At 37.7% G+C, this 70,791-nt stretch overlaps 8 protein-coding genes across 15 annotated transcripts; 4 read left to right on the top strand and 4 right to left on the bottom strand.

The window, feature by feature from the left end:
* The first annotated feature begins 13,696 nt into the window (after window positions 1-13,696).
* LOC126755608 (uncharacterized) lies at window positions 13,697-19,758 on the top strand. Its single transcript, XM_050468305.1, has 7 exons — window positions 13,697-14,140; window positions 14,232-14,458; window positions 14,537-15,373; window positions 15,438-15,613; window positions 15,766-17,103; window positions 18,432-18,766; window positions 18,838-19,758. The coding sequence occupies exons 1-7, from the start codon at window positions 14,004-14,006 to the stop codon at window positions 19,370-19,372; spliced, it is 3,585 nt and encodes a 1,194-aa protein (XP_050324262.1). The 5' UTR covers window positions 13,697-14,003; the 3' UTR covers window positions 19,373-19,758.
* A 4,967-nt stretch (window positions 19,759-24,725) lies between these two features.
* Window positions 24,726-37,002, bottom strand: LOC126754469 (mitochondrial proton/calcium exchanger protein). Of its 6 annotated transcripts, none has more exons than XM_050466440.1 (6): window positions 36,754-37,002; window positions 35,816-36,147; window positions 26,890-28,808; window positions 26,684-26,788; window positions 26,337-26,615; window positions 24,726-26,275 (listed from the first exon to the last, which is right to left on the bottom strand). In XM_050466440.1, the coding sequence occupies exons 2-6, from the start codon at window positions 35,898-35,900 to the stop codon at window positions 26,114-26,116; spliced, it is 2,550 nt and encodes an 849-aa protein (XP_050322397.1). In that variant the 5' UTR covers window positions 35,901-36,147; window positions 36,754-37,002; the 3' UTR covers window positions 24,726-26,113. The 6 variants fall into 6 exon arrangements, with proteins under 6 accessions (XP_050322397.1, XP_050322399.1, XP_050322396.1 ...); XM_050466442.1 differs by having other exon boundaries at window positions 35,816-36,015; XM_050466439.1 differs by having other exon boundaries at window positions 36,762-37,002.
* Window positions 37,003-37,528: 526 nt separating this feature from the next.
* Window positions 37,529-38,441, top strand: LOC126754432 (U6 snRNA-associated Sm-like protein LSm1). Its single transcript, XM_050466382.1, has 3 exons — window positions 37,529-37,763; window positions 37,841-38,025; window positions 38,090-38,441. Exons 1-3 carry the CDS (start codon window positions 37,709-37,711, stop codon window positions 38,261-38,263), a joined length of 414 nt encoding a protein of 137 aa, XP_050322339.1. The 5' UTR covers window positions 37,529-37,708; the 3' UTR covers window positions 38,264-38,441.
* A 686-nt stretch (window positions 38,442-39,127) lies between these two features.
* On the bottom strand, window positions 39,128-50,109 carry LOC126754431 (SR-related and CTD-associated factor 4). 2 transcript variants are annotated; one of them, XM_050466380.1, is made up of 9 exons: window positions 49,822-50,109; window positions 48,444-49,010; window positions 47,777-48,274; window positions 47,192-47,356; window positions 47,020-47,106; window positions 44,975-45,284; window positions 41,357-42,766; window positions 41,044-41,289; window positions 39,128-40,963 (listed from the first exon to the last, which is right to left on the bottom strand). In XM_050466380.1, the coding sequence occupies exons 1-9, from the start codon at window positions 49,849-49,851 to the stop codon at window positions 40,086-40,088; spliced, it is 4,191 nt and encodes a 1,396-aa protein (XP_050322337.1). In that variant the 5' UTR covers window positions 49,852-50,109; the 3' UTR covers window positions 39,128-40,085. The 2 variants fall into 2 exon arrangements, with proteins under 2 accessions (XP_050322337.1, XP_050322338.1); XM_050466381.1 differs by lacking the exon at window positions 47,777-48,274.
* A 496-nt stretch (window positions 50,110-50,605) lies between these two features.
* LOC126755676 (uncharacterized) lies at window positions 50,606-52,406 on the top strand. Of its 2 annotated transcripts, none has more exons than XM_050468411.1 (3): window positions 50,606-51,128; window positions 51,195-51,394; window positions 51,451-52,406. In XM_050468411.1, the coding sequence occupies exons 1-3, from the start codon at window positions 50,821-50,823 to the stop codon at window positions 51,966-51,968; spliced, it is 1,026 nt and encodes a 341-aa protein (XP_050324368.1). In that variant the 5' UTR covers window positions 50,606-50,820; the 3' UTR covers window positions 51,969-52,406. The 2 variants fall into 2 exon arrangements, with proteins under 2 accessions (XP_050324368.1, XP_050324367.1); XM_050468410.1 differs by having other exon boundaries at window positions 50,607-51,128; window positions 51,442-52,406.
* Window positions 52,407-52,533: 127 nt separating this feature from the next.
* LOC126755677 (protein PET100 homolog, mitochondrial) lies at window positions 52,534-52,899 on the bottom strand. Its single transcript, XM_050468412.1, has one exon. It carries the CDS (start codon window positions 52,786-52,788, stop codon window positions 52,543-52,545), a length of 246 nt encoding a protein of 81 aa, XP_050324369.1. The 5' UTR covers window positions 52,789-52,899; the 3' UTR covers window positions 52,534-52,542.
* Window positions 52,900-53,256: 357 nt separating this feature from the next.
* LOC126755155 (facilitated trehalose transporter Tret1-2 homolog) lies at window positions 53,257-54,749 on the top strand. Its single transcript, XM_050467532.1, has one exon. It carries the CDS (start codon window positions 53,305-53,307, stop codon window positions 54,664-54,666), a length of 1,362 nt encoding a protein of 453 aa, XP_050323489.1. The 5' UTR covers window positions 53,257-53,304; the 3' UTR covers window positions 54,667-54,749.
* A 1,104-nt stretch (window positions 54,750-55,853) lies between these two features.
* LOC126755156 (uncharacterized) lies at window positions 55,854-56,778 on the bottom strand. The gene has a single exon (XM_050467534.1). The coding sequence runs from the start codon at window positions 56,684-56,686 to the stop codon at window positions 56,117-56,119; it is 570 nt and encodes a 189-aa protein (XP_050323491.1). The 5' UTR covers window positions 56,687-56,778; the 3' UTR covers window positions 55,854-56,116.
* Window positions 56,779-70,791: the final 14,013 nt, after the last annotated feature.

Here is a 70,791-nt window from a genome sequence, read left to right as displayed (position 1 = left end):
AACTAATGGTAAAGAGCTCACTGAACGATCGATCTTGGGCCAAAAAGATCTTGCGACAGCGCGTTAACCTAGGTGCCGCAGCGCTAACCAAGCTTCCGCAGAACCTCATCTAACCAGTAGTAGAAAACATGAAGAGATGGAAGCATCGAACCGTTGTTATTCTACTGATAGCGAGGTTAGGGTTTCTTTGCCAACTCATCAGCTTTACAGTTACCAGTGATTCCGCTGTTGTTTGGTACCCAAACTAATCTTTTTACAAAGTGACTCGATGCCGTTGATAACGAAGTTAGGCATTCCTTAACCAGACTTGAACACACGGTTAGTGATCTCAATGATATAATCGTCGCCCTGCTTTCAGAATAAATAGTCACTTCTCGGAAGGTGGCTGCACTCCGGAACAGTAAATCTACCGCCACCTTAATGGCGACAACCTCGGCACTGAAATAGTCAGAAAGACTGAAACTGAAGGTGATAGAGAAAAAGCCGACAGAATTTGGATCCAAAAGATCCGGTATGAAATCAAAGCGTGTGAGGATTTCCGAATGCTCACACATATGTTCATTCAGAGACCCATATTCTCTAGTCTAATAACAACCTTCGCGACCATATACCTTCTGACAACTTCATTCCAAAATATTTTTAAATCAAATTCAAGTAAGTGCTATATAAACAAAACACTGTCCAAAGCTTCCAAGGCACTCATGATATGCAGACGCCTAGACGGCATTTCCAGGGGCTGCAAGCCAGGTATCATAAGATGGATGTATAGCGTAAGGCCCATTGTCACTTATGGAGCGGTTGCTTGGGCATCTAAGACAACGCAGTCTTCGGTAGGCCTTCAACTATCGCCAGGGTTAATACGCATTTGCCCAATCGCAGCACTTAAAGTGATGCTGGAGCTCATACCTCTGCATCTAGTGGTCATTCAGGTAACGAAACATACCATCTTGCTAATGGCAGCAGAGAGGTTCGGCTAAGGGAAGATAATTTCGTATCAACGAATGAAGGCGCTAGGGAAAGACACACCACTGACGCTTCCAAGGGGCAGCGTTACGAATAGGGTTAAATTTACAAAGAAGTTCAGAGTAACTCTCGGCAGTAAGGCGGAGCGGAACGATTCCACGCTCGACATACTACTGAGAGGCAGCACTATCCAGTGGTACACTGACGGCTCGAAAACACCGAAAGGCATTGCGGCTCCGCATACCAAACTAACCATACCAAAGGGACCGTGTCACCAAACTTAGCGGTAGTCAAGCGGCACTAAAGGCGATTTCAACATATGAGATTGAATCGCTTTTGGGAATGAAATGTTATTAAAATTATTTCACTAAATCTCTTAAAAGCAGTTATGGATATTTTAGTTTGACAAATAATAAAATCTTTAAAACGCACAAACACTTGGTATAAATAGCTCAACAACAGTTACAACCGAGCTAAGACTCCTACGCATATTCATTCATCACCGGAAATAACGTTCTATTTCGGCAGAGATTTAGGCGCTATGAATACATCCAATATAAACACACATTTACACATACATACACATATTCATATACAGCTATATACATAGCTAAGCTCAAACAAAGGCCGCATTTAGTGACCTTACCTTTCACCTACTTTCTCTTTGGCTTGCACAATTCCCATATTTTGTGTAGTGATGCGCTCGGACAGCTGCTCTAAATCAACGCAATTCGCATGAAATTGAAACTACTCACATACATGCATACATGCATACATTCACACACATTCACAACTGCTCTGCAACTGTAAATATTTCATGGAAATTCGTGCTGTGTAGTTCGCCGTGTTCAAAGCGTGAGGGAATGAGTGAGTTTTATTGTTGTAAGTATATGTATGTATATATACATGAGTTTGTGTGTATTGGTGTTTGTGGTAAAAGTCGTAAGCGCAATAATTTAATTTGTGGTTTAGGTCAAGGTACCAATTTACAAACATTATGCTACTTTCTGGCGCCGTGTCTTTATTCTTCTTTTAAATGAATAAATAATGTTATTTTGGTGTATGTGTGCATGTGTGGGTGCTTATAATCAAGTCCCACACGGTTAGGCGCATAAATTTTTAAAAATTTAATAACAACGTTGTACAGTGTATACAGGGTTTGTCCGGAAAGTATTATAATAGGACTGATTTTCTTCCGCCGCGACAGTACTTCGGAGCTTGAGACGTTCTGATCTGATCAAGCAAGCTTAGCCAGATGTTGCTTTAGCAAGAAGTGGTGTGTTTCGAGAGGCAATCTTCCGAGTGGCACACGTCGGCATCTCCTCGCTCAAAAATGGGAAGAATGAGCAAATCCAAAGCTCATCGTCTTATTTGACATCAAAGTCACATCCACCATGAATTTGTTCCGCCTGGACAAACCGTCAAGGCCAAGTTTTACGTGGAAGTCCTCAAGAGACTCAAACGAAGGGTCAATTGGGTCCGACAAGATTTCGAAGCCGATTGGAAGTTGCACCACGACATTACCCCAGCTCACACCACCCTTCTTGTGAACAGCTACCTAACCAAAGCCGGCATTCCAACGCTCCCGCAGCCGCCCTACAGCTCAGATGTGGCTCCTCTGGAGCATGCACCACGGCTCTCAAGGTTATTCCGCTTCAATGCTTGGCAATCGCGCTGGCATCAGTGCATCAACATAGAAGGACCTTATATTGAAAGTTTTTAAAGAATTGTAACGACTCAGTCCTACTACTTTCTGGAAAATTCCTGTATATACGCTCGAACAAAGGCACCACATTTAAACGCTGCCAAAATGGATCACTTTGTAAACGCCACCACGAAAAAAGCTAGCTATCCAGAACAAAGTCTAAGATCTCCGCAAATGGAGCCCAGCAGAAATCTTGAAAATAATCGCTACAGAGCGACCGGCAGTACTACTGAAAAAGTAGAACGTCTGCCTCGTAGTCGGAATATACCCTGAACTCTGGAAAAAGCAACGGCTGGTGCTAATCAGTATGGGAAAAGAAGACCCCAACTTGCCATCAGCATACCGTCTACTATACACGCTTGACACAGCGGGAAAGCTCTATGGAAGACTGCTTAAACCCAGACTCGAAGCGGCTATCAACGAAGCTGGACGATTTTCCCCTAGATAACACAGCTTTAGACGAAGGAGATCAACTCTACAAGCTATAAAATGCGTCATTGAAAGTGTAGAAGCTGCACAGCGTAGATGGCATAAATACAAAAGAACAGTGTTGCTGGCAATTTTAGATGGCCGAAACGCCTTCAAAAGTGCGAAGAAAGCTTAATAAGGTCATGATACGGACGGAAGCATAGCTCGTCTTACACAACCTCCAGGTCGCTAAGGAAAACAGTGCTACTACTGCTAACAAATAAAGACATTTCCCTGAAAATAAGTATGCAAACGTATATTCTTAGAACACAGAAAGCAGTAAACTACCTAGGCGTAAGACTGGACACCAGACTAACCTTCTGGGCACAAATCCAGCACGCCGCAGGAAAGGCAGCGAAAATCATCTGGCAACTCAGCAGACTAATGGGGCTCCAGCCAAGAAAGGAGGAAGCTCATAATGTCGACGACAAGCACCTTCCTATTATACGGAAGCTGTGGCAGCTAAAGAAAACATCCGATAATAACAAGAGTGCAATAGAAGAAATAAAGAGAAATACCATAACAACATGGCACCAAAGATGGGAGAATGAGAGTCGCGGCAGATGGACGGCCAGACTAATAAAAGATCTAAACTTATGGACGAGAAAAAGGTTCTGCGGAATATTTTTTTTTTTTGCACATTGGCCACGGCGAATACCGCATTTGATGGAACGATGAGCTGTATGAGATATACGATGACATTGACATAGTTCAGCGAATTAAGAAAAAGACAGCGGCTAGGTCATGTCATCCGTATGGACGAAAACACAACAGCTCTAAAAGTTTTCGACGCAGTATCTGCCGGGGGAAACAGAGTAAGAGGAATACCTCCACTCCGTTGGAAAGACCAGGTGGAGAAGGACCCGGTTTCGCTTGGAATTTCCAATGGCGCCACATAGCAAAAAGGAGAAATGACTGGCACACTGTTGTTAACTCGGCTATAACCACGTAAACGGTGTCTACGCCAGTAAAGAAGAAGAAGAAACTTATGAACAAGCCGTAAATTGGTATTAGTAGATTTTTACACAACCCTGCTGTTATACGATCACAGATTTTTCAAAAAGTACCTCCACCGAATGAGAAAAGTCGAAGAGCCGTCATGCCTATACAACGACGCGGCAGAAGACGACACTGTACACACATTCTTTGAAAAAGAAAATATCCTATAGTGATCTCACAAACACCAGTTCCAAAAATAAGAAAACGACGCGTTAAAAATTTCAAATCGATTTTTCAAAAACCGAGAAACTTGTTCGCCTACTTTCCACAAAACAAAATTATGTATATCCATTATCTAAATTCAAAGTTTCAGTTTCTAATTTGAGACTTTTAACCTCTGCTCCTGCAAGAAATTACAGTTATTTCATATACATATGTTTACAATATCCGAAATAACTTTTCAAAATAATTTTAACACAAATAAACCGTAAATAAACTCACTCGTCGTTCGAAATCATGTAGGCGGCCGTCAGACGCCAATTAAACACGTCTGCATGCAAATGGCATGTCTTTCTTTAACCTCAAAATTCGTATAAATATTTGATATTAAAAATTTAAATTGAATACTTAAATTAATGCACGCTTTACTTTAATAATAAAAACGTATTAACTTAATGATATGGATTCAAATGAATGTTGTGGTGTTTTTGTGGTTATTTTTGTGGCCAAGGATTCACACTTCGAAACGAAACGAATTGCTTTATAAAATAATAAATAATAAAATATTAAATTGTCTGAAAATTTGTAATACTTGAATATATGCTTTGACTAAACACAAACAAAAACATTTATTCAAATTTTTCCTTTTTTGTTTAGATAAAGGAAATTCATTATTTTTGCTTTCAATAGAGGATTTAGAGGAGGATGGAGTCATGTGTAGAAGTTCACGCAAGTGAGGAAAGTTCTCTGATCGCCATTCACTTGGGAGTGACCAGAAACGATTCTTTTACTTCATGGTCTCAAGCAGCTCAACTACTTCCGGTCTGGGTAGCCTAAGAACATCCGTTCGAAGGCGAGCTAATGTGAGAAGGCGAATCATTCCCTACAGAGGGTTGTGCGCTGGGTTTGGGACCCGCCACGTAAAAACCAGTACCAATGAAAAAGAAAACACAGCCTCGGATGAGAGACGAAATAAGGACTACGATTTGAGGGCATGCACCTTGAATGTAAAGGGTGACATCACCGCCGTCCAAGAAATGCGATGGACGGGACAAGGACAGAGACGAATAGGTCCTTGTGACATTTACTACAGTGGCCATATAAAGGAGCGCAAGTTTGGTGTTGGATTCGTGGTGGGAGAGAGACTCCGTCGCCGAGTACTATCATTCTCTCCGGTGAATGAAAGTCTAGCCACAATCCGCATCAAAGCGAGGTTCTTCAACATATCGCTGATTTGCGCCCACGCCTCGACGGAAGAGAAGGACGATGTGACCAAAGATGCCTTCTATGAGTGCTTGGATCGCACTTATGAGAGCTGCCCCCGCCACGATGTCAAAATCGTGCTTGGCGACTTTAACGCCAGGGTGGGTAAAGAAGGTATCTTTGGCACTATGGTCGGTACATTCAGCCTCCACGACGAAACATCCCCAAATGGGTTGAGACTGATCGACTTCGCCGGTTCCCGAAATATGTACTAGTTATCATCAAGCTACCTGGCTTGCTCCGGATCGAAAAACTACCAACCAGATCGATCATGTTGTGATAGACGGAAGACAAGACTGCCTTCATTTTTTATCAACAGCAACGAGGATTTCTATGAAAGTGGCGTTATGGAATTACTTTTAAAATGGCAACAGGTGATCGAACAAGCGGTTCATATTTGACGTGAATCAGTTAATTCTAACTACGTCAAATAAAATCTTCTTCTCTTCTTCTTAATTGGCGTAGACACCGCTTACGCGATTATAGCCTAGTTAACAACAGCGCGCCAGTCGTTTCTTCCTTTCGCCACGTGGCGCCAATTGGATATTCCAAGCGAAGCCAGGTCCTTCTCCACTTGACCCTTCCAACGGAGTGGAGGTCTTCCTCTTCCTCTGCTTTCCCCGGCGGGTATTGCGTCGAATACTTTCAGAGCTGGAGTGTTTTCATCCATCCGGACAACATGAACTAGCCAGCGTAGCCGCTGTCTTTTAATTCGCTGAACTATGTTAATGTCGTCGTATATCTCGTACAGCTCATCGTTTCATCGAATGCGATATTCGCCGTGGCCAACGTGCAAAGGACCATAAATCTTTCGCAGAACTTTTCTCTCGAAAACTCGCAACGTCGACTAATCGGTTGCTGTCATCGCCCAATCCTCTGCACCACATAGCAGGACGGGAATTATGAGCGATTTATAGAGTTTAGCTTTTGTTCGTCGAGAGAGGACTTTACTTTTCAATTGCCTATTCAGTCCGAAGTAGCACCTGTTGGCAAGAGCAATCCTGCATTGGATTTCCAGGCTGACATTGTTGGTGGTGTTTACGCTGGTTCCAAGATAGACGAAATTATCTACAACTTCAAAGTTATGACTGTCAACAGTGACGTGATATCAATATCATCGGCATACGCCAGCAGCTGTACACTCTTATAGAAGCTGCAGAACTAAATAGAGAAGGTTATTTAGTTCTGCAGCTCGAACTATTTTCTCCAGAAGCAGGTTGAAGAAGTCGCACGATAGGGAGTCGCCTTGTCTGAAACCTCGTTTGGTATCGAACGGCTCGGAGAGGTCCTTCCCAATCCTGACGGAGCTTTTCGTGTTACTCAACGTCAGTTTACACAGCTTTCGACAGCACGAAAAGGCAGAAAACATTCCTGAAGGAATTTGTGACAATCCATTATCCAACATGGCTCCATCATTTCATTCCGAAGACCAATCAACAATCATCCGAGTGGTCTGCACACATTGAACCTGCTCCAAAATGTGGACAAATACAACAGTCGGCTGGCAAGGTTATAACGTCTGTAATACCTTGTACCTTGAAAAAGGAGGGACCAACAACGGCGACTATTATCTAGCGTCATTTTACCGTTTGTAAGACAAAAAATTAGATCTCAAAAGAATGCTCGCTCGGAATAAATTTTCGTTGAATGAAGAGGGGATTCCAGACAAATCTTACTACAAAAATGGTATCGAAAAGTTGAAGGGTTGCTATAATCAGTGTATTACTGTAGAAAGGAATTATGTTACATAAAAAATTAATTTTGCCAAACAAGTTTGTTTAACTATGGTAGGTACATAGGTAGGAGTGCAGTCCTGTTATATTTCGGACTCAATTAGCACTTGATGTGCCATTTTGATGCACTAATCGTCGACTTTTTTACTATTGCTATCATGTTTCACCTTCTCTTTCAAACCATTTTGTGGTTTCGATGAAGCTACTAATGTCCGATATGCTTTTTGTAGACATCCATTCAAGGTTTGATGCTTGATGGATTCCAAGTGTTCTGTGTCGGATCTGCGATAGAGCTGGGTATTCACAGAGAAAGTGGAAAATTGTTTCCTTACTCCCTACTATTTTACAGCTTCGGCAGATGTTGTTGTAGGGCATACCCATTTAGCTCTGTCTCGGATTCATTTAGCAAAGCTCCTGTCTTTGCCAACTCGTCTGCTTTTTCGTTACCGAAAATGTTCCTGTGGTCAGTGTCTTCTAGTGAGCTCAGCGCTTTCTTGCAGTTAAGGACTATGCTGGAATTAGTCATGGGCGACTACAAGGCCAGGAAAGCCGCCTGGCTATCCGTGTATATTGCTGCATTATGTATCCTCTCGTAGTTCTTCAACAGAGGTTCGTTAGCCTGCTCTATGCCCACTACTTCCGCTTGGAAGATGCTAGCTGAGTTCGGTAGACGAATAGAAAGATAAATGTCCAGATCATCGGAATATACTCCAATACCTACTCCGCAGTCCATTTTGAACCGTCGGTATAGAATGAGATGGTATCTTCCTCCCCTATTATGTCCATTCTCCATTCTCGTCTAGCGGGTATCCTCACCTGGAAGAATCTATTGAAATCCAGCACGGCGCCAAAGAATGTTCTAAACACTTAAGGGGCAAGTTTGAAGTTTCAGTGTAGTAGGGAACCTCGAAATGGATCATCCTTTATTTGTCACTAAGGGCAAACAAAAATTAAAATAAAACAGGCCGTTGTCCCAAAATATTTCATACCATTACCATTTATTACATTTCAATCACAAGCTTTTGTGCCGTTTTATATACAGTAATCCTGCTTTAAATGCGGCAAATCAGCGAATTCAATGCAAAATACTATTATATTCTAAATGCCACTCAAAAGGCCTATTCGCATGACGAGCAAAACCGCACAATCCATAAAGCACATTCATAACTGCCCTACCCCAAACGCATATTTACACAACCCCACCGACAACCTGACCTACATTTACCTAACCTTACGCCAAACATACCCCTTATAATGAAATAAAACACCGCACAGCAAGTGCCCCGCACTCCGCCGACGCTTTGTTCGGCCATTTGTAAGTCATTTTTCCAGCAAGTTTCAATTGATTTCACACGGCCAACAGGCGGCAGTAGCGCCGAAGCGCCGCTCACCTTTGCGAAATGTCTGCACTAAGCATGACTGGGCCGGTGGAAATAGCACAAAAACGTAATACAACTACAACACATAACTAAAAATATATATCTATGTATGTATGTACATATGTACGCATCGCCATGCTTAAACTAGTAGTATCCTCCTGTAAATGGCTGTGTGCGCTCTATTTATCAGCGCTTCTGTGTTGCCATTTACAAGCACTGCTATTCGGGCTCAATGTATCGAAAATACACATGAAAATACTCACAATATGCGTGTATGTGTGTGTGTAGGTGTAATAACCAAAAAGCGGCACGCAAGTACACATCAAACCGATTGCCAGTGCACCTGAGTATCCGTGACTTTGGCAGTGGGTCGCTTAAATGTTTAAAGGTGTCACTTTATAGGCATGCGTACGTGTGTGTTTGTGTGTGTATTTCGAACTAAAAGTGGCACTCGGTCTTCGTGCATTAATAAAACTGTATATAACTGTGTTAACTGTAAGTATAACTGTTAAAAAGCGTTCGTGAGCTGCTTCGGTCTCTCAAAAGAGCAGAGCGCACCTTTTACAGGCTGTGGAATATGGATTTCAGTGTTCGAAAGTGTCCTTGCGCTCACAATCCACTTTGAGTATGCGCTTTCTCCGCTCTCAGTTTGCTCATTTTGAGAGAGTTGGCTTACAGTTGTATGTTATTCAGTGTTGGATGTTATGTTATTCTGAGTTATGGGCAACATTACCTGTAATTCGAAGGGGAAATGTCGTTTTATTTCAAACTACCGTTATTAGCGTTATAGCGGTCCACAATTGTAGCCATAACTTATAAATCACGTTTTGTGGCACTTCGAAAGTTTTACGATAGTGATGTTGTGCAACATTTTATTAGACTAATTACGTTCAAAGAATGTTGTGAGGAGAGAAAAGATTTGCAGTTAACATATTTTTCATAAAATAACTTAAAAAGGTTTAACCAAACTAAATTCAGTATTTTTCCAATAGACGACTATATGTGTCACGTGTTATAAGGGTTTTCAATTAAGAGCGCTACAAAAGTTTTTAAGTACAACAAAAACTGTTTTGAATATCAATGCCATGTATGGAACTCGATTTCTTTTGCATGACCACCACGGGCACGCCTGCAGAAGTCCAGACACTGAACCCAATTTTCGACGGTTTGCAATCTTACGTTCGATATCCGTTCAAAGTTCATCAATTGTCGTCGGATTGTTGGCATAGACCATAGACTTGACGTAGCCTCACAGGAAATAGTCTAACGGCGTCAAATCGCACAACCGAGGCGGCCAATTGACTGTGTGGCTTGTGACGCCGTCCTTTTGGAACCACATATTGTCCAAGTCCATATCATCCAATTTGGGCCAAAAATATTCATTCAATTCACGAACATACGATGATTCTAGTGGTCAACCGGCTTCAGTTCTTGCGTCAATTTGAGCTTGTAAGGATGTAGGCCAAAATCTTTTCGCAAAATTCGCCATAACGACGTCACCCAACCCTTGAGAACGACGTGTGAAAGACTGATTTGGGTCTGCCTCAATTGATGCGCTAGCGGCAGCAATATTCTCGACACTACGGGCTCTTCTTTGTCTCACTGGCACGTGAACATTTTGTACTGTGCCTGTAGATTCAATTTTTCCCACTAGACGCTCAATTGTTGATCTGACAGGACGATTATGACAACCATAAATTGGACATAGCGCTCTTAAAGTTGAGGTCACTGACTCCGAATTTCCGTAGTAAATTTTAATAATTTCAACTCGTTGTTGGATCGTATATCTTTTCAAGATGAAATGGCCAACCTTACTAAAGAGAAATGTCAAAAGAGCAAAAAAAAATGTGGCGTTCTTTGCTGTCCATATCGGTCTACTTTTGTAGCGTGTCTATTGTCTATGGGCATTAGAATTACCAACAAAGGGAAAATTAGCCATATTTTCCAGTTTTTTCGATAAAGGCGAAAAGGCTCTATGTATGAGTGGCTCACAAGTTAACACAAAAAATGGCATAGGCCGAATTTCCATCAATACTTCGAAGCGGATTCAATATCTCTACATAGGTTGGTTACTGGTGATGAAAAGTGGATCAGTTACGGCAACGTCTAGCAAAAATGGTCGCGGTCGAATAACAGTGAGCCGGCAAAAACGGTGATCAAGCTAGAATTGACGGTCAGGAAAGTTGTGCTATGCGTTTGGAGGTGAAACCTACGGTCAAACTCATAACTTGGACCCGTACCGTCAACAATGTATTGTCTGGCATTCGCCGAAAAGCGGCCAGTTCTGATTAATAGGATAGAGATTTTGTTCCATCAGGACAATGCCAAGACACAAACAGCGATAGTGACTGGACAGAACTTCGAGAACTTTGTTGGGAGGTTCTTATACATCAACTATAAGGTCGGGACCTGCCAGCAAGCGCTCACTAACTGTTCTTGACTGTTACGAATGATATTGCTGTTGAAAAAATAGCCTCAAGAGAAGCTTGTGGAAACTGACTTTACCAGTTTTTTGCTAACCGAGACGAGGTGGATGTACTATGTATGTCAAAAATGATCTTGATCTTCGGCGAATTTTATCTCATTATACGTCGATGTAAATGAACCAATTAAAGTATTGATCTTTTTGATTCAGTCGTTTTGCGGGGATACCAAACTCAGACATAGCGACAGCAGTTTTAAAATCGGCGAAGAGGTGATGTGTGTCTATCCTCTTTTCACGGATCTTTTCCAAGATTTGGTGCATGGTTAATAGTGGTCAGTTTAATACTACATTACCTGAGGCTAAATGTAAAATTTATCGATTTAAGAGTATTCTTTCTATATATCTCAAATCCAAGTTAAGTATACAAATTCAGGATTTTCAAAAAAGAAAAAGAAGACAACTTATAATAAGGTAAAATATATGTGAACTTCAGCAAAGGCATTTTACTAGACAAAAATGAATTCTAAGGTCTGAAATTCCCTACAGAGTGTCCACCATTCTATGAAAATCGTTATATAATAGTGTTTCCTATAAAAATACTAGAGTAGCCGTCGATAAACTCCGGAGTGATAAAAAGTCAGTCATATTTCAATGTCGAATCAACAGTTGATGAACCAAACATGTCATAGCTTTGCAGTCAAAACTTACATACATTTACATAAATATAAGATATATATGGACATATCTAGGTATAAAGAGGACGCTCGTTAAATTTATGATTACAGAAATTCATTTCTTTCGTGGAACGCACAGCTTGTTGAGGTGCTGGCGAGCACATTCATCTTCTTGAAACCAACTCTACTAATTGTTGGTGGTGGCACGTGGTACACACCTTCACTGCTCCTACCAGTAAGGGCAAGCAGAGATGCAAAATTTATGACTCTGGCTGTGACTGCTTGTGAGTGTGAGAGCTTGAATTACATGCATGCAACCTATTTTCGGCTGCAGGTTAAGAAAAGCTTTTGTTATCAGGCAGAGCGCAATATAAGAGTTCATTAAATTTTCTCAAAGATTTCAAGAAATTCTCATAGGTTAAAGTTCATATGAGTTTCTTAAATTGCAAATTTCAAGAAATGATCAGTCTCGGAATTTGAGCGTATTTTTAAGAAGTTTTTAAGTTAGTACAATCAGCTACCAAAACTCTTTTTTCTCTATATATATTTGTGAGGTAATGACTGAAAGGTAGACTCACAATTTGCGCCAACTACCGTGGGATGAGCTTCCTCAACATCGCATATAAGGTTCTATCGAGCGTACTGTGTGAAATATTAAAGCTCACCGTCAACAAACTGATTGGACCTTATCAGTGTGGCTTCAGGCCTGGAAAATCAACAACCGACCAGAAAGCTGCTTTTGACAGCACGAAAAGGAGCTGCCTTTATGCCGCTATGTCCAAATTTGGTTTACCCGCAAAACTAATACGGCTGTGTGAACTGTTGTTGAGCAATACCAGAAGCTTCGTCCGGATCGAGAAGGAACTCTCAGAGCTAATCGATACCAAACGAGATTTCAAACAAGTTGACTCTCTATCGTACGATTTCTTCAGTCTACTCCTGGAAAAAATAATTCGAGCTGTAGACCTGTAAAGGTATAATCTTTTACAGGATTGTACAACCACTACGTACGCCGATGACATCGATGCCATTGGCGCCGTTAGTTCTGCTTTCTCCAGATTGGACAAAGAAGCGAAGCAAATGGGTCTGGTAGAGAACGAGGGCAAGACGAAGTATCTCCTGTCATCAAAAAAACAGTCGTCGCTCTCTGGACTTGGCTCCCACTTCACTGTTTACAGTCAGAACTTCGAAGTTGTAGATAATTTCGTCTATCTCCGAACCAACATTAACACCAGCAACAACATCAGCTTCGATATCCAACGTAGAATCACTCTTGACAACAGGTGCTACTTCGGACTAAGTAGGCAAGAGCAATCTCCACTCCGTTGGAAAGACCAGGTGAAGAAGCACCCGGCTACACTGGGAATCTCCAATTGACGCCAAAAGAAAGAACGACTGTTGTAAACTCGTCTGTCTGACAGTCCTGCGATCCTCGGCTACAAAATGAATCGCTGATCATTAAAATTTAAGAACTAACCGAAGCTCTTGTAGACAAGGATTGTCCAATAATTATTTACTTTAATTTTCAAAGCAGGTCGTACGGAGCCAAATCGGGAGAATACGGCGATTGTGGTAGCAGTTCGTAGCCCACCTAGAGCCGGTGATCAACATTTTTCGAGCAACTTGTAAATTATGTACAAATGTGTAGTCAAGCTCCAATTTCATCTACCCTACTTTATATGGATTTTAAAAACTCGCAAAATTTGGTATTCGCACTTTTTATTGCGCATTAAATTATATAAAAATTAAATTTAAAACAAAAATTAACATCAAAATAATGTTAGAAAGCAGGAACCACCCTGCTTTTTCCATTTTCACATGGGCAAGCTGTTTAGAAATTGAACGACATTTACAATGCCCTCGAAACTGTCTGCAGCACAGTTTTGCTGTCACTGCTATTATTTTCATATTTCAAATGTCAGCGGTTCAGTTGGAATTCGCTGCGTTCGCTTAAATTTTATACACGCTTTTCGAGTTAATTTACTAATTTGGTATATAGATTTTACAATATAAGGATAATATAGATACTCAAAATATAAATTGAAATCGTGTACAACTAACACATCGTTTATATACGTTTTTATTAAATTATGGTTGCAAACTTTCGCCAAAAAATATTGCAGTAAAAGTGCAAAACAACAACACCACATAGGCGTTGGTTGTTCAACGCTGTCCATATATATTTTGAAGCACCCGCACAGGCGCAGCTGCTTTAACTGGCAGTTTTCCAAGACAATGGATTTTGATTATGTGAATTTAAATCGACTCTCGGACGCCGAGATAGCAACGCATATGCGTAAATTAAATTATGAAAAATTCAAGTCGCTGGTGCGCATGCATCTATCCTTTGAACTCGATTTGAATACGGATGAGTAAGTGAATAACATTAAAAATATATTAGAAAAATTGTTAGAAAAATAAAATGAATTGTGTTAATATTATAATCTATATGTGGTATTATAGATTTGACTTACCTTGCCATGAGATTGTATATGAAGATAAAGGAAAATTGAAGAAATGGAATCGCTTATCTAAAAAGCAGAAACATGCCGCCGCGGGTTGCACAAGCTCAGGTTCAAAGGGCTCAATTAGTGCAGAGAATAGTCCGGTAGAAGCATTGCACCAACAAATTAACGCTGGTTTCTTGATGCATCTGCAGGAGTTAAAAGCTTTTCTAATGCTTGAGAAAAGTATGTATAGCAAGTCAAATAATATTTTACATATAACTCATTGATTTTTTTAATAAAAACCAAAAAAAAAAAAAACAGATTTAACGCAAGAAGGCATTTTCCGCAAAACCGGCTCAGCATCGCGACAAAATGAGCTACGTCAGCAGGTACAAAATGACAAACCCCTCGATTTGGAAGGTGGTGGCTATTCAGCACACGATTGTGCTACCGTATTTAAAGGTTATTTGGCCGACTTACCTGAACCACTGCTCACGGACGCGCACTACCCGGCACATCAACAAATAGCGCCGTTATGTTTGGGATCAGGTTCATGCAGTAGCAGCAGTACAGGCACTCTAACACGTCCGCATAATCCGGAACGTATTAAGCGTGAGCAACACCTGCTCAACTCCATACAGCTGCTATTACTATTGCTGCCCGATGAAAATCGCCAATTGCTACAGCATATAATAGAAATTCTCAACGCTGTGGCAGCACATGAGCACCAAAATAAAATGACACCAGAAAATTTGGCTACAATTTTTGCGCCGCATCTCATTTGTCCACGCCAACTGCCGCCAGAAGCACTACATTATATATCCAAAACAATGTCTAGTATTATTGCTTATATGGTTTGTAAGGGGCAAGAGATCTTCGAAATGCCTGCAAAATTATCAACAGACATACGTGCCTATTTCGTGGAACGTAAACGTAAAAAAACCATGTCGCCGGAGCAAACGCTTGATGAGTCCATATCGGACATGTCAACGGTGAATACGGTGTATACATTCGTGGATCGTGAGAAAACTGCTGCCGCACATACAGCCAACAATACAGATACCGAATTGGCGCAACTCTATGCTCATATACAAAGCTTGCCGGAGTCGTCTAAGAAGCGTCGTCTCATCAAACAATTTAATAAACAAAATGGACAGGGTAAGTGCCTTGTTTGGTGTTAGGTTTTAAGCATTTCGCTTTAATTTGTCTCCCTTTGGGGCAGGTACACCGCTCCAATTGGTGGTTATGAATCGATTGAAGGGCACAGATGCGTCGCGCAGCGCCAAATCTATCGGCGACTCTATCAAGAAACACATTTTCCATAAAAGTCTCATCTCAAGAACCCCCAAACGTCCAGCTACCACCACCACCACTGCAACAACACCAGCTGGCGTTGAAGTAAGTTGCATTGTAAACTGTTATCTTCGTATGCTTTTTGTGTTAATCGCATGTACATCTTTGTTATTGTTTTCTTTTTTTTATTTCCGCATTTGTGCTGTACCCAACTTCTTATCAAACATATGTATTTCCTCGACTAAATCATGTAATAGACCCCAAATTTCGCAAATACACACAAAAATCCAAAAATGCGGGTACTCTTCCGGAGTCCCGCGCCCTCCCAAATCAGCAGCAACCACCCGCTTGCCAATACACCCATCAGATCTACAGCAACAACAACAACCAACCAATCTACGCATGCTATTAATCGCACGCTCACTAACACACCAACATCTTCATGCACATCATCGAATACCTCATTGTCCAACACACCGTATTCCATTAAATCACTACAACAACATCCATTACATAAATCGATCTCATCAAATTCACTGCTTTCGCACTCGTCTGTAAAGCAACAGCGCAAATTGACACTTCAACACCATATCAACAACGATGAAGTGTCTGAATCTTCTTCCCTCTCCTCAATCAGCAGCGATGGTATGCCACCGACAGCAGCGCCGAAGTACGACTGCTCCGTTTCCGCGCCCGTCAGTCGTCAGAATTCGGACGAAACTAATGTGGTCCAAAGCGCCACCAACCGTTTAGCCGCACACTGGGATGCCAATTGCTGTACGCCACTGAAGTTCGTTTCACATGCGGCTAAAGGGTTAGCACACGTGGACGCCACTAATGCGGATGCGCGCAAAACGGTCGCTTGGGATGATGCGCATCTCTTAAACATCGAGGAGATATCGAATCCCTGCACACCCATACAACAAAATTCGACCGAGTACAAGTCGCGCTACAAGTCGGAACCAAATCTGAGTTACGCCAGCGAGGCTGTCAACACGGCAACGAGTGCGCAAGAGAGCGCTACAAAATATGCCAGCGGCAGTCGTTCCTTGACACGCAAACTCATGAAAGGTGTAAGTATGGGCAATTTAAAGTTTTCATTTGCCACACCCGAGTCAACAAAGCGGCTGGTACGTACAGTCTCCTCTACGTTGCGTAGACGTTCAGCGGGCGACGATGAGCTGCCTAAAGTAGACGTGAATGCCAAAGCAGCGCAACCAATAGCAGCTGCGGCGAGCGAGAGTCTAGAGGATCTGGACGACGAAAACTTTGTAGATAACCCCGATGATCAGCTAGACAGCGATAGCGAGCTCGGTGCGGAGGAAGATGAGGAAGAGGTGGAGGAGACGGCAGATAACTACGAAAGCGCTTATGCAGCAGTGCATGACATTGGTGTGACGGTCGTGGATGGGCGTAGTAGCAATAGCAATTCGAGTGACAACAGCACCACCCGCTATCACAAGCAGCTTTTGCTGCAACAGAGTGGCGTCTATAGAAGTATGGAGTTAATAACGAGCACGCCGTCATTGCTGCTCGGTCGGCGCTCAATGTCGCCGATTACGAAGTCTACACAGCGCATGCCCAAATCAATGCAGGTAAGCGCTAATAATAATTTAATAGTCTTGCAGCATGCTAGTTTGTAGTCCAAAACGTAAGTAACAAAGCTATAATACCACGGTATTGACGTCGGGCAATGGAATCGATGGCATGTGTTCAAAGGTAAACGACTATCTCTTCGACCTTTCTCGCTGCTTCTCTGCACGGAACTTAACACTCTCCCCAACCAAATCCACAGCGACCATATTTACGAACTGGACGAAGGAGTACAGACTTTAGCTTAATGTTGCAGTTTATGGCGTCAAGATTCCGACTGTCAATAATCCTAAGATTTTAGTTGTAGCTTTTGATAGTCTTATGCTCCTTCACTCCTCATACGACTGCGATTATCGCCAAGGTACAGAGCCGCAACAAAACTCTCAAGTCGCTAGCCGGCAGCACCTGGGGAAATGACAAAGAAACGTTGTTGGCAACTTACAAGGCAATCGGTCGGCCGATCCTCAACTACGCCACACCAATATGGTCATCTGGATGCAGTGAAACGCAGATGAAGAAACTTCAGACTTGTCATTACACTGCACTCTGGACTACGTCAGGATGCCTCCTGATGTCTCACATTGAACACCTACATAGTGAGAGGCTTATGCTTCCAGTTAAGGAACGTAATGAGCCCCTCTCCACCAGTTCCTGCTGGGTTGTTTTCGCAAAAATACCGCTTGCAGCCACCTGCTTGAAGCGGAACCGCCTCCTAGGAACATCAAGAGGTTTTTCTTCAATTACGTTGACGACATCGAACAATACGCCGACCGGACTTCGGATGCAACTAACTCCTGACAGGTACTGACCGCCATTCACAGTGGAGCTCCAGCGACTCCCTTACAGTAAATTGCGTTCTTGGCGTCAAATCACCACCCATTACAGACGAAGAGCTCGAGTTGCAGCGAGAAACGCAAGTGACCCTTGCGCAGCTTCATTCTGAATGTTGTAGCAGGTTAAACTCCTACTTGTCCAGAATAGACCCCGACATATCCAACATATGTTCTTCGTGCAATGAGTCTCCGCATGACACTGCCCACCTCTTTGCATGCCCCCCCAACCCCACTCATTTGACACCCTTTTACCTTTGGTCCGACCCCGTCGAAATAGCACGTTTCTTGGGCCTCCCGCAAACTTAGATAATCCTTACCATCCTAAAGGAGACTAGATAACCGTTAAAACAACAACAACAACTGAGCTGCTTCTTGGGGTGAAAAAGACATGTGCACAATTTCAGATCGATATCTTAAAAAATTTGGAACTAATTCGGGCAGTCGGATCTGAAGAAATCGACTCCGTTCATCACTTCCATCTAATTTCTGTGTTCTAGGAATCAATAATGACGCCACGCTCACGCAAACCAGTTATGGTGCTAACCACAACCACACACAGTTCCGGCGATCAAAACCAGACTATTTGTCAAACGGACTACTCCAGTTTTCGCGAGCAGGACGAGGATGAGAGCAGACAAAGCCACAACAGCGCCGACTTCACGCAAACCGAAATCAATGAAATGGATGCAGCACCGCATTTGCAGTGCGAGGATGCCACCTCGTTGGACAGCTACACCGAATTGATGCGAGCGCGTCAACCAGTCTTGGCAGCGCTGAATCACGACGCAGAACGCAGTGTGGAGAAGGTTGACGCACTAAGCAGTAATTTTAAGTGAGTAAAGCATGCCCAAGTTATATAAAATGTTCCATAAATATGTTTCTAACTTTCAAACATCTTCACAGAGAATATTTACGCAGTCGTAGCGTACTCACCGCTAGTCCAGTTGACTCGTCGTTCTCTAGTCAACCCGATGATTTCTGTTCACCACAGAATATTGAAGATTTGAATGACTCACAATTGAGTCCGAGCTTACTGTATTGCCTTGACGGCCACGAACCCGATGAAGTTGCAATAGATGACGATAATAAATCAATTAAACCGAAAAATGACGCGCACGCGCAGCAAACGCCAAACGTAAATAGCACGAATGTAAAAGCTGATGGCAGCAAATGTTGCACACCACACAATTCGTATTATCGCAATCGGCTGTTCGCCATGAACAATGCACGCAAACGTGCTGCTAACAGCGAATACGGCAAGATCATACAAACTCCCATAATAACGGCTGGCACAGCGCCGAACAGTAGCGACTTGGCGCACATTGGAAATAACAGCACGAAGGCGTCAGCAAACAAAGAGAATATGGAACTTGTGGATGGCTATTTGCGCTCAAGAAAACTGCTCATAAGCGAGTATCCCGGCGAAACATCCTTTTAAGTTAGTTACTACATTAATCTTATATTAATTAATTTATAATTCTATAACTTAAACATATTAATTTCATGTAAACATATATACATATATATATTTAGTATAAGTTAGATGTGTATTTTAACCTTGAATGGTTAAGTGTGTGCACATTTCGTATTATTTTCAAATCAAACTCGAATTTCAAAATGCTTCCCACTTTTACAGAACAAAAACAATTTAAATATAAATTAGTATTAGTGCCTATTTACGTAAACACGTAAACATTACATAACCAATAGAAGTTGCAAATTATATTGTTTAAGTGCAGAATTGTCGGCAAAATTTCATTTGCATATTTTCATGTATTCTCCTAAATTATGTGTATTTATATACATACTCACATATTTGTATACCATATGAAGTTTTTAATATTAACATTTAGTTCTACAAAACATGTAATTTGTTAAAATATTTGTTATTTTGCATATACTCAGTCACTTATGCGTTGAGAAATGTGAAATATTCATTCAATAAAATATTTCTTAAATTTTGAAAGAGAAATTGTGTATGGAATTCTACTTTAATTATTGCATATCAGGCATAATGACAGTTAATTTTTTTATTTAATTTTTCTTTAACTATTTTATAATTTTATTATGTTTTTTATAATTTTTATTTTGTTTTTTATAATTTTTATTTTATTTTGTTTTCTACAATTTTTAATTTATTGTTTTTTGTATTTTTTAAATATTTTTTTTTATAATTTTTATTTTATTTTTTTTAATTTTTTTTATATTTTTAAATATTTTTATATTTACATATATTTTTTATCATTTTTTTGTTTAATTTTTCTTTAACTATTTTGTTTTATAATTTTTATTTAATTTATTTTTTTATAATTTTTTATTTATTTTTTTTAGTTTTTATTTTATTTTATTGTTTTTTTTGTTTCATGTTTCCTTAACTATCTTATTTTATAATTTTTATTTTTTTATAATATTTTATTTTTTTTTTATTTTTATTTTATTCTTTTTTAATAAATTTTAAAATTACATAAAATTTGTTATTTTTTTGTATAATTTTTCTTTAACTATTTTATTTAATTTTTGTTTTAATTTCTATTTTTTTATTTTTATTTATTTTTTTTTTAATTTTTATTTATTTTTATTTTTTTTTAATTTTTATTTATTTTTTAGATATTTTTATATTTATATTCTTTTATTACCTTAATTTTGTTTATTTTTTATTTTGAATTTCATAAACTTTTTATATATTTTTACATTTTTTATTTGCTTTTAATTTGTTTGTTTATTTAATGTTTTTTTTAATATTGCTTGATATAAAAAAATATTATTTATTATCTTTTACTATTTTAATCTGTGTATTTTTTTTTTGTTTTTTTATTTTTTTTCTTTTCATACTGTATTTTTTATTTCTTATTATTATTTTTTTTCTTTTCATACTGTCTATTTTTTATTTCTTATTATTTTTTATTTATTTATTTTTTTTAATTTTATACATATGGGCATTTTCACGGTAACGGACGCGACATTCGTACGCTTTTAAGTGCGTCCAAAACAAAGAAGACAAAGGAAAAGTTTATATATATTGTCATTGTTGTGAAGGGCTGACGCAGTACTAGATTTTAATATATACGGGAAGGTTCTACTACAAATAAGTACGTAGTTATAAGCAATTATAAAGTGATACGGACGCGACAAAAAATAGAAGTTTTTTTGAGGCGCATTCAGAAATATACAAAATTCAGCAAATTAAAGATTTATATATATATAAAAATATATATATTAATAAATGCGAACAGATGACTGTTATTCGTAGGTTTATGAAATATGTTAATTTTCCCTTAGTTTTTTTTAATTGAGTATAGAAGAAATACGGACGCGACATAACGGACGCGACAAAATCTTCCAAGAACAAAGAAGTACAAGAAATACAATTTTTTCATTATAACACTTCAATTTTATTGAAAATTAAGCAAAACAATAACGTAAATTAAAAATTCAAGTAACATTTTAGTAAAAATGACTTAAAAAATTAAGAAGAAAGTTATTAGTTTTTAGTATGGTCTATTTTAATTAGAACAATATTTTTTGCTTTAACGATTTGCCAGACTTTTCGTTTAACTACGGCACCTATTCCGTCTACTGCACCTTTGCCATGTGAAGTGGCAAAAAAATTCCACTCTAAGATTTCGCAATTAAATTCAGCTGCAAGTCTTGGAATACTAGAAAGAATAAATTTATTTTTGAATTGGGAAGTGCTTCCATCAGAAAAAATATAAATGCTGGTAACTCCTTTGTACTGGTTTTGTAATATATTGATAATTTTGGAAATAAAGCAATAAACGTCGAATTTACTGTGGGTCAATCTATCACTGATAACAGCAAAAGACTTGGTTTCACCAAGAACCCAAGCTACGCACGTAAACACTGTTACTTGGCTATAACTAAAGTGGGCATCTTGAACTTCGTTTTGGAATGTCAAGCGATAATTTTCAGCAAAATCAACTTGCATAACAATTTCATTAGCTGCTACATTTTTTTTTTGTAGTTTCAAAGTAATTTTGTTGGTGACGTTTAACAAAACAATGCATTTTAAAAGCTGGTAGCTGAATCTCTATATCATGAATTAAGTCGATTAATGGACCAATAGTGTAGTTTAAATTAATGCGATCATCTACTTTTCTCCACTGTTTCCATTTGATTTGCGTATTAAATTTCTTAATAAACTGTATTGGAACTAGATCGTCTTTAATATCGCGTACACAGCTGTCACAATTATTAGCCATGCACTTTTCATTCATAACGTCGCAGCAAACTGATGTAAGAAATAATTCAGCTTTGGCAGGAATCTGCGGTATAATCTTTGCACAGCCTTCTAGTAGAAAAATAAAATTAGCATGGTACTTACAGACACACATATTGTGTCGTAAATTATTGATTAACTGAATGTAAGTTGGCTTAGAACGAATAAAAATAGTTTTGCAGACTTTTTCTTCGGTATATTCGGCTTTGAAAAGTTGATATGCTTCTGTTAAGGCCATAAGCATAAAACGTTTTGAGGCTACTTTCCCATTGATTATCATTGTATCCTTTCTCCCAGGAGCTTGAACGCTGATTCCATCTTGCAAAAAGAATTGTTCAATTAATTTTCGCGCATCTGGCTTTTTGATGACTTGGTTGTATTTTCATTCATCGTTTCTGTTGGCTTAATATATTTATTGCATAAAGATTTGAGGATAGCTATTTTTCTATTCAGGTTTTTAGGTAGCGCAGCCTCAACTTTTTTAATTGCTTTTCCCATCGTTTGTTTACAGCTGTAAATTTCGCAATTCAAATTGTCAATATTATTTATGCTCTTTTTTTGCCGCAAAACTTGCTGTCTAACACGGTCCTTTTCTTTCTTCTTTTCTAATAAATTACTATCACTTTTCATTTTTTGCGATAATCTTTTTCGGTACTCTTGCTTTCGTTTTGCTTCTTTCTTCTTGTATTCCTGCCATTTCTCGACGTTTTCTTTCATTTTCTCTCTATACTTCATTGTTATTGCTTTTCTTGTTTCTTTTGCCGTTTTTGCCATCAATAAAATTTTAATTTTATGCAATTTCTACAACTTTATTTAATATTTAAGGTTTACGGTAACGGACGCGACGAATTTCAAACACCAATAAATTTTTTTAATCGTTTTTGCCGAGAGCCAATTATTACTTTTTTTAAGTGAAATAATGTATCTGCTTTTAGTCTGAAAGCAATTTACACTTCAACACTTTGTTCACTAATGAGAACAATAAATGCTGTTTTTCGGTAACGGACGCGACATACGAATATAAGCAAAAGCAAACACAAAAAACTACCGATATTCGATCTCCACTCAGTCTGTCTGCTTGTTGAACATTATGTTACTATCAGCAGAAGATTTTTAAATTATAAAAACATCATAGTATTACTTTGAATTAGGGAATATAACAAGGAAAAACGTTGGTATATTTGGTCAAAAAAGTCAGATTTTTGTAAATTTTGTGTATTCGTTGTATATTTCGGCTCAAAATTAGAAGAAAATAAAAATTCCTTTATATTTATAAAATAAACACATTTGAGATTTATTATTCATCAACAGAAAGTTTTCAGGAATTGTTTGAATTTTGCACGCGTGGTGGACCTTTTTGTGAAAATGCCCATATGCATATTCTTTTTTATTTAATTTTTTAATATTCAAAAAAAAAAGTTGTTTTAAATTTTTTTTATTTTTTATTGTATAGTTTTTTATTTTTTAATTTCTTTTTTTAAGTTTTTTTTTATTTTTTTTTTACATTTTTCATTTTTTTAATATTTTTATTATTATTTTTGTTTATTTTGTATTTATATTATTTTCTATTTAATTTTACAATATTTATTAATTTTCTTATTATTAAGTTTCTTTTTAATTTCTCTATTTTTTTTTAATTTTTTAATATTATTTTAATTTTCTTTTTGAATTTTTTTATTTTTATATTATATTTTTAAATCATTTTTATTTTATTTTTTTATTTATTTTTTTTTTTTATTATTTTAATTTTATTTTTTTTTTTTACTTATTTATTTTTTTTAATTTATTTTTTTTTTTTAATTTTAAATTGAAAAGGAAATTAAAACCCCACAACATTGAAGTTTAGAATTAAAACTGATCTTTTCTAATTTCTCACTTTAAGGAATCTAAACTTCTCACTGTAAGGAATCTAACCTTAAAATCATTAACAGAAGCTCTGCATGCTGCTATGTTGTATCATAACAAAACAATGCGTTCACCCTCCCACACTCCATTCCTATGAACTATATGCTAAGAGTCAAATCAGTACACATTATGGAAAAAGGACTTGAGCTGCCTAGATAAATCAAAGTAACCAAATGTCAACTGTATATAGTAATATAAATATTTAAACAATATTATCGTAATCCACTGCACAAAAAAGTAATGTTTTGTTCGTGTTTTTTGATGTCGTTTTTATTGTACTCAATTATATCATTAGAATTTCATAATATACAAGTTTGTAATTTACAAATAATTAAAATTAAAGCATAAATTCATGTGCATCGAAGTATCGCGGTTATACATATATACAAACATACACATATGTACATAAATTGGTATGTTTAGTAGCTGTAGCACAATTAAAGCAATTGCATATATTAAACACATTCAGTTTTTTGTTGTTGCCAGTTAATGCTAGGAACCCATTTTGACATTTTAAGGGCTTTTATTTTGCTTCGCGAAACCGTGGGCATACATTTTGCAAAGCTATATAATACCGACTCGAGGCAGCAATTCTGTGGATATATCAATGATATCGTGAAGCACTGAAAAATATTTTTTTTTTTGAAAAAAAAAAAAATGTTTTAAATTATTTTGTTAATAACAATAGCACTTTATGCATATCGGCGAATAGAAAACAAAGCAATTACATAAGAAAATTAAACAGCTTTGAAGTCGAGCGTTACTTTTCGTCCATTGTAAATAAAGTTGAACATGCTTAGTAACTATGTACATACACATATTTTATACGTTTTAGCACTAACCCACCGATTTCACCATTTATATTTAGATCACTTATATATTTTTCACTTAAACTGTTTGCTTTTAAATATTAAATTACAATATCTAGCAGTTAAGTACTTACTCCAATTGCTAATGTTTGGAGCAGTTTACAATTTGTTGTTGCTATTTTGCATGGATTTTACCGATTTTCTTTCTAGTATGTATATTAAACAACTTTCATATACATTGTTTACATTTAGTATCAAAATTTTTACAATATCTTTATGTAATTTAATTTATACAGCACACATGAAATTACAAAGCAAATAAAAAATTAAAATAAATTTAAAAAGTTTTAATATTTTTATGTATGTATGTAATTTTACAGCCTCAGAATTTGTGTTTGTGTTTTGTAAGCAGGCCGACAGTAACAACAGTGAAAGATGTTATAAATACTTTATGCGTTTTTGCAAAATTTTCTATTTTTATTGCCTAATGTCACATTTGCCAGCGGACTGTCAAAGTTATTTGTTATCGATTTTGTTTATAAATAAAGAACTGCCAAAAATAAGCACAAAATTAGTTTTATAAATTTATTAGCATTCTTCTACTGCAAATACATTACGTTACAGCTTACAAAACAATTTGAATTCTTGGAAATAATAAAATTAGAATTTTGGTTTTGATAAAGAAATAGGCATGCTGCACAGAGAGGCAATCATTTTACATTGGAAACTATTTAAAAGCACTTGAGACACAGCAAAACGAATGTTCAAACAATAATAATAATAAAAATAAGAAATAATAGTATTTCTTCATTTTCGCTTATCGTTATTATTACATTGTCTTTCTCTACTTTCTTAACAAATATTTGTGCAACAAATGCTTTTAAATGCCTTCCTTCCATCATTAATTTTATTAGGAGCTGTTATCATTTACGCTTGCTTATCGCAACACCGAACTGAACTTCCATTTCTCTCTTTTCAATAACTAACTTTACACCTTTCCAGTTTTATTTTCCACAATAGTCCGCCAACAATCATTTAGCTCACATTTTTCATTATCACACAGCACACACTCACGCTTGCACTCCACATTTTATGTCCCTAAAAACAACCAAGTCGCCAAATGTTGTTTTTTTTTTTAATGTTTCGCCTTATTTTCAACTCAATTTTATTTGCTTCGACGACTGTTATATGGGGTTTGTTTTATGGGTTTATCACCATCATCCTCAAATCATAGCATTTTATCTTTTGGATTCACTTGGGTCGCTGTTGTTGGCGGTGGTGGTGCGGGTAGCGGCTGTTGTGGTATTTGCGCGGATATATCATTTTTTGGGAGTATCTTCTCCTTTTGCTTTTCTGCAGCCTCCAATAGTGGACTCTTTTCGTTGCTTACCTGAAAATAATTGTGGAAGATATTATATCATATTGTATTTACTATTTATTAGTCAATTTACCTCCGTTTTTAAAACCTTCGTTTGAGAATCTGCACTCAAGTCCTTGGCATTATCCTTCAGCTCCGGTGCAGTGTCCTTCAGCACATCTGCGGTCTTCTGTTCTTCAACCAGTTTTTGTTGATCTTTAATTTGTTTCTCTGCCAACTTAATGCTCTTCGCGATGGCCTTCTCCAAGCGCTCCTCCGCTTCTATGATGTTCTCCTTATCGAGCAATGTCACCAATTCCTCGATTTGTTTGTCCGACAAGTTCACGTTTTCGCGACTGATCGCTTCAACGACCTATGCAAGAAGTATAAATAAATCATAAATAAGAGTTTAAATATTAAGCAACGATAGTCAATACTCACATTCAGCACTTCATCGACGGTGATCAAGCCATCTTTGTCGGCATCGATTTTGCTTAGCACTTTTTCGATTTGCTTCAAGCGTGTTTCATCGGAAGTCTTTTGCAACTGTAGTTTGGAAAGATGCAGGAAAGGAAAGGAAAGGAAAGACATACAAATAACACATGTTGAAGATATTAATATTGGATGTTTTGGGTTAATGCACGTACCTTCTTGATAGTATTCATAAGCTCTTCGATGTGCACAGTATCCTCGTCTTGCGTAAGTTCTTGACTTTGTAACGGTCCAGCCAAAACTTCTTCCGTGCTTGCTTTAATTTTCTTTTGCTTACTTTCGCGCTTCTTCTCCAAATCCACTAACACCTTATCCAAGTGTCCTATCATGCTATTCACCTTCTTGAAGAGCAATTTCGCCGCGCGACTCTCATGCACTGGTTCCTTTACCACATTGCGCACTTCACGCAGTTCTTCCACATCTTCCTTGTAATCTTCAAGTTCCTCTTTGAGATCTTTCAGTGTCTCTTTCTCAACCATCATCTTTTTATCGGTCGACAATGATTTTAGTGCATCGGAGAGTAATTCCACGTCTTTTGAGGAGATGTTATTGCTGGCTTCGGCTTGTTTTCGCTCCTCAGTGATTGACGAAGTGCTAGAATGTAAATAGGGTACTTTGCTGAGCAATTCTTCGCTTGCCTTTGCTTTCTCCTCCTCCAATTTGGCCTTTTCGGCCTCGCGTTCTTCCTCACGCTCCTCTTTAATTTTGCGCTCTTCTTCTTTAAGCACTTCAATCTTGGTTTTGTTATCGATTTTACCTTCGCTTTCGCCAATCTTTTCCTTCGTCTTTGTCGCCACTGCTTCGGGTAGTACACGAAGTGTCTCGACCAGTTTATGCGTCGTTGCGGCTTCTTCGGAAATCAGTAGTGCACGTGACAGTAAGAGTAGCGTCGGTGGTACCTTTTCATTTAGCGACAGATCAATCCATTCCTGCAGCTGTGAGCGCAACTTTTCCGATGTCAGCCCATAGGCACGCATACCGCGCGCCTTACAAGCCTGCTGCAATTCAAATAGATCCAATGCGTCGACACCTTCGCGCGCAATTACGCGATCATCGGCAGCAAGCGAACGCAATTTGACGCGCAATTGAAAGCGTAATAAGTTGCTGGTGCCCATGGTGTTAAGCTCGAGCACGCGACATAAAGCGGCCAATTGCTCGCGTGACAATGAGTCTAATGTAACTTCATCCTCGAAGCGTTTGGCGAACTTGATGATCTCTTCAATCGTTACGTGCTCTTTGGGATCCTTTATCTTTTCGAAGAATTCAGCAAATTGTTTGGCATCCTCACTTTTGTGATCCTTATGCTGCACAGCCATTTCGTCCAGTGTTTTTTGTAAGAATTTCGCCATCTCGAGACGTACTTGCAGGGATTGTTTCAGTTTGTCTTCGCGATCCTTGGCGGTCTGGAACGTGGACGGTAACATGCCCGGAAAGAAACGTATAAAGAATGGCAAGAGCAATTCCATGAACGGCACGATTAGGAACACCGAAAAGGGTATCAGTCGGAACAGATCAGAGGTGGTGCGCAAAAGTAGTTTATTCTCACGACGCGTTAGCGTCTTTCCATTAAGTATACGCCACAGTAGTTTACGTGAAATGTTTATATCGATAAAAAGCAACCGGAATCCATGATAATAATGCACCAATTCTTCCCAGATGCGTGTGCCCAAAGGCTTTTTAGCGATAACAGCTTTTGGCGGCTCAGTAGCAACTGCTTTTCCAGTTTCTACTGGTTCACCAACGGCTTTAGTGACCGCCGGAGCACTTGCTTCCTTTATGATCTCTTCGACCTTTTCTTTTTGTTTCTCCTTCATCGTTTTGACGGTCACTTCAACTTTTGACGAAGCATTTTCACCTAAACGACGGGATAAATGGAATTTTCTGGTTGTGTAATACAATCCGCTGTTCTCAGTATGATAACTGGATTCGCTGATATCATTCCAACGGGAAAGCAGCATTGACTGCATTCCAACTTGTGCACCTGTACAACTACCGCCCGTCCATAAACTTGAACTTGCCGAACTGCCATTGAGTCGTCGCAGCGCATAGCGGGGTAAATATTGTGGTGTGGAGTCTGCAAAAGAAAATATTTACAATCATCTTTTAATCTTTAGAAAGGATATACATAAGTGAAGGAATGCATAAAACTGCTAAACAGCCTATCTAGATAAAGGGTCACCAAAGGGAAGCCGGGAACTTAGCGTGTCTACAGCACATTGTTGTTGTTGTAGCGGCAGAAAACATTACTGAAGTAATTTGGAAGATTACTGCCTGGTTGACAATCCTTTGCCGGATAAAAACCGGATCCGTTTTGGTTACGTAGACCCGACTGTCGTGGGAAGCAGCTTCTAAAATGGTGGGTCCGAAACTTTGTATCACCATTGGTTCACACAAAATAAAGGATACAGTAAGGGGCTTCGAAAGGAAGTGAGACGTAAAGATACCAGCAGCCATATACAGTCATATACCAGGCGTGGTTGCTAATGTGACGTTACAACCTCACAAGGTTCAAAACCTTACCAGATACATACCATTTACCGGCTATACATATGTATTGTGCAATCTGCCGGTTTTGCGACAAGAAGCCGGAAGCTCTGAAGCACCTGCTTTTAGAAAGAGGAACAAAACCCATTGGTTCTATATATCGGAAGAAGGTGCAAATTGTCTGAATAGCGCCAAGCAAAATTCTAAACCTTCATGAATTTCCTCAAGAGCAGGTTCTCCGGTACCGAAATTGACCTGGATTTTACCCGGCCAAGAGTTGTTGTCGAAGATCTAATCGTGTTTGGAACAGTAAGTAATATTTGAACATCCTGGAATTCATCAGAATGCTGGGCCGTTGTAAATCCTTGTGATAGATGGGAAGGCACAAAAATCGATGAATTTTCATCAAACTATCTACAGATCGAAGCCATCTACCAGATCGACCGTATTGTGATAGGCATACGTACGCTCCGAGGTCCAAGCTTTAACTCGGACCACTAAAGACACGCACCCGCTTCTGTGCAGCAAAGCACGCCCGTCAACAAATACAGGGAAGGTACGACGTCGAGAAGCTGCTATTACAACCGACAGCGAAGCGGTTTTCTACACGACTTGCACTTCTGCTCTCTGAGGGCACTCATCAGCAACTCGGTTTAACGAAACTTTTGGTACGATGAGGACTGCCGTGTTGCTGTGTAGAGAAAACAAACTGCCTACCTCGCTACGTTACAATCGACCACAAGACGTGCGGGATGAGATCGATACTGAGAGTTGAAGAGGGAAGCGAGACGCGAGACGCATTAGCAGATAAAACAAGAGAGAGACCGAAATGCGTGAGTATGAAGAACTTGACAAGCTGGCCGACAGGGGTGATGCTCGAAAATTCTACAAAAAGATGCGGCGGCTAACAAAATGACCAACATACTCTTGTAAAACTCCCAGAGGCGTTCCATTGTCCTACCATGAAGAAGTTCAAATAGCAATTAAACTGATGTTGAGCAATACCAATAGCTCAGTCAGGATCAGAAAGGAACTCTTCCCGGTAAAGAAACAACGTCGAAATCCAATGCAGAATAACTCTTGCCAACAGGTGCTACTTCGGATTGAGTAGGGGATTGAGAAGTAAAGTCCTCTATCGTCCCCGCACTATAGAGGCATGGACGATGACAACATCTGATGAGTCGGCGTTACGAGTTTTAAAGAGAAAGCTTCTGCGGAAAATGTATGGTTCTTGGCGCATTGGTAACGGCGAATACCGCAGTCGACGGTACGATGACATTGATATACATAGTTCAGGGAATTAAAAGACAGTGACTTCGTTCGAATGGATAAAAACACTCCAGCTCTGAGAGTATTCGACGCAGTACCCGCCGGGGAAAGCAGAGGAAGATAAAGAAGGAAAAACAACTGCCGCGGTGTCTACGCCAATAAAGAAGAAGAAGATTCTCTAGTTGTGAAGTAAGAAGCTACTCAATTTAGATTTTAAATAAAAAAATTCTTTAAAACAAATTATTAAATTTTTTTTTTTACTTTATTTGACGAACTTTCGCTATAATCTCTAGATTTTTGAGCCAATGTTCTTTATTTGTTAATAAAGATCATAAATTAAATTAATATATATTTGAGATTAAAAAAATTTATATGGCAACGATAATTCATCATAATCATTATACGAAAAATATAGTTAAAAATGATAAAAATAACAGTGATAACAATAAGAATAATAATCATAACAGCAATAAAGCGAAAATTGAAGCTGATAACAGCTGGAAATGGTCAGGAAATGCTGTGAGGCTTAATTCGATATTTACTCATGCGACCACTAATTCCTATAGATAAACACAGAAATGTCTAACAATTTTCCTGTATTCAACAATTCCATGAATTATCAGCAATTAGCACCTACTGTCTTTCTGTTTATTTCTTCTACTTGTTATCTTTATTATGAAAACGTTAAGTAAACACGAGCCCAAGGGAATATTCACATCAATTTCATGCATAGTTATATGTATGTATGTATATTAGGGTGTCCATTTATTTATCCAAACCGCCTACTGATGATATAGATTGTACTCGAAAAAAGCATCCAACGTAAACATGCTCTTTATTTATAATTTAAACCGTATTCATACAGTACACCATGTCGTATGAGCAACACAAAATGTATGAATTACGTGCATGAATGCTCATGAATTTGTTTTATAACTAACTACGAATAATTTTGAAGGGAAGTTTTTATGAAAAAAATCTGTAGGTAGGACTTTGAATTTAATTAAAATTAAAGAGATTGTTTCCTTAGGGCAAAAATTGAAATTTCATGAGAAATAACGGACACCCTAATGCACATATGTATGTATGTACATATGTATATACGTGAAAATAATTGCATTAAGCTCCAAAAGTAGTTCTGGTATATTATATATTCTAGTTAGTAGTTACACATATGCATATGTACATATGTATATTGTTTTTCCACCTAACTTTAATAGAGCAAGTCACACACACCCGTTGGGGCCTAAAGAGGGTAAATGGTAAAAGGAAAGAAAAGAAAAACCTTGTCAAATACGTATATTTAAAATTAACTTTTTTAGCATTTTTCACAACTATTAAGTGACATTTTCATGCCAAACAGGAATTGACTGAACGAATGCATGCAAATGACATAAAGAAGTTTCATAACAAAACAAATGTAAAAGAATTTTAACAGTTGACTGAAGGCTACGCATGAACGAATATGAAATAGTATTTCAAATTGAATTAGATATGGAATATTGTACACATTTATGAGTTAATTGATTAAATTACACTTATATACACATGTATGCAAGTGTATATATGTAAGCATGAAGAAATCGTATAACAACAAGCCAGACAGCATTACGTTTCCTAACAGCTAAAATGTTAGGGTAATAGGCAATTTAAATTTTTTTATAAATATTAAAGTATTTAAGCATATAAATCATACAAATTCTAACTAATATTCTACATTGTGAAAATAGTAGAGAGAAATACATACATACATATATACATATAACTGCCCACGCAACATTTCTCTACAAAATCGCGCTATTTACTTAAGCATATACATATGTACATCTAACTATGTATGATGTATACATCTAACTATGTATGTATGTATAATCGCTTGCATGTTGTACTATTATTGGCGTCTATTCGTCTACGTTTAGCGACCACTGAACCAAGCTAATAACTAGAGGCAGAGCGCTATTGCGCCGCCTTCCCTGCAGTGGGCACCACAACACATTTGCGACGCATTTCTCTCGCAAATGTCAATGGACGCGGCAGTTTGAACAGCTGTTGTGTGGTCAATAAAATTCACTTTTTTTATGGATTAATATACTACAAAATCATTTTACACAGTACACAAGCGCTTAATTTAAGAAATCACACGAATTGCAAACGTGCACAGAGTGGCATGACAGTCATTTCATTTCATTGTTTTTTGTGAGACAAATTTAAGTAATTAATTTTAAAATGTTTAAAAATTAAAAATTTAGTACATAAAAGAAAAGACACTGCATAATTACTCAGTTTGAATTATATATTGACGGTACAAAAACAATTTCCTTATTCCGCACTCGCATCATAAATGCTTTTGTGTGAAATTTAGTTAAAATTTTAAGGTAATACTGTTTCTTATATGCAATATAGATCAGAAATAAAGGCAAAAGCGTTAACCTTTTACAAGGAATTTATAAATATTAAATATAATATGTATTGAGAAAACAAGATTTATGGACTCAACGTGGCAAAATTTTGTTTAAAAATTGAGCAGCCAATTTATTAACGTAAAGTATTATGAGTTGACTCCCTAATAAGCAGTAGAGCATTAGATTAGTACTCGATATAAAGAAGCCTGCAATTATACCAAATTGTACAAAAGAAGTAAAAAATATACATACTATGTAAAACACTTGAATAAATGAATTTGGTAGCTAAAATATCTAATTTTTCTCTGCTGTCTTGCTACTGCCAAGTTGTAACATACGTATGTACGTAAGATGATGTCACATTTAAAATATACTATGAATGTAAAAACAAAACAGAATAGAAAAATTCTTAATTGCTTCTTAATCTTCACATCTAATTATCTCATATTTACTGCATATCTAAAGAGTTAGGGATATTCTCTATTTGTTAAGGGATTATTATTTAAGCGGAGGTTCACGCAAGGCTATATACTCTATACATAAGTATATATGTATGTATGTATAAGTATATGTATAAAATATGTGCCACTTTCACACGTCTAGTTAGCAGAAGATTTTCATCTGTTCTTTCCCCGCTGCTTGACATTTTCTTGGCAACAAGTCAACTCAAATACAAATAAGCGTTCTTGAACCTATTGAAGGTGAGAATTTCTATTACACGAACTATAAAGAAAAAATTAAAAGTAAAAGTATATAAATATGTTTAGGTATATTTGTAAAATGAAAAATTCGAAGAAATATAAATAAAAGGGAGACGGAATAAGTAGTGACTATATGTAAATATAAACAATAAATTATGCAAGACGCGAAGAGAAATTAGTACTGAGTGCATATAGTATGTATGAATGTATGTAAACACAGAAAAAAAATTAACCTCAACTTAAGATATCAAAAAATGTTTAACAAGCACTTTTATATGCAGCTGTGTTCATTGAAATAGCAGTGCAGAGGACCTGTATATTTTAGATTAAAAAATTCTATTATAAAGACCAATATGAGATAAAATATATTTTAGAAGTGATAAATTATATATTTTTACATCACTTAGAAATTATTTTGTGGTAATTTTTTCTATATTTGTATGAATGAATAATAAAATAAAATAAAAAATTATTGCAAAAATCAACATAACTCACTAATTAACTTAATTAAACTAAATAACATTTTGGTATTGTCCTAATAATTTGTTGTATATTCTTTAATGGCTATTACAGCCTCGCACCTACGTGGCATGGAGTGGACCAAGTCTTGGCAACGCTTAAGGGGAATCTACGCACATGCCTCTTGAACATCCTGCCAAAACTGCGGCTTAGAAGTCGAGGAAATAAAGCGTTTGACGTCTCCCCATAAGTTCTCTATGGGGTTGAGATCCGGGGATTGAGCTGGCCATGGCATCGATCGATTTTTTCTTGGCTGAGCCAATTTTTAGCCATTTTCTGGTGTGTTTTGGATCGTTATTCTGCTGGAATGTCCAATTTAAGGGCATATTCCAATTGGCATATGGCAGCATAACGTTCCTTATTAACTCAACGTATACATTTTGATCCATGTTCCCATCGATCATACATATGTATTAAGCCCACACCGTTGTAGGAAAAACAGGCCCATATCAAAATTTTAAAGCCACCGTGTTTATCGTCTTAACCGTATAATTTGGATTAGTACTCCGTGCTTGGGAGTCGACGAATATACTGTCTAGAGCCTGCTCCATAAAACAAGACCATTTTGGACTCATCTGTCCAAAGGATGTTGCGCCATTTTCATATTGGCCAGCTCAAATGGCTTTTGGCACACTACAACCGGGCTTTGATATGTCTTTGACTGAGCAAAGGCACCTGGTGGGCTTCGCGCATTCAAATTTTCATTCATCAGTCGTCGTCGAATGGTTACGTTGTTGATCAACTTCAGATCCGCTTTTATTTCCCTAGAGGATGCATTCATTATTTATGGCTTTGTATACCATCTTGACAGAAATTTTAACCGATTTTGTATTTCTTTGTATGTTTTCCCATCCTTTGTAAGCTCAACAATCAAAAGCCTATTTTCCTTGAAGTAGTGAGGTCCTCTACCCACTAAAAATTAAATTTTTTCATTGTTATAGTGTATACGCAAAAATATAAAAAAAAACACCAAACACATCAAATCTAACGGAGTTTTTACTTTTTTCTATTCTCTGCATTCAATTTTGCAAAAACTATAAAAGTAAAATGATGAAAAGCAGAGAGGAAAAAACCGGGTACTTAAAATATATAAACACATATGTACATACATAAGTGAATATGCTAATCCAGTATGCAAAGAATTATAATACCTCATATAGGAGTAGCAATAAAACTCCGCAGAATTAGATTCAAATGCATTTTACATATTCTACATGTTTAAGTTTAAATACATATGTATGTATGTATATACATATGTATGTACATATGTACATGTTTACATATGCACCAATTTGTTTTGAAATTAAAAAAAAAACAATGAAGCTGCTTATCAATGCCCATTACCAACCTCTTTAACTACAAAAAAAGCATAAAAAGATTTCTATATATTTTCTATCATTACACCATTTACCATTCATATGTATATTTCTTATTCATTTTGTTAATTTGTTCGGACTTTGCACATAACACAAAAATCAGCTGATGCTCTAATCGGGCGCTGCTCAATGCGTCGTCGCAAACGTATGTAAAGCAAAGCAGCGAGGAATGAGGTAATTGGGGATAGAAATGAAACTTCAAACAAAAACGAATATCCAATATAAAAAAACTTAGAGAATGGAAAATTTTCGTGCAAAATTTTACACAAGCAAATGCACTGTAAAATACAATCGTTGTTTATGTTTTTGTAGTTGGATTCTTTTACTCACACTTTCTATTTCCATCTTTGCTGAATGTCATCCAGGTCTGCCCGTTACGCAGGATTTTCGGCTGATGACGTACGAATGTGTTCATTGTTGTTATTGTCGTTGTCCTTATTGTTTGCCCTTTTATCCAAACGTTTTTGTTTACAATTTCTTATATACTGTCGATTTTTCTTTTTTGCCAGCTTTATGTTTATTATTGTAGCCTGTTATTGTGTATTATAATTATTGTAATTATTAATGCAAAGTTTCCTTACAAAATAGTCGTTTTGTAAAAATCGATTCCCGTATTTTTAATTTTTTTTTTGTTACTTTTTTATAAGCACAAATTTTCACAACTGAAAAATTAAAAACTTCAAAATCAGCACAAATAATTTCTAATAACTTAAAGCGCGCAATGGTTGAATTCCCTTTCTGCAATTGGAAGGTTTCAAGTTATGGAAATGTATTCTGTAAATTCACCGCATTTTTCTAAGTTTTCTATTGCTCTTTACTATTTTTCCTTGTCAATTTACAATTTTTTCAAAAACCCGAAGCAAAATTTTAAAGTTTTCTTCTTTTTCTCTTAAGTTAATTCAAATGTCTTGATTTTGTTCTATCATATTATGCATTGTATTTGTAGCCATTTACGTATGCTTTGGTTATGCTTCATCAGCACAGAATTTTCGCTGTCGCTAGTTTCGCTAAATAATCAGCGCTGAAGTGGGGTAACGTGGTCGATTGGCAGTGGCCGCATTACACAACTACAGCGAAATTTTCATTTGATTAGCCCCAGACTAGCCTACCAGCTGGACCCTTAGTGCACAACACAAAAAAGTATGAGCAAAACCAAAGAACTAAAAGATTACTGCTCCCTTTTACATATACACGAAGTATTAAAACAGAATAGAAAATATTCCACCATCTACAACTTTTTTCATTAATATGCATTTATTTTACATTACTTTCTTACACAAAATATTGTATTTAAATTCGCGACCGCGTTTTGATTGCAGTTTCTTTTCGTTTCACAGTATTTCCGTCACGTTTTCTAGCCAATAACTTATTTATTGTATTTATTTTACAAACCGTACATTGGAACGTTTTTTGATTTTTATGTTAATTTTATTCGATTCTCATTGAACTCATTCGATTCTAAACTGATGATAAAATCACCAAAATACGGGCAACGAAGTTACTCGATCCAACAATTTCTTTCTTTTGCCATTCGTCTGTCATTTCACCGAATTCTTTGCTACAAACGAAGCTTGCCAGCTCGTACAATTTCTATTAAGATATTTTAAAGTATTCAAATAATTTTATTCGTATATATATATCAGGATAAAAGCTATTAATATGCCCCCCTTATTAATCTGCTCACCTTTAAGGGGTGCTGAATACATTTGTCTTAAGGTTGTCTTAAGGATATAATATTACATTATTTTATATATTTCATGAGCTTACGTCACATTAAAATAACGTAAGAACGAGGAATTTATTGAAGGTTTCTATTTGATTTTTAGGATGGCAAACAAAAGTAATTTAGCCTGAAATGTTGATACACATGACTCATTGAGTTATATCTCTACAACTCATAGAATTATATCTCTTACGAAAGTTGAAACGTCATTTAATGCTGTTACGTTAAAAGTTGTTTAAATTTTATTCTCTCATGCAATACAAAAGTTGAAGTGTAGTCCAGTGTTATTTGTTTGACTTTCAACACTTCCCTCAAACGACAATAACAAACAAAGTGACGTTAATAAGGCAAACTACCTGTCAGCCGCATTCTGCTATTCTGTAAACATTTTATTTAGTTTTTTTTAACCCATTATATTAAATGTGTTGAAGAATTAATTAATTATGTGTTGAAAATATTAAGAAAAGAAGTAATAAAACCTATACACGCATTATAAGAAAATGGATGATCTAAACCCTCTTGCCGGTACAGCGCATCTACTCGAAGAGGTGGACAGTAAGTTTAGCTGGTGCCGGCCAAATGAAGTTTACAAATTTATAATACCAATAACCAGTCTTATTTCCATTTTATAGAAAAGCTGATGGTATTGCTGCGTGATGGACGCACACTCATTGGTTACTTACGTTCTGTGGATCAATTTGCGAATTTAGTGCTGCACCGAACAATCGAACGTATTCATGTAGGCAATGAATACGGCGATATACCGCGCGGAGTTTTTATTATACGTGGAGAAAATGTTGTGTTGCTGGGCGAAATTGTAAGTTACAAAAATAAGAAAAAAGAAGTCTAATGAAACGCTAATTATTTTTTGGTACATTTAGGATCGCGAAAAAGAATCCAAATTGCCGCTGAAAGAGATATCAGTCGATGAAATCCTGGATGCACAACGTAGAGAACAAGAACAAAGGCAAGAGAAACATCGACTTATATCGAAAGCGTTGAAGGAACGTGGCTTAGCGGTTAATACAGATATAATCAATGAGGATTTTTGTTAAGTTATTAACTTGACAATATAATTATAGATTAAAAATATATTATATGTTTTCAAGGAATTTTTAAAAAATGTAAATGTTTGTTGTAATTTTGGCAGCAAACTAAAATATATGAAACTAAAATGCGAATGTAATCATACCATAAATACCATTAAATTTTTGTCAACAATAGAAAAGTGCACTCATACATTGTGTTGATTTATAAATATTTCGTGTCACACAAATTATTTTACTGCTGGTAATGTTCTATTTAACTATATTTGAACCAATGTGTGCATAAATTGTTTAAAATCCAGTGGTTTCGATTTAAATTGCCATATATTTTCACGTTTCGCCTGTGAAGAATTTTCTGCTCTGTTTCCTCATTGTTATTTTTACAAATACCGTTATATGAAACACCATGGCTATATTTGTAATATGTTAATTTATAAACTGCATTCAATTGATTTTTGTGCAAAAAAATGTATATTTAAATACACGAGTTTGTAATTTCTTGCCATATTATTATAACCTGAAAATCTGAAATTTTGCACACGTCCTTTTCTCCTCGAAACGCTGCTCAATTGGCGAAACCGCCGATAGCGAACCACTATAGTATACAGCTGCCATATGAACTGGCCCTGTATGAAAGCTTTTTTATTTTACAAGATATCTGCACCAAATTTGCCACGGATTCTTGTGGAATTCAACGCTGAAGAAATTATTCAGATTAAAAAATATACCATATAGCTGCCATACATGTCCACTAATCAAAACAAACTCCCCGTATGACAACTTTTTTACTTTAGGTGGGTATTCCAGCTGCGGTGTAGCTGAAGTTTACTTTTTTCTCTCACTTTTCACTACCAAATGACACGAAAGCAAGCATTTCAATTTGCATATTTATTTCTTCAAATGATATTCGTATTACATATACATATACGATAATTTGCAGTAATCTAAATAGGTTATATACTAAATCTTAAATTTGATTCATATTCTTGTATGCATTTATGTATTTGACTTTTGAATGACGTTCAAAACAAAAAAAAAATTCTTATGAATTTCAATAACAAATCACTTCAATCGTTAGTGATTTGTTTGATTGTTGGCTCAACTTTGGGACAACCATTACGAACATGATACGCTCGGCAATTGAATCCCTTCATATAACTTTAATGTTGTTTTTGACGCAAAAAGTGGTTGCTTTGTAAGCCAAGCTTTGTAGCACTGCAAATGTTCTATGTTTAACACAATTAACAGTATTGCCAGCATGTGGAAGTTTGCACAGTTAAAAATAAAATGTCATTAAATTGTATTAACTTGGCTATAGTACATATGGAATATTAAGTTTGTCTTCTTAGTTGGATTTGTGATAAATTGCTGCTCTGCTCGCTTCTTTTAAGAATACTATCAGTAAAATAAAATAGTAAAATATTTTTAACACATATTAGCTGTTGCTTGTTTGCCTCTATCGCATTAGATTTGCTTTCCACTGGGGAATCTCATGTATGCAATTTGCGTTTATATGCGTATCTCTTACAACTCAAATAATTCCCTAGCGTGTGTCCTTGTCAAACATTAAATTTAAAAATGTTAATCTCTTTTAACTTGACTCGATTGATGCACAAGCTTCAAAGTAGTGGAAAGTATAACAATATTAATCATTTTACACACGATATTTTACAAATTAAGCAAAATGTTGTTTTTGTCTATTCTTAGGTAACTTTTTATAGATTTATGTTTAATAAAATAAAAATTATAAATTGCTTTGCTAATATTTAATATGTATGTGAGTTGAGTTGGCGCTCTATTCTCGCAAATCATAACTTCTTCAAAGTTCTGTTTATTCACTTGGCTTTTCCTCTGCCGTTGCGGCTGGTGGCGGTATGTCGGCGGCAGCTGTTGCTTCTTGCGCTGCAGCTGTGGTAGGTGCCGTTACAGTTTCAACTGCTGGCGTAGGCGGTTCTGGTTTTGTCGGTTCAGGTGTTACCTTTGCTGGTTGGAATACGGGTTTCTCACTTAGCTCCTTTTGTTGCTCTGGCTGTACTGGTAATTTTTCTTCTTTTGTCTCCGGCACTACTGGCTCATTCGCCGCCTTGATAGTGGGTTCGGTTTTTTGCATGTCTTCGCTATGCTTCTTGGCAGCGTTCTCTACATTTTGCTCTTTGTCTTTCGCTGTTCTACTGCTTTCGGCATTATTTGCTGTTGTGGAGTTTTCTAATGATGACGTTGTTTTAACCGTTGCTGCCGTGTTGCCATCTGGTTTGTATTCCTCTAACTCTAGATCCCAATCATCTTCAGTATCTTCAGGTTTAGCACTTGATTTTGTGACGTCGCGTGCTGTATCGCGCGAGCTACGTCGGTTGCTGCCACCACGCTCACGGTCACCTCGTTCGTTGTCACGGTGATCACCGCGTTCGGAACGGTCTCGACTGCCGCCGGTAGCGCCTCTTCGGTTGCCACCAGGACCGCCGCGTCCATGCCAATCTTCGGGTGCATCACGATCGCGAAAACGATTGCCACCACCGCCAGCGGACCCACTGGCTCCAGCACCACCACGTCGCTTGAATGCGTTGCCATCCTCGCCCTCTTCATCGCTCCAGTTACCTGGCGCACCATGACCACCGATACCGCCGCGCCCACCACCACGGCCTCCACGACCGCCTCTACCGCCACGACCAGGCATGTCACGATCAAATGGATTGCGTGGATTAAAGAAACCTGCAAACATTTTAGTTTTTTAATAAAAATTTCACCTTTTTTGTAAGATTTCGTTGTTTCAATGGTATCCGTATACAAACCTTGTCTCCCCGGCCCTTGTCCTTGTCCAGGACCGCCTCCTGGTCCTCCGTGTCCGCCACGCATAAACATTGGTCCACCACCGGGTCCACCCATGCGCTGATTGAACGCGTTCGGTGGTGGTATACGCATCTGCATGAGACTTGTGGGTTGATTGAAGCGATTCTGCATATTGGGATAGAAATCGCCATTATGATTGCCGCCACCGCGTGGGCCACCGCCGCGTGGTCCCCCACGACCATCAAAGTCTGAAATTACAAATTTTTAAATTCAATTATCGATTTCCTATTTTTCAATTTTTCCCCATGCAATTACCATTCATAAAATCAGGACGATGTTGTGGATTGTTCATATCATGCGGGGGCATATTCATAGGTCCAACACCACGGCCGCCTCTACCACCTTCATTGAAATTAGGTGGTCCACCAATCATGCCACCTTCATTGAAATTAGGTGGTGCACCGGTCATACCACCCTCGTTGAAATTCGGTGGACCTCCCATGGCACCATCGTTAAAATTGGGTGGTCCACCCATACCGGCTGCTTCATTGAAGTTCGCCTGACCACCGTTTTCACGCCATCTTTTTGCAGCTTCAATTAAATCTACTTCGTCATTGGCGCCACTTCGTCCACCCCAACGACTGTTACCACCAGCTCCGCTACGTTCGCGATTTCGGTCACGATTAAAGATATCGCCTGCGCCAGTTTCGGCACCGGGACCACCACTTGGTCCGCCAAACATTGGTGGTGGCTGATTGAAATTCATTGCTGGCGCATTAACTGGTGCTGGTATATTGGCAGAACTGGGACCATCTTCCTCATCCATTTCGATATCCATTTGATCGTCGCTGGATGATGCGTTGCCGACGGCTGGCGGGGGTACTCCGGATGACATTGCCGCTGGTGGTGGATACTGACCAGGTGGTGGCATTCCCATTGGTGGTCCCATGCCCGGTGGTGGACCACTACCACCAGCCACCTGTCCGGGTATAGGTGGAAAAGCTGGCGGCATTATACCAGTTTGCATCATCATCGGGTGTGGCGGCGGCATGCCGGGCACCATATTCGGTGGCATAGGTATGCCAGATAAAGGCATCGGTCCCATGGGACCTAGCATGCGTGGCGGTCCACCCATTGGAGGAGCCATTGGGAATTGAACTGCTACCATAGGCATTTTTGGGGGTGGACCACTGGTAGGTGGTGGCCCCGGTGGTGGTTGTGTAGTATCGATGCCAAATAATAAACCAGTATTTCCCGCATTTGGACCTGGTGGTGCGCTGGGTGGTATATTGGCGGCATTGTCTGAAACTTTTTCTTTCAGACTCTTCATGTGATTAATTTTATCCTTTACCCAGCCGGGCATGGAATCTTCATCGAACATGCCACCCTCTTCTAATGCATCAAAATCGGTATCGCCATCTAATTTAGTCCAAGGTATGTAGGTCACACCTAATTCTAGATCCCAAAAATCTTTCCATTCTTTGCTTTTGACGCCCTTACCCGCGGCCCATGAGATGGTGATTGCGCGTCCTTGTAGCTTGTGATTCTTCAGATTTTGCATAGCCTTGTGCGCATCCTGACGCCTATGCATCACTATAAATGCACAACCGCGCGGCACAATCAAATCAATGCTCACGATATCGCCATAGGCGCCGAAAGTGTCGGATAATTCCTCTTGATAAACCAATTTTGAGAGATGTCCCACCCAAAGTGTGGTACTACAAACTAGAATGATGAAAAAATGCAAGAAGAAAACCAAGAAGTAAGCAAGTGAAGTAACAAACATTTTTATAGTTTATCACTAAAATGTAATTAAATACGAAAAATAAATCGAAAAAGTTATTGTTGCTGACGTGCGTTTGCATTTTTGTGGGTGTCCTTTACTTAAGGAAATATTCCAACAAAAAAAATTTAAATCTTAAATATTTTATGTTGAAAATGGCTAGTTATAGTTGTTTAGATATACTCTAGCTATTTTATAGATATGTTTTACTCAAAATGCATTAAACATATTTTGGAGAAGATCTATGGATTATTCGGTGTTTACGGCTGAGAGAAAATTTTACCATCAATTTTTACTATTATCCCTTTGTAGGCTATAGCATAAAAAGGCGTGTGCCGTTAATATGAAGCTTGACGAAAATTTAATAAATTTATGGCTAATATTTGCATATCCTGAACAGGGTATATTAAGTTTGCCACAAAGTTTGCAACACCCAGAAGGACATGCGCAAATTGACTGTATATATGCGAATTAGTCCCTCGGTTTTTGAGGTAAGAATCTGAAATTGTGTACATGTCCTTTACTCTCCAGGAAGCTGCGATTTTGTCGGAATCGTTTATAACGGATCACTATAGTCTATAGCTGCCATACAAACTATTCAAACTACGTTCAAAATCATGTAATTATATGGAAAACTTTTTTTATTTGATAAGATATCTTCACGAAAGTTGGCAAGGATGGATGGACAACGATACAATCACCGAAGGAATTATTTAGATCGGACCACTATAGCATATAACTGCCATACGAACTGATCTAACAAAATCAAGTTCGCGTATGGAAAATTTCTTTATTTGATAAGAAATCTCAACGAATTTGGAATGGATGGATGTACAACATATCGACCGAAATACAGCCCTTGCATGGGTTATTTTTGGAATCTTGTGTATTTGTGAAGGGTATTTTAGCTGCGGAATTAATATTTTTTTTTTCTTATTTTTCATTAATTCTCTAATCTACTATTCGAATTATTATTTTGACTGTATCTTATCTTAAATGATAAAAATGACCAGCAACTAAATATAAATGTGAAAGGTTATAAATCATTCACCGATATTGATAGTTATCGATAAATATAGCAATCGCCTCATCACTGTTAACTTATTTCGCTACAATAAATATTAATTTTATGTTTTATAAACATAATTTTTCACTTTTTCTCTGAGAAAAGCTGTACGATATTTCACTATTTTGCTTTTAATCATTATTTTGATTATTATAAACTTTTTAAACGTCGATTTGTGAAATTTGCTCAAAACATACACAAAACACTTCAAGTCAGGAAGTCAATATAACACTAGTCGTTTAAATTTTGTTTTCTTTAAACACACAAAACACACGTCAGCCAACAATAGAGATGCCAAAAAGAGCTGAAAGGAAAAAACCAAATCATTAGTAACTGTTAGAAAGCAATTTCGATTATGAGTACAACGCGAGGGCACAGATAGTTATGTTGAAAATTTGAGGTTAGTTAAAATGTCTCTGCGTAGCCAATTGAAGATCTTATAGAACCGAAAATCTTGAGCAGTTGCTGTTGAGGAAGAAAATCTTGATTAGTTCTTTCGTATTGGCTTTCAGGGCGTTCGTGTTGGTTGGTTTATGCCTCTGCCGAGCCATTTGAAGATCTACAGATTCGAAAACCTTACTCAGTTCTATGGTATTGGCTTTTCAGAACGTTGGTCTTTACAAAAACCAAAATAAGTTAATAAACAAAATTTAGCCAGAATGCAGTGGTTGGAAATGTGATTTTTGAGAAAAGGTGGAAAAACGGCTTTGCGGATACAAGCAGAAAACTTACAGTACCAAAATATTTTTGGAATCTTGAAACGAGACTCAAAATATTAAATTATGTTTCTTTAGTTGCATATGAACGATTTTGTCTAAGCTTGAACTTTTAATACCGTTGAATATGCGGACATATCCGAACAAAAATCAAGAGCAATCTTATCAATTGAAATCGATTGAATTTCGTGTAACGAACAGTTACTAAGTGTTTTTATGACTTGACTGCATTCTATGGCTAAGAGGCGCAACATTAACGCAAAAAGCTGAAAATAAAAAAAATTGCTACTGAAAGAAAAGAAGAAGAGATAAATGTGATTCCAGACGCAGACAGATTTTTAAATATGTAATAATAATTTTAAATTTACCACTTAAATGCTCCTTCCTGATATCCGGCAAACCTTTCCTGCGACGCTCACGCTCGTGTTCACGCTCCTTCTCCTTATCCCTAACGCTGCGTTCGCTGCGATCACGATCCCGATCACGCGATGAGCGACGTCGATATGAACCACGTGGTGAACGGCTGCGCGAACGGGAACGAGAACGCCGACGACGACCACGATCGCGGGACCGAGAACGACTGCGGCTACGGCTGCTGCGGCGACGAGAAGACTTGTAGCGATCACGATCGTGTGTTGGTGACGGGCTGCGTGAATCGTTGCCATCCAAATTGATAACCTATGATGTGGAAGTAGGAGCGCAAAGTCAAGATATATATTTTCGTAAAAAAAACGAAAAGAAAACTAAAATGAGTATAAAAGAGGTGAGAGGAGGGGGAAGGTAGCGTAAGGAGAAGAATTTAGGGGAAAGAGGTGAAGAGGAAGGATTGTTGGGAAACGAATACATTAGTTGGTTGGTTTGGGGTATTGTTTAATGGATGTGTTATTGAGTTATATGTTATGATTCAGGGAGTTTTTTTTTTTTGTTTTTTATGAGGGTGTTAACTTGTGTGGTTTGTGGTTATGTTTTTGTGGTGGATGACATGTACGTTCTTACGCATTTGAAATAAATAGTTTATATAAGAAAACTGTTACTTCAATAAGCGAGCCCCTTAGGTTTGGCTGTAGGGCGTGGCATAGAGTCGTGTTGACGTGTGTTTCAATTTATTCGTGTACATTTTACACGCTTACGCTTTAACGTTTTTATATTTGTTTGACGTAGTTATTTTGAGCAAATTTCACATTACTTCGTTTTTGTTTTTTTACTTTTAAACGCTTAAATATTTCGTTTACATTTCGATTGATCTATTAATTATTATTGATTCTATAACTTTTCTAAATTTAAAGTTAAACAAAAAATTGTGTAGAGTTAACTTACCAGCAATCGCTACGCAAACGTTGTTATACGTCTCACACCAAGTCCGGCAGAATTTCATCAGTTTTAAATCTTACCTTTTCAACGCTTATACGCATGCGCATAAGCCGTTGGATGAAAATTCCGACGCCAAACGGAGTCAAAGTCAATTCAATTCGAATTTATATTTTATATGTATATAAAAGTAGATGTAATTTTTTTCATTTTTTGGACTTTTAATCAAAAATATTACTTTTTTGTTTGCCAATTACAAATATTTACGAAGTTTGCATGCTATAGCTGCTTCTTTTATTGGAAAAAATTGTTTTTTTTTTTCAACCGTTCGTATGGGTCGTGTGTTTATGCGTTAAGCCACAAAATATATGTTTTTTAAAATTTCAAATTAGTGGTTAAAATCAGTGTGTCTTTCATCGCTACACTATTTAGCATATATTAATATAATAGACTAAGAAATTGTGCTAAATCTTTTAAAGTATCAGATGTTTTGGTAGTGCTGCCCGCCCTGTCCAATTCAGTTTTAGTTTACATTTTAAAGTTTTTTGGGGATAATTAAGAGTACAGCTTATTTGGACGGTTAGCGTTCATTAAATTTTGAATTAAAATATGATATGTTTGCAAGTTGCATAGGTGACACATTTAAAGTCTCATTTTTTGCTTGGGTATAACAACATCAGGTATTGGTGCTGATTAATCGCTCAGTGATCTCGTCGAGTTTAGTTATTATTTTCAATTTAAATTTAAACAACCGCACGTCAGCACAAGTAAAACGTAGTGTTTTATGCAATTTAATGAAATTTAACAAATTAATTTAGAATAAATTACAAACAAATTTCATGGTTAAATTTTTTTTGAAATGATTTAAAGTTTTTTTTAAACAATATTTTTTATATGCATTGAAATTTTTTAATCAGAATAATTTTCTAAACGAATTAAATTGTAATACTTTTTTCTAATAATTTAAAAATTGTTTCATAAACTTTTTTTTTGCATAAAAAACTGCGTTTTATTGTGTCAAATGAGAGTTATTGTAAAGTTGAAAATTAAATAAAACATCTAAAACATTACAATAACTTAAAATTATTTATGTAAAAATATATACCTCAATTTTTTGTTCCACCGATACGAACTCCACTTCTTTGTTGAACTCACTTGACTCAGCGGATACGCCATGCCCACCAGCTTGCGTCTAAATTGTAAAGAGAATTGAAAAAATTAAAAATAAAAACAGCAAATAAATTATATTAAAGCAAAAGTATTTAATATGACAGTACCTTCAAAACATTTTGTAAATGTTTCTCAAATTCTTTCTCTTGCATACGCATTTCGTTTATTTTGTATTGCTGTTCCTCTTGTTGTTTCATTTTTTGGAAATTTTGCAACGTTTGTAGTTGCAGCAAGACATTTGGATCGTTAAGTAGTTGTTGCAAGTTATTGTTCTAAAAAAGTATATATGATTAATTAATTTTAGGCACACTAATTATGATAAGTAAAAAATACATATATTAAGAAAATAAATAAATGTTTAAGGCTACCAAAGCAATATCAAATCAAATGTGGTTTCAACTGCAGTAAATGGCATGTGTGTGTAAATTTCATTAGAAAAAAATAGAAAAGAGCCAAAGTTGTAAAACTATTAAAAATATGTAAAATTAACATTTTTTGAAAATCAAAAAGTGAGTTTTAAACGGAAAACTACTTTTAAAGAAATTATGTGAAAATAATATTTTTTGTTCACGTATAATCTAAAATTTTCAACTGTTGAGTACAACTAATAAAATAAATAAGAAAATATTGTCCGTTGTGTGAAAATTTTGAAATCTAATTAACAGTCTAGTGGTAGACAAATGAAAATTTACATCGATTAGTTTGGATGAATGCTGCGGCGAGTTGTTATCTAGACCATCGTTGTCGTCCAGTATAACATCATGACTGCTTTTTGTATATTTTATATAGGATTCAGTATGTTGGGATTTATTGCCACTACTGGAGATTCCACTGCCACCAGCGCCAACATTTCCAACGTTACTTGCACTTCGCCCACTACCGCCACCAGCTCCGCTATCAATTAGCCGAGCATATTCGTGTGCATCTCTATCTGGTCGGGAATCACGCAAATCGCGCGGCTCACGCATTTCGCGCAATTCACGCGGCTCACGCATTTCTCGTGTTTCGCGCAGTTCTCGAGTTTCACGTATTTCCCGTAAATCGCGCGATTCTCGCATTTCGCGTGAAGCCTTTGTGGAACAAGTTGTTGTTGCTGATGCGTTATGACGCTTGAGATATTGTTGCATATGTTCCAACTGACGCAATGTACTGTTATCAAGCATATTTTGCGCTTTTTCATGACACATTGTCTATATAGTGCATTGTTTATTTATTTTTTGTTTGGTTTGTAAAAATTTGATTGATATGTTTAGGCAGTTGGTTAGTATGCATGTACAGAAAGATAAAATCACAGTTTAACAAAATTGTGAATTTGGGCTTCTAATAACTTCATTAAGGTTCTGTAATTGTAAAACTTACCGTAATTTCTGGCATGCCGCCATGCTTATCATCGTTGGAACCCGTTGCATTCATACTAATATCCATAGAGGTAGACGATAGATTTAGGCCATTTGCACCACCCGATGCAATATCGTTTAAATTACTTCCAGTCATGTTTGGTCCACCAGTACCACCGCTCGGTGGCAATTGGTAAATTGGATGATTTGGATCGGCTAAATCAAAAATTGGCTGTATAACTTCGGGGGCAAAGACATTGTTCTTTTGCCATAGGTTAAGCACTCGTATAATGCGGCTTTTATCATCCGGGGCGCAGCGAAAAAGATTCGCAAATGTTTCCTTAATGTTACGTGCGAAGCGTGGCGCGAATACGTCCTTTTCGGGACCAAATTGATGACGTGACTGGCGAACAATTGAATCAATGACATAAAGTCCGGGAACTTTATATTCGGGTTTACATTTAAGTATGAACTTCTCAACACTCTGAACGACGTGCTTATAGAATTTGATGGCGCGCATAGCCGATTTAGTGATGGCGGCCATTTTGGCCTTGGAAATAGGCGGTTTCTGATCATAGAGGCTAGAAAGCTGCAATAATTGAAAAATTAATTAAGTTATACATATGTATAGTTTTGTAATGAAAACGATAATATATTTTGATTTATTATGTATTTACGAATATCTGCAATTATAAAACTAAAAAGCTTACAACAGGTTTGGGTTTATAAAAGTGAATAAAATTTTGCAACTGGAAGTAATTATACAATAATTTAAGATTTTTTTTAATTTTCGGCAGTATATGGCTGTATGATAATTCATTATATGAATATAATTATATTGAAAAAAGTTTAACAAAAAGGAACTCAAATATTTTTATGCAACGTGAAAATTAAACGAAATTTTTTCATATACTTTTAATTGATACAATTTATAGAATGAGAAAAGTAGATTAAAGGAAAATACTAAATTAACTTCATAGGCCAGCATAAAAATTTTAGAAGTTCGAGTTCTGTGTGTTACATTTGAGTGACAACCACGCTGCCTTTTTTGTTTTTCAAGGGAGTAATGGAATGGAAGTAGTTTTATGACAATTGGCGGAATATTCAGTGGCTGACTGCGAACAATTAACGTTGACTTAAATTCGTTTTTTACATGCTTGATAGCATAATAGTGCATTAGGATTCACTATATATGTATATTATTACAAATTCATAAAAAAATTGTGCGCTATATAGGTTCACATTATCTTCACTACCTCAGTGTCGCAAATTTAGGAACTCAACTTTGTGCGCCAACAATCTTTTTCAATTTATTGTTTTACAAAACTACAATTTTTCCACTTTTAAAGTTACGCCAAAAGTTCTCAAAACACTTTTTTATATTTTCCTGCGCTACTTACCTCATTATTAAAGGCGACGACGTTTTCCATTTCGCACGAGCTCGATACACCGATGAGCCACTGCCAAATTTTTTCTTGGTTACTTCCTCGAAGAATTGCACTCACTTCATAACACTCTTTGCACTAATAAACTAAACAACTTAATGCCTAGCACACGTTTCTCACCCAGTTTCCTTTAAAACTTTAATAATTTGTGAATTATTTTCAACAAATTCGCGTTAAATTTTTTGTGCGGCTAAAATTTCGGCTAAATTTACACACACACAATTTCAGGGAAACTGAAAAGCAAAATGGCGATTCTTTAATTTTCTTTTAACGACCGTTTTGACATTTGCTAATATTTATTTGACTGCAGGTGACGCGCTATGAAAAAATTTCAGGGATGCATTTTAAGAATATATAGCATTATAAATTTTATTTTTCAATATGTGTAGAGATAGAAAATGCATGTAAAGTACATATATTTGGGTTGTTAAAAATCTTTTATTTATTTATCGACAAGTTTAAGTATATACAAGTGTTGTCGACTAATAATTAATATAAGGGCTTATACATAATTGGCTACTTAATTATAACTATTATTATTATGATTTGGATTTTGTATGACAATATATAATTAATATAATTTAGGAATAAAATCCAATTGTAGAAAACAAGAATAAAGGATATATTAAAAAAACAAACGCTGCACTCAACACATAGACTTAAAGAAATAAAAAATATCTACTTTACGTATCGTTAACAGCGACATCCAACGCAGAAATCGCTAACGCTAACAATTATGTGACGTCAACATAACTTTATGATTTTAGCGAAATTTCTCACGCAACCATTGTTAATACGGTGCAACGTAAAAATTGTCAACAAATTAAAGAAAATGATAAACAAACAACTGCCATATAGTATATACATATATGCGTAAAATAAATAATAAATTGTGTGTAATTTGCAGAAAAGTATATTTTAACTACAACACGGTGACACTATTATTTATTGAACATGACTGGCCATCGAGCATTGGAAGACTCGGACATGGCATTAATTGAACGCGTGAAAATGACACCATCACTGTACGATCCAAGAAACCTAGATTTCCGTCTCGCCTATCGTAAAGAGCAAGAGTGGGAGGTTGTTGGTGCCATGATAGGGATGACAGCAACAGAGGCAAGACGACGTTGGACTTGCCTGCGCGATCGGTATTCACGTGAGCTAAAACAACTGCGTTTGCATCCGGAGAAGAATGAGTATGGTAATAGTCCTTTTTTCCGCCAAATGGATTTCCTACGCAAATTTGTGCGAAAGCGAAGGTTGCTAAGATTTGCTATATAGTTAACACAATTTTTTTATATTTTATAATTTTTTTTTTATCTAAGAAATCGTCGACGCAATGGATATGTTGAATATGAATATCAAAGTACTGAAGAACAAAAGGTAAACAAAGATGGGCAAAATATGCATAAAAACGACGAAGAAGAGGACTACAGTTTAGAAAACTATGATGAACAATCCGAAAATTACGATGGCAAAATTGATGAAAACACCATGGAATCGGATTATCCTGAATTTGTTGATGGTAATTTCCTTTTACTATTGCTTTTGGCTAATAATAAATTTGCTTAGTGGACGCAGGTGAAGATGTTTATGAGGAGTGTGTAGAAACGCCTATTACTGAAACAAACGCAAAACAACATTCACTTAATCACACCAGTATCGAAGTTAACTCAAAACAAATGATTGCACCGACTATATCAACAGCTGCGCAGCCTCAAAATACAAACCGTGCAATACACACGCTTTCCAAAAATCAATTACAACAGCAAGTGGTGATAAAGACAACCCCAGCTGCTGCATTGCAAGCAACTCAATATAAACAAACGCGTAATTTATATGCTAACTCACAAGCAAGACCTCAACAACCAAATTTTCAAAACCAGTTAGACACCAATGTGTATTCAAATATGACAGTTCCGGAAACGGAAGATGATCTTTTCGGTAAATCAATAGCCGTGTACTTAAAGCAATTGTCCCGTCGTCACAAAATTAAAGCACAAGTCGAAATGTTTCAAATACTGGAAAAGTACATTGAACTAGAAGAGAGTGAAAAAGTACGAATATCAGTAAAAGCAACGAATATTAACAATGGCTAGAATCCATTAGGCAGTTACATTATTTTTCTTTGATTGAATCTGAAATATATATGCGTGTGCACTTCCATTGCACACAAGCAACTTAAGTAAAGTTTCTAAAACGCATTTTTAAATATCTTTTGTTTCAAATCTACAATTTCTTTACCTATATAATATTATTTGCATATTTAGGTTGAATTAAGTAAAAATGTAAAAAAAATAGATTAAGATTTATGTACATATTAAAAAAATAAACTTATTTTTACTTCCAAGAAGACGTATACCAGTTCAAATCCGTAAAATGTATGCCAGGTCTCTGTCAATTGTTTGGCAATGGCATCTTATGAATATAATTTAATGCTGCGAGGAAATATATTTGTATATGTACATAACTTTAGATCATCATTATTCAAGTTATTCATGAATAAGTACTAAATAAAAATCATTTTTATAATTAAATATTATTTCCATTATATTTCAATAGCAAATGTTTAAGCGTTCTTTAAAGGTAAATAATGCAACTTACAAAAAACAAAAATAACCTTATATAATATTCTAGCATAGCACACTTCTTTTGTGGCAACAAAGTAAACAATTATTTTCCACGCTTTTCTATATCCTCTAATGCTTTCATCATTTCTTTATCTCTTTTCTCACGCACATCTCTTATGGCCTTTTGAATCTCTTCCCGGTGACCTAAGCTTTCTGGTGGATATAGCTCACGCCTTGTCTTGGTCACCCATTCCTCAAAGTAAGCCGGTTGATTGAAGATGTGAAACATGGCCACAGGAAAGGCCATATACAAAGTCATTTTAAAAACTTCTAATTGCCAGCTACCCATTTTTGCACTTTTCTTAAACAATCAAAATAGTAACGAGCAAAATTTACACAAAAATTACAAAGCAATAGAAAATTGTTAAAATTGATCAGCTGTTTATGGAGGCAGAACAACTATTTTGGGAAATTTTCGCAGCCGACGGCATTGCCAACTACGTAGAATAATTGGGATATTTAAAATTTTTTTCTTAATGACGTCACGATAACACTTCAAACCGATTTTTTTCTGCTGTCAAATGCGCCCAGAAAAAAGTAACGGTACTCAATGCTCGTAATTTCTTTTTCCATAATTGTCATGTACCGTTAATATAATTTCAAGTTTAGAATACTTTAACTGTTTTTTAACGGGTTAAATGTAATGTTACGTCAAGCCACTATTCATTCTCCAGTCACTTCAGAAAATTTTCTCAGATTTTTTTTTCAAAACTGCAATTTTTGCTCAAATACATTTACTACATATTTAAACGTCCTTATAATTGACTACAAAAACCTATATATTTTGTTATAAATACGGGAAAGAATGGCCAAAGTTTATCGCCAATACTTTGCCGGCTTGGCATCGGCTGGTGGTGCACTTGCATGTGGTGCGACAATAGGTTGGTCCTCGCCGGTGCAAGACGAATTTACCAGTGAGAATGATTACGGCATAACCTTTTCCACCAAGGAATACGCCTGGACTGGCTCCCTAATGACTTTGGGTGCAGCTTTTGTCTGCTTCCCCGTTGGTGTGCTCATAACGACCATCGGACCGAAGTGGACTATGATGCTTATGGTTATACTGTTCGAGATTGGCTGGGCGCTGTTGATATTTGCGCAAAATCAAATGATGATATACGCAGCACGCTTTTTGACCGGCATGGCAGGCGGTTCCTTCTGCGTTTGTGCACCCATGTATTGTACGGCGATTTCACAGAAGGAGGTACGCGGCATTATCGGCAGCTTCTTCCAGCTGCTCATCACCAATGGTGTTTTGTTTGCATTCGTCTTTGGTGGCTTCACAAAAGCCTTCATGTTCAGTATCATTTGTAGCATACCGCCACTCGTTTTCGCTGTCATATTTATATTTTGTCCAGATTCACCGATTTTCTTAATAAAGAAAGATCGCATGGAAGCAGCACAGAAATCAATGGAATGGTTGCGTGGCAAAGACTACGACTTCAGCGCCGAGTTTAACGAAATGAAGGCCGACAATGCTAAACTTAAGGAGAATTCCGAGAATTTGGGTAAGGCATTATGCCGTAAAGTCACGCTCAAAGCTTTAGGCCTGTCCATATCACTGATGATACTACAACAGTTTTCCGGTATCAATGCGGTAATCTTCTATTCTTCAAGCATTTTCAAGTCTACGGCCGGCGGTTTGGAGCCACGTTATAGCACAATGATTATAGGCGTGATGTTGGTGGCAGCCACAGTTGTTTCGCTGTTCATTATCGACAGATATGGTCGCATACCGCTGTTATTACTATCATCCGTTTTTCAAGTGATCTCCATCGCCGGCTTATCGATATACTTCTTTATGAAAGAGAAGGATGAAAAGTCTGTGGAAGACTTGGGTTGGTTGCCACTGCTCAGCATTTGCATATATATCTTAATGTTTTCCGTCGGCTTCGGTCCGGTACCATGGGTGTTCATGGCTGAGGTCTTTACCGAGGATGTCAAGGGTATTGCCGGTTCGATATCGGCCACCACTAATTGGCTGTGCGCTTTTATTGTCACTCAAGTGTTCCCAATTCTAAATGAGTCTATTGGTGGCGGTGCGTGCTTTGCGATTTTCGCTATTATTTCAGCTGTGGGCGGTGTTTATATTTACTTCTGCGTACTGGAGACGAAGGGAAAAACTTTTGCCGAAATTCAAGCCGAATTGGAAGGAAAGAAGGATTAAGAGGCAAAAGCAGAGGATAGAATTTGAGTAATATAAAAAAATATTATTTTTCGCCATGTGAATACCTTCGTATAATTTGTAAATTTCCGCTCTATTGGCAAAATACATTAATCTATTTTGGACTTTTTTTTATAAATATGTTAATTTAATTCGTAAAAGATATTGTAGATCTCGAAGACTCGTCCGTATGGACATTAAACGGGGACAGTAGATTTTCACAAAGCTTCTCTTGAGTCGAATTTTTCACCAGCAAAATCATTCGCCAGAGATCGGAACATGTAGCAATGACTTTGTGCCTGGCACGTACTATAAGGTGGATGCATGAGAACTTCCCAACTAATCTCTAGCAGCTTCGGAGAACTCACCAACAATATGTATGGCCTGATATTGTCCTGATAGAACACAATTTCTCTATTATTGGCTTAAGCTGTCCGTTTCTGGGTAATAGCTTTCCACAGACAGTCCAATTGTTGAGAGGAGAGCAGCTCATGTTAGATGATTTTCTGTCAATCCCATCTTCTTTACCCTCATTCTTGGCTTAGTCACCGTTTGCATCGGATCACGGCGATTCCACCACGACCGTTTTCGCTTGATATTGGCGTAAGCTTGGCGAACCTTGTTAGCTACTAAGATCTATGCAGTTGTAAGATCCTTCTGGTTCGAAGTAACTCGTAAAAGGTGTAGTGAGCTCTTGTTACTTAACAAGGTTAACCTTTCAAGGCAGCTCGGGAGCGCATCATAACACGTATGACTGGCCATTTCCCAGTCGTAGTCCCGAAGGTAAGGTTAAAGGGTTTACCAGATGTCAGTTGTGGAAGTTGCTTGGAAGAAGACGTGCTAGAATTACTTTAACAATTCCTACTTGGCAAGGGATCAAGGTTAAAATATTTTCTAAAATTAAGGAGAATTTACGGGAAAAACGTTTGGTCATATTTTCGGTGGGTTCATCGTACTTTGTCTTGCTTTGTCGGAATTTTCTGATTTCATAAAAAACGGTCTTTAGTCGTCCAATTATGAACCTCATCTTTCTGATCAGCTATAGCATCTAACCTAAACAAACCAGCATTTCAGCCGTCACACTAATATCCAGTCTGCTCTTCAGCATTTGTCCTGTTTGCTTCTACCACAAATAATTTCAACTTCCTCGGTATTTCTTAACCTCTAATTTCGCATAATTTATTGGCTTGGTAACAGTAAAATTATGAATTTAGTATGAGAAGACCATAACTCACGAAACAATTACACATACATAAATAATTTGGGTCGATGAGCTGAGCAGCATTTCAAGGTCAATTCGTCGACGGTTTCAAGAACACAACGGATCGGCTCAGTTCATCAAAGGATTGATTTTGAAATACTAACAGGCCCATCGACCTGAATTTAGTGAAACATTTTAGCGCACATTTACAGAACTTAAATGTCGGCTACTCTCCAAGCTAATATAAAACCGTTAAATAGCTACACCTTGCCGTGTCAATTGGTTATGAAACCAGCCAATGCGCCAGCTAGTCGCCTCCGGATAGTTATATTTGCGATCTGGCGAATGCTCATAGCGCAACGCTAGGTAGGCACCGCGTTGACCACTCTTCAGCAGCTCACGCTCGTTGTCCGGCACTGTCTTCATGGGTCCCTTAAATATGCCCATGAATTTCGATTCATCTTTGGAGAGATCGTAGGCGAAGTCATTGGATTGCGGTTTTGCTTGGCGTACACGCGGTCCCGATGTAATGTACGAACGGAAGAGTGAGGTGCGTCCGTTGACCGCGGCGTGTGTGTTGAAGCGCCTGTCGCCAAAGGCATTGCTGTTGTTCGTGTTGGTGCAACTTTTGCTGGTCTTACTGCCATTGTTGTTGTCGCAACTGCGTCGACTGCTGCACGAGCTGATGCTGCTCGATGTTGAGTTGATGGACCGTGCGGTGTATGCGCCGAAAGTGGTTGAGGAACGTGTGCTTTTGTACCTTGCTGTGGTTTGTGCCGTCAGGTGGGTTGTTGTGTTTGGACTTTTCAATTTTGTCGCCATCTCATATGAGCTAATAAACGGTGCGATATGCTAGCCTACAGCGAAAAAATTCATAAAATAAACTGATTGACTTTTGATAATAGGAAAAATAAATATTCGAATTTAACTCGTAACATTGAATTTATACGCAGTGGTGATTGTTCAAGCACTTCAAATGAGGGTTGTTTCACACCTTTCGATTGTGGATTGGTTGGTCGGTTGATTGAAAAAGGTGCATCTGGCCTGGTATGTACTGCGTTCTTAGTGTTCCAAGATCTGAGGTGAACCTGTAGAGTTCATTGCTTAATCCTTGAAGCAAAGGGGACTGCATTCTTGTCTGAGTTCTAGCGGATCAACTCATTTCCTTTTATTCGTGTATGATTGGGTACTGATATGAATTTTACCCAGCTCACTCTCTCTCTGACAGAGTTTCGAATAGCAATTGCCCGTCTAAAGAACAACAAAGCGGCGGGGGTCGATGGATTGCCGGCCGAGCTATTCAAATACGGCGGCGGAGATCTGATAAGCAGCATGCATCTTCTTTGTAGAATATGCTCGGACGAAAGCATGCTCGACGGTTGGACCTTAAGTATGTTCTGTCGAATTCACAAAAGGAGAGACCAAAAGCAAAGTCTATGCCAACTACCGCCAGGTAAGCCTCCTCAACATCGCATATAAGGTTCTATCGAGGGTACTGTGTGCAAGATTAAAGCCCACCGTCAACAAACTGATTGGACCTTATCAGTGTGGCTTCAGGTCTCGAAAATCAACAACTGACTACGTATTCACCACGTGCCAGATCTTGGAAAAGAGCCATGAAAAAATGGTCGCCTTCGCTGATTTCAAAGCTGCTTTTGACTTCACGGAAAGGATCTGCCTTTATGCCGCTATGTATCATGCGACTTCTTCAATCTACTCTTGCAGAAAATAACTCGAGCTGCAGAGCGGAATAGAGAAGGTACACTCTTCTATAAGCGTACGCCGATGATATTAATATTAGTGCTTTTCCACTTTCCAGATTTGATAAGTCATAACTTCGAAATCGTAGATAATTTCGTCCATCTTGGAACCAACATTAACTTCAATAACAACGTCAGCCTCGAAATCCAAAGCAGAATACCTCATGCCAACAGGTACTACCTCGTCACTCATCATCCGCGTTCTACTATATGGTGCAGAGGAAGGGGCGATGACAAGATCTGATGGGTCGGCGTTATGAATTTTCGAGAGAAAGGCTTTACGGAAGATGTGGGGGTATTGGCAATTGCTGGAACGTTGAGTTGTACGAGATATACGACGACATTGACATAGTTCAGCGAATTAAAAGACAGCGGCTACGCTGGCTAGGTCATGTCGTCCGAATGAATGATAACACTCCAGAGCTGATAGTGTTCGACGCAGTACCCGCCGGGGGAAAAATAGGAAGAGGAAGACCTTTACTCCGTTGAAAAGACCAGGCGGAGAAGGAAGAACGCTTGGCGCGCTGTTGTATACTCGGCTATAAACGCGTGAGCGGTGTCTACGGCAATTAAGAAGAAGAAGATGTACCTTACTTCTAGTTGAATGGGTACGTTAATAAACAAAATAGCCACGAGCCATTATTGAGCCGTTACACCGCCCGGTGAAGCCGGTCATAATGTTACAGTCAATGGGGAAGAATATATAATCTTGAATATTGACTTTTTCGTGCCTGAATTGAAGGATTTTGATGTAGACGACCTTTGGTTCCGATAGAACGCACTACATACCCTACAGCCAAGGACAGAGCCAGTTTATTAGAGGAAACCTTTTGTGAGCGCATTATATCTTGTCGTGGGCTTTTGATGTGGCCTCCAAGCTCGTGCGATTTAACGCCGCTGCACTATTTTAGGGAGTTGTGTGAAGTTGTTTGTCTACGTAAATGAACCTGAGACGATTGACGTCTTGTAAGATAATATTCGGCGCTTTATTGCTGACATAGAGTCCTAATAGCTGTGGTCCAAAATTAAGCTTCTCGGCTGCAATTTATACGAGCCAACTGCGTCATTCATTTGCCTGAAATCATTTTATAAACATAAACGGAAACCTTTATCTTTAAAATAACGCTAAATTCTTGGCCATAACATTTAATGCCTTTCTTCTTGAAAACCACAAGTCTAAAAAAACCAAGAACTTGAGTTCAAAGAACTCACTTAAAATTCGCTCATTTTCATTTTCGCTCCTGTCATATACCTTCCTTATTTACATAGTTTCCATAGCCTCTCAATTCAATCACCATAAAACACGTTTAATGCCAAACAACAACTTTTAGATTATTAAATCTTCTCTATGAACTTGTCTTTTAGTTTATTGAAATATTTGTAATTCTCATACTTGTTGAGTATTTACTTAAGCGTTCATACTTGTATACTCGCCTGATAAGTAGTGTGTGCGAGCGCTGGCAGAATCATTCATAATATTTGTGGTTGCGGTTTGCTATGATGAGTTCCTTTGCTTGTTTACTTCATTAAGCGGTGTCAACAACAGCTATCTGCAACGGCAACTTTGCGGCAACGACGGCGGCTTTAATTAAAACATATCCATCAGATGTTTTCTAACACATACTCGTTCACATACACCCACCCACCCACACATACATGTATATGTAAATAGTGAAAGTATGCATGTGTGTGTGTGAGCATTTTTGCCGAGGCAGGAGTTTCATTTTTGTTGCTTAAACTACCGTTGATAGTGCGGTTTGCTTTGGGGTTTTAAATATTTGCGGAAGCTTTATTACAGGGTTTTCCAATAAGAGTGAAAGATTTCTTAAAAAAAGTCCTAATTGTTAAGATAATTCAAGTGTTTTTCTATTTAATGTGAAGTACAATCGAATTTAACTTCATTCAAATGGTCTCCAAGACTTCTTTTGAATTTTCTATGAATTCGATGAACCTAATTTTCGAGCACTTTTTCCACTAAATCTGGTTGTATGTCATGAATAACACGTTCAATATTGATTTCTAAAGATTGAAGGGAGTCTGGTTTATTGCCAAAGACCAATGGCTTCAAATAAACCCACAAGAAGAAGTCTAATGATGTTAAGGCACAACTTCTTGGCAAGTAATCGAATCTCCAAACTTTTCTCGCAATTATTCGGTTGTTGTACGTGCTGTGTGGCACGTAGTCTTGTTGGAAGCTAATGTTGTCAAGATCAACTTCTTCCAATTGCGGTAAAGTCCATAAAAGTTGCTTATCATCGATCGATGGTTATTCATGAGTAATTGGTAGATTTTCTTCGCACCAGAATCGACAGTTATGTTCGTTTACCGCACCACTCAGATGAAAGTGAGCTTCGTTGGAGAAGATGATTTTCTTAAAAAAATTGTTATCGTTTTCAAGTTGTTCTGAGGCAAAATCAGCAAATTTTGTTTACATTTTATGGGGTCAAAAACCTCATATGCTTACATTTAGCCAAGTTCGCAACCTTTTTTTTAACATTTAGCGTTTTCAAGTTGTTCAAGGCAAAATCAGCAAATTCACGACGTTGACGGTGGTCAAATGGCTTCAGTTCTTGAGTGAGAACAATTTCATACGGATCAAGTTTCAATTCTTTCTCAAAATTTGCCAGGTTGTGGTGTTTTCATAGCATTGAGCGGTTCTTTGTCTTATTGGCTCTTGAACAATATGTAAAGAAAATGTACGATGAAAAGTTTGAACAAATGATCATAAAATCGTAAAAGCGCACTAAAAGTTGCAACTCTAAAACGATTATTTTGATAATAAAATTAAAAAAAAATTTAAAGTTGTATCTTTCCAAGATGAAATTGTAGACATCACTTACTACAATGAAAAAAAATTGCAGATCACGACATACAATATTAAAAATGGCCGAAACGATACTTAGAAATTCGAATTGGAATCATCCCTATTTGAAAACCCGCTATAAGAAATTTATACATAAAGATGTATGTGGAGATCAAAAGTAAAGTTGAATATAATACATAAAAAAATGCATATTTTCATAAAAAAGGCATACAAGTCCTTGTAGAATATTGCTTAATGTCAAAATTCGAGAGCAAGTCAGTTTTTCATCACTAGTTGTTTCTTGAATGATCTTTATTTAGCGCAGAGAGTTAGAGAGAATTCTGAAGTTAATTAACCATTGAATGAATCGTATAGGATCTTTCGGCAAAAAAACAAGTTAATAGTAAATACTTCGGTCAGATATGAAAATTGGGGTGTTCGTTAGTAGAAAATTGTTTAAATTTTCATTTAATGTAGATAGATGTTACCCAGATTGAAGTATGATAGCGAGATGGACAAGAAAATCAACACTTATTAACAGTCTGAAGATAAGTAAAAGCAGCGAATAACCCGTGCATCACAAGTGAGGTAGAACTTGAATCTTTTCAGTATACCTTTAGCCAGCGCACAGGTTCATATAAAGCTAAATGGATTTACAAATAATTATTTATGACTTTAACGCTGATTTTGGAAGGAGGAGGAGCTATGGGTAAGAGGACTAAAGCTATTTCACACTAAAGTAAGTTCTGGGTGGGTTACTATCGCATAATCATCGCCTACGCACTGGTCAAACAAGGTGCCTGCTTCACTTATATAGAGCCCGCGCAGTCACCTCATGACTTTTAAATCACAACACATCAATGCGTAACAGCCGCCTAAGCACTGGCCAGGCACGGTGCCTGCTTCACTTAAATAGAGTCAGTTGCCCTCACAGTCAGTCGCCTAAGCACTGGCCAGGCACGGTGCCTGCTTCACTTATATAGAGCCAGTTGCCCGCGCAGTCAACTCATGACTTTTAAATCACAACACATCGATGCGCGACAGCCGCCTAAGCACTGGCCAGGCACGGTGCCTGCTTCACTTATATAGAGCCAGTTGCCCGCGCAGTCACCTCATGACTTTTAAATCACAACACATCGATGCGCGAAAGCCGCCTAAGCACTGGCCAGGCACGGTGCCTGCTTCACTTATATAGAGCCAGTTGCCCGCGCAGTCAACTCATGACTTTTAAATCACAACACATCGATGCGCAACTGCCGCCTAAGCACTGGCCAGGCACGGTGCCTGCTTCACTTATATAGAGCCAGTTGCCCGCGCAGTCAACTCATGACTTTTAAATCACAACACATCGATGCGCAACTGCCGCCTAAGCACTGGCCAGGCACGGTGCCTGCTTTACTTATATAGAGCCAGTTGCCCGCGCAGTCAACTCATGACTTTTAAATCACAACACATCGATGCGCGACAGCCGCCTAAGCACTGGCCAGGCACGGTGCCTGCTTTACTTATATAGAGCCAGTTGCCCGCGCAGTCAACTCATGACTTTTAAATCACAACACATCGATGCGCAACAGCCGCCTAAGCACTGACCAGGCACGGTGCCTGCTTCACTTATATAGAGCCAGTTGCCCGCGCAGTCAACTCATGACTTTTAAATCACAACACATCGATGCGCAACTGCCGCCTAAGCACTGGCCAGGCACGGTGCCTGCTTTACTTATATAGAGCCAGTTGCCCGCGCAGTCACCTCATGACTTTTAAATCACAACACATCGATGCGCGAAAGCCGCCTAAGCACTGGCCAGGCACGGTGCCTGCTTTACTTATATAGAGCCAGTTGCCCGCGCAGTCAACTCATGACTTTTAAATCACAACACATCGATGCGCAACTGCCGCCTAAGCACTGGCCAGGCACGGTGCCTGCTTTACTTATATAGAGCCAGTTGCCCGCGCAGTCACCTCATGACTTTTAAATCACAACACATCGATGCGCGAAAGCCGCCTAAGCACTGGCCAGGCACGGTGCCTGCTTTACTTATATAGAGCCAGTTGCCCGCGCAGTCAACTCATGACTTTTAAATCACAACACATCGATGCGCAACTGCCGCCTAAGCACTGGCCAGGCACGGTGCCTGCTTTACTTATATAGAGCCAGTTGCCCGCGCAGTCAACTCATGACTTCTAAATCACAACACATCGATGCGCGAAAGCCGCCTAAGCACTGGCCAGGCACGGTGCCTGCTTTACTTATATAGAGCCAGTTGCCCGCGCAGTCACCTCATGACTTTTAAATCACAACACATCGATGCGCAACAGCCGCCTAAGCACTGGCCAGGCACGGTGCCTGCTTCACTTATATAGAGCCAGTTGCCCGCGCTGTCACCTCATGCCTTTTAAATCACAACATATCGATGCGCAACAGCCGCCTAAGCACCGGCCAGGCACGGTGCCTGCTTTACTTATATAGAGCCAGTTGCCCGCGCAGTCAACTCATGACTTTTAAATCACAACACATCGATGCGCAACTGCCGCCTAAGCGCTGGCCAGGCACGGTGCCTGCTTTACTTATATAGAGCCAGTTGCCCGCGCAGTCAACTCATGACTTTTAAATCACAACACATCGATGCGCAACTGCCGCCTAAGCGCTGGCCAGGCACGAAGCCTGCTTCACTTAAATCACAACACAGCGGACCATCATGGGATGTAGCGGCCAAGCATACTGGTCAATCAAAATCAAGTACTTGTATGAAAAGGTTTTTTATTTGACAAGATATCTTCATGAAAGTCAGTGTCTATTATTTCCTAAGATAAGGCTTTAATTTCCGAATAAATAACAGCTTTGGTGTAGCCGCAGTTAAGGTTTTTTCTTGTTTGAATCTCTACTACTATTATGTCATTTAAAAAACCATACTTCAGCGCTACTCAAAAACTTTCCAACACGCAAATATTTACCAATGTGTAGTTGCGGAAACTTTGTTGAGCATTTCTGCATTTTTATTTTATTTTATTATATATGTTTTGGTGAATACTGCCGCACACAGGAAAACCACAAATTGAGATGATGTAAAATATAGAATAATAATAATAATAACAATAATAATAAAATTACAATAAAAACTCAACTATGCAAATGCCAGGCACATTCGCTTTCCCTAAGCTGCTGGCACCGACTTAGTCTGCTTGTCTGTCTGTGCGCGCTTACTGTTTGCTTAGCTGTCTGGTTGGCTGTCACTTTGGCAGCCACTGAACCAATGAAGGTCCTTTTTCAAAACACATATTTCACTAAATTATTATGCATATGTATTTTTTTGCGGCTGCCGCTCACTTGCATTCATGCCACCGCAAGTATGACCACAAACAACCTGCTGCTTACACACATATCCATACTGATTATATATATGTGTATGTGTATGTGTGTGTATTTGTGTCGGTAGATAAACAAAATTTATGCAGTATCAATTCGACGCACAGTCTGTCATCCATACTGCCACTGGCTTTAAATTAAGTAAGCTTTTTTCACTTCTTTCCTTGCTGCCAAACAAATTGTCGTCTATGATCCTGTTTGCTTGGTCGGTTAGTTGGTTGGTCGACAGCACGCCAGGGCGTATGTGTAACTGGTAAATTTATGCAGATTTTTATTTCGACCGCACACAATTTCACTGATGCTGACGATATTGTCAGTCATTTCAATGCCACCCTGTACTGCCCGGCCAGCGCATGGCAACGCCTTGTCACAGTCGTATTCATATGCTTGTTACATGTAGTAGACACTATAGCAACACACACACTCACAGGTTAGTGTGTGTTTTTATTCAATTTGCATGTAGTTTTTTATATTTTTTTATACCCTCAACACGGTTTATTAAGTTAGCCACTAGCTTTATACTGCTCAGAAAACGTTGCAGATCCTTCAACATAAATCAGTATATAAATAATATATAAATGATCAGCATAAAAATCTCGCAAAGTCTTCTTTTCTCTCAAAGCAGCTACTCGTTTGTTGGAATCACCGATATTGGACCACTATAGCATAAAGCTGTCATACAAACTGTACGATCAAAATCATACCCTTATATGGAAAGCTTTTTTATTTGATAAGATATCTTCGCAAAATTTGGTACAGATTGTTAAAAAATGGAATGCTATAATTTCTGAAGAAATTGTTCAGATCAGTCTACTATAGCATATAGCTGCCATACAAACTGATCTATCAAAATCATACCCTTATATGGAAAACTTTTTTATTTGACAAGATTTCTACACGAAATTTGGCATAAATTATTATTCAAGACAATAATGCCATCTCCAGAAAAATTATTCACATTGGTTCACTATAGCATATAGCTGCCATACAAACTGAACCATCAAAATCATACCCTTATATGGAAAACTTTTTTATTTGACAAGATATTTACGCAAAATTTTGCATAGATAATTATTCAAGACAATAATACGATCTCCAGAAAAATTGTTCAGATCGGTTCACTATAACATATAGCTGCCATACAAACTGAACGATCAAAATCGTACTCTTATATGGAAAACTTTTTTATTTGACAAGATATCTACACGAAATTTTGCACAGATAATTATTCAAGACAATAATACGATCTCCAGAAAAATTATTCAGATCGGGCATATAGCTGTCTTACAAACTTTATAGCATATAGCTTTGCATAGATAATTATTCAAGACAGCGATACAAACTGTTCACTATGATCAAAATCATCAAAATCGTACACTTATATGGAAAACTTTTTTATTTGACGAAAGCATAAATTATTATTCAAGACAATAATACCACAGAAAAATGATTCACATTGGTTCACTATAGCATATAGCTGCCATACAAACTGAACGATCAAAATCGTACACTTATATGGAAAACTTTTTTATTATGCCCAGATAATTCAAGACAGCGAATACCATCTCCAGAAAAATTATTCAGATCTCATATAGCTGTCTTACAAACTGCAGGATCAAAATAATACCTTTATATGGAAAAATTTGGCAAGATATCTTCACAGAATTTAGCAGACATTATTCTTCAAAACAATACCATAATCTTCAAAAAAATTATTCAGATCGCACTACTATAGCATATAGCTGCCATACAAACTGAACCATAAAATCAAGTCCTTATATGGAAAACTTTTTTATTTGACAAGATTTCTATACGAAATTTGGCACAAATTATTATTCAAGACAATAATACCATCTCCAGAAAAATTATTCAGATCGGTTCACTATAGCATATAGCTGCCATACAAACTGAACCATCAAAATCATACCCTTATATGGAAAACTTTTTTATTTGACAAGATTTCTATACGAAATTTGGCACAAATTATTATTCAAGACAATAATACCATCTCCAGAAAAATTATTCACATTGGTTCACTATAGCATATAGCTGTCATACAAACTGAACGATCAAAATCGTACACTTATATGGTAAACTTTTTTATTTGACAAGATATCTACACGAAATTTTACAGAGATTTTTTTTCAAGGCAACAATATAATCTCCGCAAAAATTTTTCAGATCGAGCCACTATAACATATAGCTGCCATACAAACTGGAGGATCAAATTCAGTTCTTTTATGAAATTCGTTTCATTTGTGAAGGCTATCTTAGCTTTGGTGCAGCCAAAGTTAACGTTTTTTTATGTTGTTTTTTTTTTTCTCGTACGCAAAGTGCAAGGTACAAGGCACAAGGTTGCCGGTAATATGTGAGCCATAAAAACACGCACGCCAAAGTATAAGTGGGACTTTCAAATTGTATAAATTTCTAAAAACTATTTTACTATTTTACACTGCTGTGGTTTTTTTGCTTCGCATCCCTTTCAACCAAAACATAGCTACGTGGCTGCCGTTGCGTATGTGTGTGTGTGTGTGTGTACCATAAAATTCTATGTGAAAAAAGTGGGGTGAATGTGGTAAAAGTGCGCTTACTACTCATTTATGCCATCATTTTGTATCTGCCCATACGTGTGCATGTATTTGTTCGCGTGCTTGTCTGCTTTGACACATTTTCTTTTTGTTGACAGTGTTCGCTTTTGGCTTTCGGCATTACGTAGAACTCTTCGTTCTTTATTGCCCGCAAATGCAGAGATGTATGCATAGCCTTGTTAACATGTAGTCGTAATGTAATTTTATGCACACACATACACACCTACAATATATGTAGTATAGAAAGATCTTTAGTAGTGTGCGTATGAGCATTTGTAAGTGAAACGTGTGGTTATTGTGGAAGTTTTCATGTTTTTAATGTCTGACTTTGCCCTTTATTTTCGTCCGTTTCATTTTATTTGCACTGACATGCTGCCAAATTCGTTGCGAAGTCAAAGGAACGAGTAAAAGGTAAAGCAAATGGAAAAAGTGTTAATCAAAGAGTTTTTCTTTGTAACGCATAATTCTATTAAAATAAGTTTATTGCTTTAGTATCAAGCCGAAAATGCAGCAGTTCTGCAAGATAATGTAAATAATAAGTGATTTTGGAATTTCTTCTCTCCTTCTGATTCCAGCTTCGGAGCAGTCTTCGTCGGTCAAAAAGCTGTTTTCTTGTCGCCAGTCCAGTCTATTACCAATCTGTCTGACTTGAAAAAAACATCCAAGAAAACGAGTGGATGTTTCCTGGCTTTGAACACCTCTTCCATAATGGACTCCTGCTGTGTGGTCAGCTCTTCGGCCTTCATGACCTCAGCTGAGTAGTTTTTCGGTGGTATCGCCATTCTGATGCTTTTGTTGGCATAAGAGTGGCGACCTAAGCTGCTAGCCTTTGTACTAACCACCGCTTGCGCTGGCCGTCTCTTTGGTGCAACTGATTGTGAATGAGCGTGGTGCTTGTACGTCTTCTTGGCCAAGTTCATTTGCTTTAATCTGCTCGCTACGTCGCAGGAGCGAGTTTTTATGCTGGAGGGGGCTTGTTTATGCCGTGCTTCCCTCTAAGACGCTTTATTCTTTGAGCGAATTTCTATGTTTATATCCAGTGCAATGGACCTTGCTTCACTGGATAACTTGTCCATCCCTCAGGTGCCTTAGGTACCAATTTACATTAGCTTCACTCATTTCAACTCTCATCGGGTCGTCAAACCGTTGTGACCGACTATACGCCAGCCTTTGCCCCCTCCGACTCCACTTCTTACCCCTACTTGCGCGATTTTTGCGACGACGCTACTCACCAAGCGATTTAAGTGGTGCTGTTCGGGTTTATCCCTTCATGATCTATTGCCGCTTCTGTCGTTAGTTATGGTGCAGTCCCCACTGCGTCTTTACTTGTGAAGAGGAACTCATCATCCCTGGAAAATTTCTTGAAAAAGGCTTACTACTCCGACGTGAATCGTTTCATGAATTGACATCAGCTACTTCTGGTATTCGCGTGGGGTCTTCGTTTCTCGCGTTCGATGGTGTTGACGCGCGTGACTCCTGGGTTTTCCTTGCATGTTGGTCTTTTCGTTGAATGAGGAAAAACGAAACGGTTAGGCCTCTGCATCGTAGCAAAGTGCAAGCTATTAACAGAGGATGTGATACAGACAAAATTCAGCTTGTGCAAGAACTGAAGCCGCTCGAACTTCTCAAGTGTCATAACTCCGCTTTATGGGCTCTTGAGAAGTTTCAAGAAGATCCGACGTTTTCGAGCCAAATTTTGTTCAGCGATGAGGTTCATTTCAGGCTCAAAAGGTATGTAAAAAAGCAAATTTGCTGCATTTGAGGCGAAGAGTAACCTGAAGAGATTCAAGAGCTGCCATTTCAACCAGAAATAACCATGGTTTGGTATAATTTCTGGGCAGTTGGAATCATTGGTCCATACTTCTTTAAAAATGATGCCGATGAGGAAGTAATTGTCAATGGCGACCGCTATCGCAACATGATAACCAACTATTTCATACCTGAAATTGAAGCTCGTGATCTCGGCGATATTTGGTTTCAACAAGTCGGCGTCACTTCCCACACATCGCATCAATTAATGGATTTATTGAGAGAACACTTCGGTGAGCAGATAATTTCACGTTTTGGGCCGATCGATTGGCCACCAATATCATGTGATATCACACCGTCAGACTTTTTCCTGTGGGGATGTGTAAAGACTAAGTCTATGCGGCCAGTTCCACTTCGACTCAGGCCTTGGAACAAAATATTGCGTGGTTCATTCGTCAATTACGAGTTGAAATTCTCGAACGAGTCATCGAAAATTGGACTCAATAGATGTCCATCTGAAACGTAGCTGCGGCCAACATTTGAAGGAGATAATCTTCAAAAGATAAATGCCAAAGAATGTTCCTTTGAAAGATAATAAACATTTACCATTAGATTTGAAGTTCCTGTGTTTTTTTCCTGTGTTGAAATTAGGAAATCTCGAATTGTATCACCCTTTACTATATTCAATTAACAACTATTGCTTATAATTAAATTAGAATGAAACGTATTTACATATTTAACGCTCTTTTGATAACAAAATTAATTTCAATTGCTGTCAATTTCCATAAATTATTTACGTCACGCAAACAATTTTAGCTGTCAGTATTTTTGTCAGCCACTAAAAACAGTAAATCGAGTGGCGAATAATATATTGTCCACTGGCGGTTTCGCTGAAGGAATAATAGCTCGGTAATATAATAATTGACGAAAAATTTAATAAAATAGAAAAAGATATTTTTACCATGTCTTGTGTCGAGAGAGTTTCGAAAATGCTCGCCTAAAGTTCGCTGCTTCCACATATTAACCCTTAGAAGACAATTTTTTTCTCTAGAACCCTCCGAGAAAGAAATTCTGAATCCGCTACTGCTGCTATCCTTTCGTGGTATTATCAATTTGCTGAATTTATCTGCACTACTAATTAAGTTATTGTTTTTACACTACAACCAAACACGAGGACTGTCAAGTCAATCACTTTTAATTATTGCAAATAATGCACATAAATAATTCTATAAAAGCATTGCATTTTTTTTTTTTTAATATTTCATTAAATCAGTTTAAAAGCATACGTATTTGCTTTGATATTGTCTATACAAATCTCTCTATTCGGCAGATTTAAGTAGTGAAAATAAACAAACAGAAAATATGTTGATGTAGTGATTTATTACCAGACCAGATAGGGTATGTCCTGTAGGAAAGTACCTAATGGTGAGAGAAATACAAACAAATAAAGTGAGGCTCAACTTTTAGTATATAATTATTTTGACTAAGCCACCCCGTTTAGAGTCCAGAGAACAAGAACTAATTATAAAAAACTATGAGCTTTACAAATCTGTTTTGAATAAAACCTTTATTTCATTTTAAAATCTACTTCATTTTAACCTCAATGAGTTTATAAGTAAAAATGCATTATTTGTTGCACCTAAGTATATACTTAACTGTATTATAATATATTCATACATATATAAAACAAATCCATTACAAATATTATTCGCCTGTAAGCAACATGTTCAAATTATAAAAATCGTAGGTGCTTGCAATCTTTGCCAACTCTCGCTCCACCTCATCTTCCTTACAGCCACCCTGCGATCTCTCAAGCAACCAGTGTCGTGGCGGTGGAGGCAAAGCTGAAACCACTGGCACATTACTGGTACTGTTACTAGGTTGAGTTGAGTTGCGGTCTCCAAGCTGTCCATAGCTATCAACATAGAGCAATTTCTTCAAGTTATAATAATCGAAGGTATCCGTCTTTTTTGCCATCTCTTGCTCCTCCTCACTATCCTCTTCTATACCGCAATTTTCCATTCTCCCAATCAGCCAATGCTGTGGTGGTTGTGGTAAGGTCGAAGGCTCCGTTGAATTACTGCTGGTCTCATTACTAGGTTTAGGTAAGCCGTTATTAACACATAGCAGCTTTTTCAAGTTGTAATAATCGAAGGTAGTCTTTGCCATTTTCGGGTCATCCTCATTGAACTCTTTCTTATTGTCATGTACCGCTTTTCCAAACAGCCAATGCTCTGGTGGTTGTGCTAAGATCAAAGTTGGCGACGCATTAATGGAGCTGGTGCCAGTAGCTTGTGTTGATTCGCTGGACATTCTTCGGTTGTCAGTTGACGTTGAACTTCTCATAAGTTGACTTGGTTGGTTGAAGTCCTGGTTGTCCGACATGCTATTTCCCAAACTTGGGGTCGTGACACCGAACTTTTGAAAATCCTTAGAGTTCGACATCATTAATCTTTGTTTACAGTGGATTTCGATTACTTTGATATTGTAGCAGTATTTTATGTCCAATAGATTTAGAGCACTTTACTAACGCCTGAAGTTCCTGTTGAATTATGCCGCAGTACTACGTAGAGTTCTTTAAACTTGATAATATTTAATATTTATAAAATTAAGTTAATCCTTCTCAAGATCTTTGCTTTGCGCGCTTGATATGAAACTGATGA

Source organism: Bactrocera neohumeralis, chromosome 4 (genome assembly GCF_024586455.1).
Source record: "Bactrocera neohumeralis isolate Rockhampton chromosome 4, APGP_CSIRO_Bneo_wtdbg2-racon-allhic-juicebox.fasta_v2, whole genome shotgun sequence".
Classification (NCBI taxonomy): Eukaryota; Metazoa; Arthropoda; class Insecta; order Diptera; family Tephritidae; genus Bactrocera; species Bactrocera neohumeralis.
Note: the sequence above shows the minus strand (reverse complement) of the source record. Positions and strands in the feature narration are given on the sequence as shown.

Excerpts from the sequence above, each read along its gene's own strand:
- LOC126755608 (XM_050468305.1), top strand. The coding sequence starts at position 14,004 with ATGGATTTTGATTATGTGAATTTAAATCGACTCTCGGACGCCGAGATA. Across the intron at positions 15,374-15,437 it reads TAATAAACAAAATGGACAGG|GTACACCGCTCCAATTGGTG; the intron begins GTAAGTGCCTTG and ends CCTTTGGGGCAG. Across the intron at positions 15,614-15,765 it reads CAACACCAGCTGGCGTTGAA|ACCCCAAATTTCGCAAATAC; the intron begins GTAAGTTGCATT and ends ATCATGTAATAG.
- LOC126754469 (XM_050466440.1), bottom strand. The coding sequence starts at position 35,900 with ATGAACACATTCGTACGTCATCAGCCGAAAATCCTGCGTAACGGGCAG. Across the intron at positions 28,809-35,815 it reads CAAAGATGGAAATAGAAAGT|ACTCCACACCACAATATTTA; the intron begins GTGAGTAAAAGA and ends TTTCTTTTGCAG. Across the intron at positions 26,276-26,336 it reads CGAAGGTTTTAAAAACGGAG|GTAAGCAACGAAAAGAGTCC; the intron begins GTAAATTGACTA and ends AATTATTTTCAG.
- LOC126754432 (XM_050466382.1), top strand. The coding sequence starts at position 37,709 with ATGGATGATCTAAACCCTCTTGCCGGTACAGCGCATCTACTCGAAGAG. Across the intron at positions 37,764-37,840 it reads TCTACTCGAAGAGGTGGACA|AAAAGCTGATGGTATTGCTG; the intron begins GTAAGTTTAGCT and ends TCCATTTTATAG. Across the intron at positions 38,026-38,089 it reads TTGTGTTGCTGGGCGAAATT|GATCGCGAAAAAGAATCCAA; the intron begins GTAAGTTACAAA and ends TGGTACATTTAG.
- LOC126754431 (XM_050466380.1), bottom strand. The coding sequence starts at position 49,851 with ATGGAAAACGTCGTCGCCTTTAATAATGAG. Across the intron at positions 48,275-48,443 it reads GCGGCATGCCAGAAATTACG|ACAATGTGTCATGAAAAAGC; the intron begins GTAAGTTTTACA and ends TGCACTATATAG. Across the intron at positions 47,357-47,776 it reads ATTCATCCAAACTAATCGAT|AACAATAACTTGCAACAACT; the intron begins GTAAATTTTCAT and ends ATACTTTTTTAG.
- LOC126755676 (XM_050468410.1), top strand. The coding sequence starts at position 50,821 with ATGACTGGCCATCGAGCATTGGAAGACTCGGACATGGCATTAATTGAA. Across the intron at positions 51,129-51,194 it reads AAATTTGTGCGAAAGCGAAG|AAATCGTCGACGCAATGGAT; the intron begins GTTGCTAAGATT and ends TTTTTATCTAAG. Across the intron at positions 51,395-51,441 it reads TTATCCTGAATTTGTTGATG|TGGACGCAGGTGAAGATGTT; the intron begins GTAATTTCCTTT and ends AAATTTGCTTAG.
- LOC126755677 (XM_050468412.1), bottom strand. The coding sequence starts at position 52,788 with ATGGGTAGCTGGCAATTAGAAGTTTTTAAAATGACTTTGTATATGGCC.
- LOC126755155 (XM_050467532.1), top strand. The coding sequence starts at position 53,305 with ATGGCCAAAGTTTATCGCCAATACTTTGCCGGCTTGGCATCGGCTGGT.
- LOC126755156 (XM_050467534.1), bottom strand. The coding sequence starts at position 56,686 with ATGGCGACAAAATTGAAAAGTCCAAACACAACAACCCACCTGACGGCA.